Genomic DNA, 72,089 nt, shown 5'->3' with positions numbered 1-72,089 from the left:
AGGGAGTGAAGGTTGGAAGAGCACTCATCCCGAACTCACTAGGGATGACAGGGAAGGGGGTTTGAGGGGACTTCCAATTACCCCCTATGACAATGGGATTTTTCTTCCAATTTTTGTCTGAATCAGAAGTGTTGGTGCAGATCTTTCGAATGGTGATGGGATGGAGATGTTACCAGAAGCTGGTTCTACTAGCCCTAATCACTTTGTAGCAAGAAAAAAGGTCAAACGCATCTAATTGAAGACCCCGTTCCAGATTTAGAAGTATCATAGAGGATATGATCTTATAGAAGTTAGGATTGACCTGAAGTGTGGCCAACCCTAAAACATTGAGGACCGAATGGAATAAAGGATGAAGGGGGAATCTGACCACATAGAGTTGGGACAGAGTAAACAAAATTTCATCGTTCTCAAGGCCCCTCCCGGTGCTAGCACCTTCATCGTCTGAGTAAAAACGGGTGGTGACACCGTCGGGGATGTTATAACGAACACGAAGGACTTTGATGTTAATACCCATAGTGGTGGAAATAAGGGTGAAAAAAGATAGAAGAGATTGCAAAAACTAACCTTGAAGACGAAGGAAATAGAAAAGCAGAGAAGATCGCCAAAAAATATAAACTCTCGCTGGAGGGAAGCTTGAAGATTGAAGTACGGGAAATATAAAGGTAGTACTTGACAGTGACAAGAGAGAAAAATGACTAAAGTCATTTTCAATTTATAGAAGCAGAAGACATTCACGTGGGGAGGTCAGAAATCAAAGCAATCATGACGATTTGGGAACCGAAGGACTAAACACGACTCGCCCATACACATTCCCCCACACCGTCACGTCCAATCACAACCCTCATCGTCGTCATTATATATATTAATGTCGCCCTAATCATTATGGCAAAATTAAAGGGGCAGATGAAGAGTTGGGAAATGCGAATGGACGTGAGTTGAGCCAATTGCAGCCCAACAGACCCAACCGACTGGGCTGCTGTGATACCCCCTAATTTCGGAACACGGGTTGATCAAGTCCGCGCACAAAACCAGAGGATATCAAAACAATTAAAGTATTTTAAACAAGCACAGAATACAAAGATGAATAATAGAGAATAAATAAACCGCTGAAGAAAACTAATAAATAAATATTACTTAATGATTCTCTAACAATTACAATTCGGAAATCCCATAACTCAAGGACCCCTTAAAACATTATCCAATAATCCAATACTATTTAAAAGTACACAAGATGAATAGACGAATGACAGTCTCCCAGCTGCGGATCCTCAACCTCGAGACTGGAACCTCTAATAACCTGAAAAATAAATCGTGGGTTAAACCCTACGAGCAAGTTCACTCTACCAGGCCTCTGAAAACCAATAAGCAGATCATCTCTGATCAAAACCAAACCTAATAAAGTTTTAACTTTAATAAAGCACGATATACATGTCTATATATAATTATATATACTATACTAATCACATCCATTAATAGGTTTATTAAATTTCCATACCTATTAAATAATTATTAAAATAATATTCATACCTAGATCAATCTACCATTTCATTTTATAAAAACTCCTTTGACCTTAATCCCATCCTAGTCAGTTGTTTAATCATTTAAACAACAAATTATAATAAAAGAAATACTCTATTTAATCCCAACCCGATAATGATTTTAATTGTTTAAATCACATATCCAAAATCCAAGTTTTGACAAATCATCCACGTCTTCCCCAATATTATTTTATTAATGTAAAATAATACACTAACCAGTAAGTACTAAACTATTCTCATTTAAGAATATCTAACCCTAATCCAATCCATACATACAACAACCATAGATGATATTTTAATCATCTAACACATAACAACGTAATTATGCTTTGGCAAATCAACCATGCCATTGTAAATATTTTTATTTATATATTGGCAATTCAACCATGCCTCCATAAGTATATTTATTTATACATTGGCAATTCAACCATGCCTCTGTGTATGTATATTTATACATTGGCAATTCAACCATGCCTCCACAGGTATATTTATTCATACATTTAATTAGCAATTCATCCATGCTTTCCATATATGTATTCTATTCATACAAATATTTAGGTAATATATTTAATCATTTGACAATTCATCCATGCCCACACTTTAACCATGAATTAACTTTAAAATTAACAATACGCTAAATCATACATAGCCATCACATGCATATTATACGCATATCATTAATTTAACAACCAGCCTATTAAGATATGCCAAATAAGAATGATAATATTAATCATCTTAAATGATTTATATATATATATACCTACACATATGTTATTTAATGTATATATGTGTTTAACACCTTCTTTAATAATCCTTGATTATTTAAAATCAATATACATACATACATACATATATATATATATATATATATATATATATATATATTCATCCTTCCATACAACTCATAGACAAATAAAACTATATATACACATATATAAATAATTATATATATATATATATATATATATACACTTCCTTCCATAACAAATTATTAATTTATTATATTTACACAAATTAGTGCAACTAAATATGTCAGAAATAGTTTCCTTTAAATACTCCATATTGGTTTAAATAGTTTTCCGACACTTTCTCACTAAAACATAAATATCTCCTAGTAGGATGGGAATCTGATAATGAAATTGGTACCATTGGAAAGAAGACGAAAAATCCTTGAATTTGAGCTCAAGAATGACCCAATTTCGATTTAAAATGACTAAGTTATGACCGTTTTAATTTCTAGTGTCGAATTAGGCCAACATAGTTTCCCACGCGCGCCCACGTGCTTACTATGCACTTGCACGCGCTGAATTCAAGCCTCCTTGTGTGCTGGTATTGGCTAAGCTCTTTCAACTACCGTGAGCTCACCACACTGAATCCATCACTTCCTTTTTGCCGCATCCAATGGTCATAAATGAGTGCGCAAATGAACACGCTCACACTAGATTATTTTCTATTAACTATAATAGATCTAAGGTCCAGATCAGCGAGTGCACCATCTTCTCATGGTCTGCAATACACCAAATAATCCCATAGTTGACCAGACCACTTCTATGGTCCAGATACACTTGCGCACCAAACTTTTATGCGCCGCGATGCACCATATCAATTCACATAAGTTTAATTAATCAAATGGCCCTAATTGGCGTATACACCCTATTATCCTACACCGCGCTGCACTGGATCAATTCTTTATTGTGCCGCCGCTCCTCATGCGCCAGTTACCTAGTATATATATATATATATATATAATTATTTTCCTAACAAATAATAGGAAAATAAATCCTAATAAATTCCTAAAAATATCAGAAAAATTCCAGAAAATTACAGAACAATTCTAGAAAATAAAGAAACCATAATTAACTCTCTTGGGTCACAAATCCACCTATAGATTGATTTTAAAATATACATAACACCTATATATATCAATTAAAATCCAATAATCTAAAAATCAAATATAATAGTTTATACTTTTTAATTATTCCGATCTAACCATAATTTTTAAACAAATAAATTTAATTAAAGCCTTGATACTCAAGGTGAAATCCTTATGAGTTCTAAGAGGAATGTTAGAGAAAACTCGCCTGAAGGTTTCGAAACGAAACCGACGCTTTAAGCTTTAATTATCTCTTCCAATTCCGACGTCCTCCTTTTCAGATCCGACCTCCTCCTTGTCAGCCCTTCCTCTTCCTCTCTCCCTGTCTGTTTTATTTTTCTAACGTGTAAAACCTTTAACTCTAAAGCCTTATGTGTATTTTTATACACCTTAAATTCCAAATCCTATTCCAACTAGTATTATGAATTAAAATAATAATCTTTAAATAATTTATATCTATAAACATATATATATATAAATATATATTCCTTCCATAATTAACTCATTAGTTAATTAAATCATATATACTTATAAATATCAATAAATATATATCTATATATATATCTTTCCATAACAATTATTAATTAATTATATATATATATATATATATATAAATATAATTGATACAAAACTGATCATTTAAATAATTAAATAACCACGGACCTTCATTAATTAACCCAATAAGGTTTCATACAAGCCCAAGACCACATCTTTTGGTCCAACTTTCCTTAAGCCCAATCCAATTAATTTAAATAAATAAGATAATTAATTAAATACAGAAATTAAAATAACTAATTACATGAAGCACATAAACAAACAAGAATTTACAACTAAGTCATATAATACCAATAAAATCAACACACCAATAATTCAATCAATAATCAACCACACAAACAATCAATCATCATACATAATCACGAAATATAACTTAATTAAAATAAGATAATTAATCTAGCACTCAATAAAATAAAATAAATTATTGAAAAATAAAATAAAATAATTAATCCTAATTAATAAATCTTTTAAAATTATCGGGGTATTACAGCTGCTCATCATCTGAATCATCCATAATTCTGGTCCAATTCATACATAATCAAAAATAGCAAAAACATGCCCCTGTTTGGGCCAATTCGTATAGGTGGACCACCCCACAAAGGAAGAAGGCCCATCAACCTTTAACCTGGAGACGGAATGTAAGAAATTAAGGTAAAATGTTAACTTCTATAAATAGAAGTGAGAGAAGGAAAGAGAGACCGATTGTTTGGAGTGCAAAAATCTTTTCCTGACATTTTCTTGCATCTTCAAGGACAGTGTTGATGCCACAACAACCACTATATGAGATGAAGAGTTGGCATTACTCTCACTGGGAGATGAAAAATACAATTATACTTCAAATTAGGATGTTGAGTGGGTCATTGATCCTGCAGCCTCTTTCCACACTGCACTTGCAAGGGAGTTGTTCATGTCCTACAAAGTAGGGGACTTTGGGACAGTAAAATGGGAAATACTTACCGTTCTATTGTGAGTAAGGTTAGAATCAAGAGTAAGCTTAGAATCGATTAACGATATAAACATACAGGAGTGACATCCAAGTAGAAAGAACAACAACAAAGAATAGGAGCTACAATCCAATCTATTCTAATCTGTTTTAATCGGTCTAACCTTCAGACGAGAAACAACAAACTAACAGCAGTAAACAAATAACCATATATAAGAGAATATCATATACAAATGTAGCAGATACGTGCATCGGTTCTTATTATAGTTATTGGGATTCTAGTCATTTGAATAAGGGGTATAAGAATAATGATCCCTCCAATCCCGTTCATATAAAAGTAAGGCAAGAATGATGATGATGATGATGATGATGATGATGTGTGGGATTTAACTCCCGTGTTGGGATAGCAAATAAGTTAGCAGCCACTAACGCAAGACTTTTGACCAAGAACGAAAAAGAAAAACATAAAATTAGAACTCCTAATTCCTAAATAGTTGAAATAGTAGAATGAGGGTTCAATGTCATTCATCGAATGAAATGTGTCCTATTGCAACTCTTTATGGTTTGATACTTTGATAGAATGGATGAAGTATTCCTATCAAGTCGGATGAACCAATAAGTGCAGGAATCATGGTGGCTAGCTAGCATATTAATTCCGCATAAAGAAAATATTAGAGAGAGAGAGCTTACCAGGACAGCAGGCACAGGAGGCCCAACACAATGGTAAGCATGAGGCCTATCAGGACAGAAACACCTGAAATGGTTCAAATTATCGAACCCACAATGCCCACCACTTTCCCCACATACACTACAGTTGTTGGCTACCCACTTCAACTCAAACCCTTTTCTCAATATCCCTAAAAATTCCTCATTTTCATCATTTTCAGACAATTGATGAATTGGTGCCATCACCTTAGTTTTGCAATTGTCCGTCCAAGAACCTAAGCTGGCATCATTAGGAAACTTTACTAGACCGTCACCACCATCACAATCAACCATGTAACTCGAAAGCTCCTTAGGCAAAGGCGACTTCAATGAACAATTGGAGTACAAAACGAGCATAGGTACATCCTTATAATCCTCAAACCGGGAGTCTTCAAGTGTCATGTTCCGAATTCTCGGAAAACACACATTGTTGGAATCTAAAACAGCATAGTTGCTTACAAGGATAGATTGGTTGGTGTAGAAGATCTTCTTAACTATATAATCGTTGTATGGTATGCGAAGAATCGGAGTGTCATTCTTGCAAGTGAGCACAAAACCGGGGTGCCCACAATAGGGTTTTTGCTGGCCTTCAATCCAGAACGGATAACTTATTTGTTGGTCACCACACTTGTTAATCGCTCCGCATTCCTCAAAGTGTGGATCAACACAGAGAGCTTTCCTCAATAATAAGAGAAAGAAAGTGAATATACTGAGGCTCAAGGATGTGGCTCTCAAGGTTGACAAACATTTTTGATTCATTAGGAGGATGGTGATGGAGTTGTAAATTAAAGATATAGATATACAGATGTGAAGATGATGTATAGTTTATAGATTATGTGTAGATAGAGAGAGAGAGAGAGTAATTAAGTATGACTTGGTATATGGAGTTGTTTGTATGCCTCTGACAGAATGGGTTGGCTAGCTAATCCAAAATCTATAATATCTGCCTCCCATCTTGGACTGTTGAATTTTTTTGCCACTGCCTAAATGGAGGGGCGATGTTCATAAAGTCGTATTAATTGACCAATCTCGTCGGTCAGACCATCTTAAACAATTACCCCATGATCACATATGGATCCAACATTAGATTATTCTTTCTGAATTATTATTATTATTATTATTATTATTATTATTATTATTATTTCGATTTTCAAAAGATCTTCTCATTTGATTACTCTCACAGGTATCAAACCTATGACACCAGTAAAATTAAAGTAAATTAAATCAAATGGATGGTAGTGAAATGAATTTTAATATGACTGATGTCATATTTAAATTGGTGGTTTGTATGACTCATATTCATATAGAGTTGTATTAATTGACCAATCTCTTACGTCAGATCATCAAAGACAATTAACCCATGTTTAATTATGGAATCAGCATTACATTATTTGTTCGGTAATTTTTTTTTTTTTGAAAGATCTTTTCATTGGATGACTCTTACAGGGATTAGTCCTATGACACGGGTGGGATTAAAGTCGCAAATTTGTATAATGTAGGAGATTTCAATTCACATTCACTGTATATAATTCGTCCATATACCGAAAGTCGATCCTATCATCCAACTGCGTTTACGATTCTATATTATATGAATCATGTTCATAAAGTTGTATTAATTGACCAATCTCCTTCGTCTGACCATCTTAAACAATTAACCCATGATAAAATATGAAATCAACTTTAAATTATTTGTTCTGTTTGTTGTTTTTTTTTGGGATCATATTTTTTTGGATCTTCAAAAGATTTTCTCATTGGATGACTCCCATAGGTACAAGTCCCATGACATGGGTGAAATTAAAGTCGCGAACTTACATGGTGTAAGAGATTATAATCCATCGCACTCATATACTGATGGATATAATTCCTCCACATACCAAAAATCAAACTTACCATCCAAATACGCTATACTTATGAGTTTTGTATGACATATAATTTACGAGAAAGAAGTCACAGGATATGCGCGTTGATCCACGATAAATCTTCCAACTTGCAAACAACCCATTGTGTAGGAAAACCAGTAGTCCATGATGGTGCCAAAAGAATTATTTGCTCTTTGGACCACCAATTAGGTCTACTGTTAAGAATTATTATATATGAAATGTAACTCCTTCCTTTGAACTATTAATTTTTGGTTTAGTTATATATGAACTGTAACTCCTACCTTTGAACTATTAATTTTTAAAAAAATTATATACATGTATATATAAATATTCTTGGGATAATAAATTATTAGATATTATGTCTTCATTCTAACAATATCCACGTCGAAATGGCTAGAGTTTTACCCTATAAAATCTGTAGTTTTTTTTTTTTTTTTTTTCATGGAACAGTAAAATCAGTAGTTAATACTGCAGAGAAAAAAGAAAAAAACAAGTTTGAAAGCTAATTGGTCTCGATAGCAAATGTTGAGAGTTAACGTCAAACATATATATATATATATATATATATATATATATGTATTTGGAAAGGATATTTAGAGTAGTCAAACTGAATTCCTAGGCCTGGGAGTCAAACATTTAACCTTTTTTTTTTTTTTTTTAAGGTAAAGTCAAACATTTAACCTTGCTTCTTGAGAACTAAATACCTTGTACGTACTGTCGTCCACAGCGCGAATAATTTAGTTGATGAGAAACAAAAAATGGGCGCGTATTTGGTCAACTATAACATCTTTATCACTATGCTTTGAACATAGTCTGTAATTAGGAAACTGTATGACTCCTCTAAATTTTTAAACCCTCAAACTAAGGTGGCCAGTTGCACCACTTAAGTCACATAAAACGAAAATAAAATTGAGATTTCAATAGCGGTACAATTAAGTCATAAATAGTGGCAAAGGAAAAAAAAACACGCATGGAAAGTGAAAACGAAAACACGAACAGAATGTAAAAGCGACACTCATTAAGGAGGATTGATTGTGTGACTTAGGGCACCACATTATCAAAAGGAAATTTTTTATCTTTTCTCTTTTTCTACCAATTTTATTATTTTTTGCAATATATGATATTGTGGATTATTTTATTTTTATTTTTTATTTATTTTTTCTTCACAAAACTAGCTTGATTCTTCAAATTCTATTCCCCCACCACACACATCAGACTGACGTGTCATTCTACTAAATAAATTTATTTTTTGTAACTGACGTGGTTATTCTAAATATTTTTCTACACAGTGTAAAATAGCAGAGGAAGGAAAAAAAAGCAAAAAAACAAAATTTACATCAAGACATCCAAAGATTTAGAACTTTGAAATGTAAGCATCAATCAATTGTTGTTTTGATGGTTCTGTAGATAGAAATATGAAAATGGTAGACTTTCATTTACGACAGAGACTTGGTAGATCACTTCATTGGACAAATTTCTAACATGATTTGATAGCATAATTTCGCAAGGTCCTTTTCATTGCTTATTGGGAAAAAAGAGAAAGTCTTGGGATTTATTGTCAAATGATATTAATAGTTTAGCGTACACACTCTGTACTTAAATTTTTAGTAATAGATGGCGATTACCATAGCAATGGAGTTAAAAAGTTTTAAATTCAAACCTCCCTCTTCATCAGTAATTTAAGAGATGGAGATTAACATATTAAAATCGGTGAAATTAATTAAATCGGCCTATTACCAAGCTGGTACAAACTCACCTCTTAACAAAAACAAAAAACAAAAAAAAGTCTCGGAATTTGAGTTTCGATGGAGACAGAAGTGTGTGAGTTTGCTTAACTTTTATAAAAAAAAAAAATTATAGGTGAAATTATACATAATTTCATAGGCTCCTCTTGATCACTTCTAATTTAAGAGTAAAAAACAAAATAGTTTCATTATCTGGTGTGCCATTTGAAGGAAACACTAAAAATATACATAAATTTTGATATTATTTTAAACAAAATAATTATTTTAATTTTCAAAATGGTCCCTTATTCTGCTGAACAAGTAGTGTTGTTGTCGCCCCTCATTGATTAGAACATGGGTGGGAAGTGAGCAAGTGGCAATAATAGTCACGCGTGGGAAGTGGTGGCTGTGGAAGTAGTCAAAACTGTAAAGATGTTGATGTTTAACCTATGCATTGCCTTTATATATATATATATATATTTATTGTGAATTTAAGTATAAATATTAATCCATGGTCTTTCTTTCAAGAAAGTCTACAATATTCGAGTACGATGCATTCTACAATATTCGAGTACGATGCATTGATGTCTTTCAATTATTCGATCATCCGTGGTAAGGGTGAATCCCACAATCACATTCAAACTACTGAAAATCTTCAAAATAGGATACCCAAGAGTACAGTAGACTTTCAGCTTTCTCATCGACTTGGGACTGTTGAAAGAGACGGCAATTACAGTCTTTTCTTTCCTAACTTTTGGCTCATAATTTCCAACCAAACATAATTAATTGAGGTCGTCAAGGACGTTCATTTTTTTAATACCCTAAATACCTTCGTAATCTTTCTAGAATTTCAACTAAGTGCAAGCATAACAACGGGGTCACCAATTTGCAAAAGGTTCACTGAACAAATGGTGCAAAAGAAAGCCTTCACTAGATATAAATCAATGGAGCTTCTAGTACGGCACATTCAAAACCAAAAAAATTGTCAAAGTTCAACATAATCAAAGTGGGAAAAGAAGTATCAATTATTTCAAACCGACCAGTTTGATTTATCAACCACGTTAGGGTCTATTCTACTGTGTTTTTTTTTTTTTTTTCGTCTGCATTTTCTTAAGAATTCTACATGCTCTTTTTCAACTAAAGAGGAACTTTCTGACGTGGACCGTGTTAAATAATTTTACAAGTTTTGGTTATTGAATGATCTTCTTTAAGTATGGTTCCATCTGGTTAATTGACATGGTATCAAGAATCTGCAGTTGCGGGTAGATCCTAATGGACTGACTAAACTTCTTCAGCAGTAGTTTCTATATTTTGTTTCCCAAGCTGCAAAATCCATTGGCATTTGACAGAAAATGGTTTTGCCTTCTTTTAAGTTACAACCAACAATTCTGCATAGTCCACCAAGATGTCTCCATATTATGCCCATTTGATGCAACAAAATGATCCAAACCCAATATTATAGATGGTTTCATATGGGTTGTAACACATATTCCAGTCAAATATGTGTTGGGTCAAAATAGATTGGGTCAACTTGTAAGACCCAATGACCCATTTTTTTATTATTTATTTATTCTTTAAATAAAGAAAAAAATATATTTTAGTGTTAGTCTACCTTATTTTACTAAAAATTTGATAAAAAAAGATGTTTCATTTTAATTGCTATTACGTACGTGGTTGAAGGTAAATGAAAAGTTGACAAAACTTATTTTATACATATATATCCTTCGAACTTTTTTGAAAATTCTTTTATTTTATATTATTTTATGATTTATGAAATTTCAACTTTTAACTCATCTGAATTCAAGTTACAAGATCTGACTTTTTAAACTTGACCTATTTATAGGACCTGACTCGTCATAAAATCCGACCCATTTATAAAACTCGACCTGTTTGCATTACCTTAATCATCTTCTCGAATCAGCATAAATAGCAAAAATATACTAACTTTTAACTTGACATGGATTGTTTATAAGACCCGATCCATTATCATGACCCAATCCACCCGTTGAACTTTTCAAATAATTATATTAAAAAAGGATAAATTAAACGGACCTCCCCTGGTTTTTTATAATTACAGGGACATCCTTATGGTTTGGAAAATTACTTGAACCTTCCTAAATATGAAACTAACCTACACGGATCTCCCTTATGTGACAAATAAGTCAATGACGGATTTTGCTGATGTAATGTACTTAATACACTAAAATTCCTATATTACCCTTAGTTGAAATATACATATATATATATATATATATATATATATATAACCTAGAAATCTTCTCTCTCATTTGATACTCTCTCTCCTATTCTTCGTCTCTGTGTTTCTCTAATCTGGTTCTGTTCTTGTTAGTTTTTATCTCTATTTTCTTTTTCTCTGATTCATCAATTCTTCCTCTCTCTCTCTCTCTAAACTATCTTCTCCCTTTCTCATCTTTGTTTATGGGTCTATTTCATCCATATGAATAATCAAACAAATACATCGATCTGGTATCTTTCATTCATCAAAACAACCAAATAAAGACATCATCCAAGCAAAAATGATCTAAGCACAACCATGGCCATGGATTACATGGACCAAATGAATCTAAACACCACCATGGCCATGAATTACAGGAACTAACATATAATACATTTGAAGATATATTTAGACATAGGTTGTTCATCTCTGTAATTCTACCCCCTTCTCACTTTAATTTCACAAAATTGAAGGAAAAAATGGAGCATTAAAATTCCTTTTACTGTTTGTCGAGATATCTTTCGGTTCATGGATTTTCCCTCTCTTCAATTTTGACCCTCTTTCTTTGATTTCACATATAAGCCCTAATTTTGTATCTTCATACATTCAATTTTGTTAGATATGTTTATGTCTAAAGTCAGATTTATTTATTTATTTATTTTGTGGATTTCTGTTGTTTAGAGTTTGAGAGTTCCTATAGAGAATTTTGTGATGTTTTAGGACTTACACATGCAAAAAAGAGTTCACTTCTCTCTCTGAGCCAATAATCAAGTACCACTGACATTACAACAGTGTCTCCCCCAAAAATGAGTTTGCAAAGTTAAAGAGAGAAAAAGATGAGAGAGAGTAAAGAAGACATTGAATATATATGTACATATATATAGGGATAATTTCACTGACATACCCTAAGGTTTGGCCAAATATCAGTCTCAAACATTTTTCGAAAATAACTATCACTCACATTATAAACGTTTGCTCCGTTTTTCAATCACACCCCAAAAGTTAGTTGACAGGTGTGTAAGACCACTTTTTACATGTAAAAAGACATTCTTACCCTTTGATTTTGGTTTGACACACTAAATTTTTTCTTTAATGATTAAAATTACATGTTTACGCTTTTGTTTGCATCTCTCTCTCACAATTTACAATATCTCAATCTCTATTCTCACATCTGCTGAATCTTCACTTTCCATTCTTCTATTTTATTTGTCTTGGACCAAACTTGGAATATGCCAGAGGTATGTGTTTAATTTTCTTGTTTAGTTTCCTCAACAACTCTTTTTAACCTCTGTTTTTTTGGTGCTCCCATTTTGCTCTCTTACATGCATCTGATTTTCTCTCACTTCCTCTGTCTCTCTCTTAGTTTTTCTAAGTTACTTTCAAAGAATTTGTGAATTAGGCTTTCTTTAGACCTGAATTTGTGTCTCTCTCAGTCTCTTGAGTGTGTCCTAGAGAATGTTCACTTTTCTTCCCAAAAAAAAAAAAATTCTCCACTTTTGTTTGTCATTCAAAATCAAACTATGTATTTGTCTTGAAGTCTCTTCCTTTAATTTCTTAGCTTTCTCGTTATTGGGAGAAAAAAAAAAAGACACATCCACTCTTGTTTGTTTTGAAGTCTCTTCCATTAATTTCTTAGCTTTTTCCTTATCTAAGAAACAGTCGTAAGCTTTCTGTATTTCTATTGGCAATTCCTTTATATTCTGTATTGCATCGTCTCCTTAGAGAAAGAAGAAAAAGAAATAAATTGAAAGTTTCTTGTGAACTAAAAATAGGCGACAATATTGCTAGTTGGTGTGTGCCGTCCTGCACCAAATTAAAAGTGCGTAGTGTGGCCAAGTTTGAATTTATAGAACGCCACTACTACCTCTAACTACTAATATAGTTAGGGTGAGTAGGGATCGTCCCAAGGGAAAAAGGGCAGTATTTGTATGGAAACAATGTTGGATTAGTAGGTCGAGTGATCAAAAGATAATTTGTTTGGTTAATTAACTACAATGTCAATTAAATGGATGCAAGGTAAAGCAATTAAAGTAGAGTAAAATGTAGAGAATAATAGAGAAGGGTCTTGGGACTTAGAGGTCACCACTAAACATCACCTTCCTAGACACTCAATGTGTAATGAATGAGGGGGATTATGTATTGCAATACTAGTGTGTGTTATTAATTGAATCAACAAATATGGATGACTAAATAAGTATATATTGTCTAGACAAACTAGTGAATAGCACAACATATTAAATTGAGCCATTATTACTTCCTTTAAGTCCACAATCAATACACATCATTAAATTAGAGAAATATACTACTTGCATTCATAAGTATGGAACATCAAACAATCAGTTTAGATTGTCCTCCCATCTAAGAAAGTAAAGCAACTACACTACAACTAGGTTGGGGACATGAAAATTAAACTAAGAAAGAGGCACAATCCATCAAGAAATGAGTATGAACCATCAAATAAACCTCAAGAGTATTCCATTTATGTACCATGCTTTAACCATCACTAGATTCATAGCATCAACACACATAGACATGAATCAATATCACAAAACCTAGAGATAAACACATGAAAATCTATTCTAGCATACATAGACATATGAATAGAATAAAATGATCAATTGAAAGTATTAAACTACAAAAATCCTGGTAGAAACAAGATTTATATATATATCAAAGGTCAAGACAAGAATTACAACACTAATTCCCACTAATTACAAAACATCAAAGTCTAGGAGGCATGCTTAAAGTTAGCTCTAGCCCCAAAAAGATGTTTAGCCACTCATTGATGTTGTCATTGATGCGACCCGAGCGTGTGCACAAAATAATGCACAACACTTTGAGTTTGAAAATTAGTGTCAAGTGGGCATCATACTTTAAATTTATAAACCGCTTAGCACCTATACTATGTAGTATGAGTGAGAAGGGATCGTCCCAAGGGATTAAGGGTCGTACTAGGTTGAGGAATGAAGATTAGGGTTAGTAGGTCGAGTAATCAAAATAGTGGTTGGTGGTTGAATTACACTAAGATGCAATTTAAACTAAAGTAAACAATAATGCAATAAGTAGAATAAAAGAGAGAGAGATCTTGGGGTTTAGAGATCACCACTAAGCATACTTTTCTACACCTTTAATGAATGATTAATGAGGGAAAAAACATGTATTACAACAAAGAGTGTGTGTGTGGTTGTTTCAATAAGCACGGATGACAAATTAAGCATATATTGTCTAAGCAACATGGTGGATATCACAACATATCAAATTAAGTCATTAATCCCTTCTTTAAGCTCACAACCAAACACATCACAAGGTTAGAGATATATGTTACTTGCTTTCATAAGTATGGAACATCAACAACAAGCATGGATTGTCCTTCCATTTAACAACTACACTACAACTAAGCTAATGACATGAAATTAAACTAAGTGAGAGGTACAATCCATCAAGAAATGAGTATGAACCATCAAATAAACCACAAGAACATGCCATTAAGCACTGTGTCTTGACAATCTCTAGATCTATAGCATTAATACACATAGACATGCATCAATAACACAAGAAATAGAGACAAACACAAGAACATCTATTCTAGCATACATAGATATATGGATAGAATGAAATGATCAATTGGAAGCATTAAACCATACAAATCATTGAATAAACAAGATCTATGTATATGAAAGTGTCAAAACATATATCACAATACAAATTCCCTTAAAAATACATAAATCTCCTGAATCAGTCCCTCTTTAGCACGATGTTGGGTCAAAGGTCAATGATTGTCTTGATTTATCATAAACAGTGAGAGCACGGTATTGCGCGCTGTATTGGTGTGACAATATGGAGCTGGTCTAGGAAAGACCTTCACTTAAGATAATGGTGTTTTCTAGACTCAAATGATTTGTTTCGAGTGACGAGGTGTGTTAGGTAGGACCAAGTGTCCAATCCGTAGATTATTAAAGATCTCGTTTTGAGGATTTAGGTCCTGGTGAAAGACAATACGTTTTATTGTTCTGGTGACTCTATGATTATGTAGTCGTTGGGAGATTTGTTGCTTAGCCATCTTGTAGTTGTTTCATATGATGATTGTCATATAGTGCGGTTGGTAGTTGCTGGTGCGGTTATGCGATGGTGTAGTTATGCGGTAGATAGCGAGTGTTTGGTCTGACAGGGACATGTAGATTTGAGTTTGAGCTTGATTGTGTGACGAATGAAATTCCTTGTCTAGGGTTTTGTGTATTCTTTAAGGGATAAGTTGGGATTCAATGTTTTCGAGTATGCGGGAACTGTTGGATCTGAATTTCGAGACGAAGTTCTTTTTAAGTGATGGAGAATGTGACAACCCGAATTTTTAAGATTTTAATTTATCTCATTATATTTTATTTAGTTGTCATAATTAAATAATTTAATTATGATTAGACTTACCAAATTAGAGATTTTGGGTTATTGATAATTTATTTTTTTTTTTAATTTTTGATTTTAGTAAATTAGTTTTATTTATTTATTTAGTAAGTTGGTGGGTTTTGATGATAGATGTGTACAATACATGTATTGGATTATTGGTGATGATGGAAAGATGGAGATTTTTAAATTGGTTTGATTTGATTTTATTATATATATATATATATATATATATATATATATATATATATATATTGTATGCTGAAGAGAAGCTTTTAGACGAAGTGGACTGAAAAAAAAAAAAAAAATGAAATGGTAATGGCTTTAGGTGCGGGTCCCACTTGGGAAAATGTGGAGCTGCTGACGTAGAGAGAGAAATGAGAAGTGGTTGTTTTATTTATTTACTTTTTAAGTGGAGATATTTGTTAAGTAAGGTAATGATGGCATCTGATGTGGTAGGAAGCAAAAAAGGGAGTGGCTGCCAAAATTTTGTGGGAGAAAAAAAAAAAAAAAAAAAAAAAAAGTTTGTTGTGTGTCCCACTAGGAGTATTTTAAGCCAAGAAATTCACTTGGCTTTGCTTGGTTCAGTTGGGTTGGTCTGATTTATTGAAGTGAGAGATTGTGTAATGTTTAGTGATTTTTCTGATGACGCATTGGGATTTTAAGCCAAGAAATTCACTTGGCTTTGCTTGGTTCAGTTGGGTTGGTCTGATTTATTGAAGTGAGAGATTGTGTAATGTTTAGTGATTTTTCTGATGACGCATTGGGCTGGTTCAGATGGAGATATTTTGTATAGTTAGTGTCGGTGCATTTTCCTTTTATAAAGTGACTGTTTTGTGACTTTGGTGAGCATATTAATAGAGTGAAGTATTGAAGAAGCACATTCACAGAGAGAGTGAGCCGAGAAAGATATAGTGAGCAGAGAGAGAGAGAGTGAGAGCCGAGATGAACAGACAAGAAAGGTTCGAGAGTTGCAGAGAAGGCCTGAAGTTAGAGGCTTTGATGATCTAGTGAGGAAAAATTCTTTTTTTCAAGGTAGAGGTGCTCTAATTCACTATTTCTTAGATTTCTTGTTAATTGTCCCCTTTAATTTGACATTAAACATGCTTAATTTTAATTTCTTTTGATTGTGTTTGTTAGGGATTATTTGTATTTATGGTGATAAATGTGTGTTATGAGTTAATTGGACTTATTAGTATGATGGTTTTCAATTTGTAAAGAAGCATGCTTAGTGTTAGTTTGTTTCATGATTTTAATTGCTTTGAAAATTTATGTTATAATTATGGAAATAAATGTCTAGAGTTATAAATGTCTAGAGCTTCTTATTAAGATTGTCATGATGATGTAGATGGAATGTGTGTAAATTTTAGTATTGAATTGGCATTTAAAAGAATGATGCATTCATGCATCCATTGGGAAAGAAAAAGGGAAAAATGTTTTGAAAGCAAATGAAACTATTTTGAGGAAATAATTTTGAAAGGTGTTTGTGAAAACTGGACACCTAGAAGGCGCCTAGTGGTCCGTGTTGTGGTAAACTTGTGATTGGTTGATATTTGCTACATACTTGTTGTTGTGGTTGAGAATGTGCATTTTCCTATAGCATGATCCCGTTCACTTTTTATCTGTTCATCGTATCGATTCCCGAGATCATAAAATGTATGTCTTAGACACTTCCTACTGAGCTTATGCTTACCCCTTTATTATTAACATTTTTAGGACACGGAAGGGAAGTGGCGGAGACGCTCCTCCACAGGGTTGGTTGGGTCAGTGGAATAAATCTTGGAATGACACGCATATTATATATTGACATAGGAGAGGACGGTAGTGTCCTTAATTGATCTCGGGTTCGGATAAGGACTCGGTTAGCGATTCGAACTCTCAGGTTCGGGTCATTACAACTACGTCAAAGATGGATTGCAAACTCAGAATATTTATTAAAATTTGAGTAAAAATCCTCTGTAATTTTTCCTCTGATAGCAAAATTTTGTGAGTTTGCCCTGTGGTTTTTCCCCCTACACTGGAGGGTTTTCCACGTAAATTTTGGATGTCAGTGTGTTTTTGTTGCTACGTTTATTTTATACTAATTTTTCTTAAGCAAACTATTTGGGACCAACAAGTGGTATCAAAGCGAGTTTGGTCGGTGATATATTATGCTGTGATTAAATTGATGGCTTCAAACTATGGGGTTTGGAAGCCTAAAATGGAAGATATCTTTTATTTTAAGTATTTATGTGACCTTATTAAGGGTGACACTGCCAAACCTGCTCAGAAAAGTGCTAAAGATTGGGAGAAGACGAACGGGAATAACAGAAAATTTGTGGGGCTGGTCAGAAAGTGGATTGATCATAATGTGTTTCACCATGTTCCACATGAGACTAATGCTTATACTCTATGGAAGAAATTGGAGTCGTTAAGAGAGGACGACTACTCAGAATAAAGCATTTTTTTTTATAACAAGTGAATTTGAAGTTCAGGGATTTTTGTTGTGGAGCACTAGAGTGATTTTCAGAGTTTGGTGAACCAGTTATCCAAAATGAAGATGGTGTTAGATGATGAGTTACATGCATTGTTACTTCTTAGTTCATTGCCTAATAGTTGGGAGACTTTGGTGGTATTGCCCAGCAATTCTGTTCTAGATGGTAAAATGACTCTAAAAGGGGTAAAACAAAATACATTTGCATTGACCAATTGTATATCATTTCAGATTAACGCAAGGATTAATCCCAAACAAATCCAAGTAAGAATTCTCTATGCCAAGACAAACAAATCCCAACATGTGTTAGATGACGAGTTACATACATTGTTATTTCTTACATCGTTGCTTGATAGTTGGGAGACTTTGGTGGTATTGCTCAACAGTTCTGCTCTAGATGGTAAAATGACTCTAAAAGGGGTAAAAGATTGTATGTTTTCAATGAAGAATTACGACAAAAGAATGTTCATAGAGATCAAACTCAAGTTCAAGCTCTTGTCGCAGAGGATAAAGACAGAAGGAGGTCCTCGGAGTTTGTTGGAAAATAAACTTGATTTTAATATTTAGTATTTTCAAGTATTTTTGTATCCATGATGCATGTGTGAATTTAACTTATATGTTAGTGAATAGTAAATTGTGTTAGTGGGAGTTAGTGTGATGTTGAAGGTTATGTAAAATCAAGAGTAATGAGAATTAAGTTTAGTAAACACTATGTTAGTGGGTGGTGGACGAGTCTCACGAGCGCCAGAGTTTGAGCCATCCATCCACTCTTTCCCCCTCTATTCCCAACCACTAACCATTAAAAAATAATAATAAATAAATAAAAATAAAATATGCTACCATTGTTATGACAAACACCGGCAACCCATAATCACAGATTCACAATCAAGAATCAACGGAACAAAAGAAAATCACTCCATTGCTTATAACTTTATGTTCAGATTCAAAATGGGTTCCAAAAAAGATACCTATGGATGCATTTTAGACTCTATGTGTAAGATTGAGAAAATTTCACGACTACAATAATCGATTTTGTTACGTAAAGTCAATACAAGTCTGATTCCGCTACACCGCGATACGACACCAGCTTGATTATAGGCCTCTCAAACCCTTAAACCCACTATACCCTTTTTTTCTCTCTTCTCTCTATTTCAGCTTTCTGGGTTGTTTCTCTACAAAACAATAAAAGCCCTAGCATCTTTATAAACTGATTTACAACAGAGACTAGATTTGGAATCAACTAGCTGTTATGTTTGTGGTCTTCAAGTTTTGAGAAATATTTGGTTTTTAAATGCAAATGTTTGTGTTGGTGGGGAATATATTCTCCACAGAACTAGACCAAAAAGTACCACAATTGTTAATCAGAGGTAAGGATGCAAATCAACCAATTAAGAAAAACCCTAATCTGATTTATTTCCAGTAGACTATTTTCTTCTGCTAGCCCTTTGAAAAACCTTTCACCCTGCCAAGCGCAACAGCTTCCAAAAGTCTTCTAGTCATTTTTCTCCATCCCAATTCATATACATTCTTTATAGGCGGAAAGTTCAGCAACTTTAAGATTTTTTATTATCACCTTTAATATTTCAAGTCAGAATTTTCTTCAAGATTTTCTCATTGTCAGAATCTATCGACTTAAATATACAAATAACAGCTCCATTTACATGTACACTCCCTCAACCTTACGTTTAAATTTTCAAGATGAACAACAAAACAAAGACAAGTAGATGATGAGAAGAGAGAAATTCAACCTATTAATTTGAATATATATATATATATATGGGTGTTAAATTGTTTTAGGAAACACTTGTGTTGGATGCGGTAGATCTACTAACCCAACTCTCTGTCACAGAAACTGGTGAAGGTGGCAGCTCTTTACTCTTCAATAACACGACCTCATCGGATTCCGGTGAAGGAGGTGGTTGTCTACCCTTCAACACCCCAACACTGTCAATTACCTTCTCTGTCTCCTCACAATTGCAATCTTGGCCCTGAATTTCCATCAGTGTCTCCAAAACATCATCCATTGTAGGCCTCATTTCCGTCTCAAACTGCAAACACCGAAAAGCCAACTCTGCCACTGAAGTAGTCATTCTCCGCACTTCACTGTCTGACTCAAATCCGAGACTCGGGTCAATCAATTCGTTGAACGCGCACTTTTGGATCCTGTTTACTGCCAATTTAGCCAAATTAATCTCATGCCTATGCCTACCTATGTCAACTGCTGGCAATGATGATATGAGCTCAATTAGGACAACCCCAAAGCTATAAACATCGCTTTTAACAGTAAGTTGGTAACATTGGTGATACTCTGGATCAACGTAGCCCGGTGTCCCCTGTGGAGCAGTTGAGATATGAGTGACATCGGTTGGGAAGAGCCTTGAAAGCCCGAAATCAGCAACTTTGACACAAAAATTGTTGTCAAGGAGAATGTTGTTGGTTTTGACATCGCGGTGTATGATGTCAGAAGCATGGAGGTAAGCCAATGCAGTCGCGGTTTCTATGGCAATGTTCATCCGAATAGACCATGGGAGTGGACCGAACTTTGCTTGATCACCGTGGAGATGGTCAGCAACCGTGCCATTGGGAATGTATTCGTAAACAAGGAGCAGTTCGCGGCTATGTCGTGATGTGCAGCCATAGAGAGTGACAAGATTGCGATGGCGCAGGCGAGTCAGGATTTCTATTTCATTCTTGAACTGCTCCACTCGCTTGTAGTTGTGCTCGTATAAGCGCTTGACTGCCACTTCTCTCCCATCTCGAAGTTTGCCTAGTCCATAAAAAAATATCAAACACTTCCCCATTTTGCACACGCACACACACAAACACAAAAGCGGCAACTTAGAATTTTCTTACCTTGGTATACAGTTCCAAAACCTCCATCTCCAAGCTCTTGATTAGGGTCAAAATTATTGGTTGCTTCTTCGAGTTCAGTGTAGGAGAAGACAGGGACCCCAAAGAAAACGCTACCTCCTTCAAGGTCTGCTCTCGAGGAGGGATCAGAAGAAGTGTTCCTTGAAAGGAAGTATGAAGGAACATACTTCCACTTGTATCGACGCCATATAATAAATACGAGAAAGGCAAGGAGGATAGCAACAGATGCTGAAATAGCTGGAAAAAACCCAAAAAAAAAAAAAAAAAAAAAATATATATATTGAATTCAGCCATTGATTCTGTTGAAAGAAAACAAACTAAAAGCAGAGAAAAAGAAAGTAAAAATGTTAATTTGACCGAAAGCGGTTGAGTGAAATCTTCAAAATTGGAAGTCAATTACTCAATTATATGGTGAAGGTTACAAAGTAAACTTACAGACAAATCATGAAAAACTGAACACACACACATATTATATATTTAATACATTGCGAATATTATTATTTTAGGAGGTATGTACCTGCTCCTAGAATCAATCCATATTTTCTTTTTCCTGCAATCAATGTTGAGCAGAAATATGTTAGTTCCGGCATAAAGAAGTATGAAATCAAAGTAGTGTAGTTGGCTTACTCTTTCAACCTCAACTAAGGATCCAAAAAAAATAAAATAAATAAAATTCCAGCCCCTTATACAGAACCGATTAAGGGTGTAAAAGAGAGTCCTACTGATTGAAGATCTTGACCTGGTTTGTGCGGATTACTTAATGCAGAAACAGTAGCATATATATATATATATATATAGAAACATTCATACCTTTCTCATGACATTGAAATTCTTCACCGACATTTAGGCATTGGCCTCCTCTACTTCGACACTGATTACAATCAGGGGATATATGCAATTCAAGATGGAAAGTTTCAACCAATATTGAAGATAGGTTTGTGGGGTTTAGAGAATTTTGCCACGGCTTTATTGGCAGCTGAATAGCTGAACATTCATGGGGAACAATACCGGATGCTGGTTGATGATCATAAGACTTCAAGTAATTGTAATAAATTGAGTAGCCGCCTCTGCAATCGTACCTAGTATAATTATTACTAGTTTTAAAATAAAACGCTGTTTGAGGAGTATTGTAGCACTTGAAGAAGGTGAGATTGTGTAAGATTGTGAAGGAAATGAAAGGAACGTTGGAAAGAGTTAGATTCCTGAACTTGTCATTACAGCTTCCATTAGATATGTGATCTTCGAGCAGGGGATCATGAATTTGAAGGAATTTGTCACTTGTGATTTTAACATCATACCAGCGTTGGCTTCCTAGTTCGACCTTTGGAACTGGATGATCACAATCTATCACAATACCGCAATGGCCATACGTGGTATTTGTGAAAGGGAAGCGGATGGGACTCTGATTTCCACATTGGAAGAACTGGGGGCAAGTGGGTAGGCTTTTGATATCATCTTCAGTTGAGTAAATAAGCGCTAGATGGGAAAGAAAAACCAAAGCAAAAATGGAGGCAATAGCCATTTGAAGTTCCCCAAAAAAAAAAAAAAAAAAACAGAGGAAATCAGTAAAGAAAAGAAGAAGAAGAGGCAGAAACAAATTCAGTTGTTTAAAACTAGTTAATTATGCCCCCCTTCTTGTTTTTGCTTGTTCACAATACATTAACATATATGTTTCATCTGTCTATCAGCTCAAACACGCCGAGTTGACTTGGAAAATGATAGGGAAGACTTGCAGAAGCAGACTCAGAGAAGACCCAAGACATTACAAATAGCCGGACAAACACTCCAATGAAGAAGTTTCCTACTCATTTCTCTCATTGACCAGCCCTACAAAGACTCCTTGACTCTTCACACACACACACACACACACACACACACTCTCTCTCTCTCTCTCTCTCTCTCTCTCTCCTCATTTTCTAACTTAAACGAAAGGGCCGCGAAGGCCACTGTAGATTTTTAGGCTTGTTTGAAATGTCAAAACTAACAATACTACTAGTAACAACACAACAAAAAAGTCTTGTCTCATAGTGAGAAAGCAAGTGGTGGTGATAATTTTATTAGGGGTCTTGGTCTTAAAAGAACGCAAAAGTCTTTATTATGAAAACGGACATTGAAACTTTATATTGTGTGGTAGTCTTTATTCGTTGGTGTACGAGACGGGGCCAAAGAAAAAAACAGTAAAGCTAAAGATAATAAGTCATGATCATGGATGAATACTTTGGGGAGGTCCATGGTTCTTCCATAATTTCAAAGAGAGTAGTCAGGACTGTGTTTGATTATACTGCCCTCTCCACAATTTGACATTGCTCACAAGGCATTGCATTGTATTATAATACAGTGCAATGCCTAAAAAAAAAAAAAAAAGAAGTGGTCGGGAAGGTTGTAGCCCTCTCATTGGATATTTTATTTTATACATAGAAAATTTCGGTTTTGTTATTAATAGACACTTTAAATAACTGAAAGAAAGGAAATGAATTAGTTATTCCTCAACCTTTCAATTATTCAATGACAAGAATTAAAAGAGGTTGGAGTCAATTCAAAAGTCTAAAACAGCAAAAGGGTGATGGATTGTGCATGAAATACGTGTAATTGGATGTATATTGTGTGTAATTAAGAGGGAAAAAAGAAAATGGGGCCAAGTTTCAATCTTACGATCTCCGCAAACTACATTAAAGCCCGGGGTAGCTTCAGATTTCTATTTCAGTGTCACTAATCTTGAAAGAGAACTTCAAATCTCCAATCTACTAATGAAACTGACTCTAATAAGTGGATGAAGACGGTGATGAGTTAATTTGAAGACTCTTAGTACATCTATTTAGAGTTCTAGTTGTATTGTATGAACAGAGACACTATGCAGCAATTTTTCTAGAAGCCTGCCTTAGCAGTTTTTCAAATGGGGTCGATTAGGGCAGAAATAACTAATTCATGTAGTCAACCAATTCCAGTACTCTCTCCAGACAATACCAATGTAAATCCATTCATTAATTGTTCCTCTTTCATTTGTGAGGCTGGGTGGGAGAAAGCTTGTGAGAGACAAGGCTCTAATGCGAGCTATGTGTGCTCACAAGTTCGACATGAGTATGAAAAAATGAAATGCTATATGTAGGTTCGGGACAGATCCATTTCAGCCCACTGAAAGCGAGCCCAGTGTAACCTTAAAAAGAGTGACAGAAAGAGAAGTGATCTTGTTACACCCATCCCATAAAGCCTACGAAAAAAAGAGACGAGCCCAGTGTCATTGTCCAACCCAAAGATGAAATAAGGGCCGGTGAGAGGCCTTGCTCTGTTGTGCCGACTATATAAGAGGTAAAACCGAATGAAATCAGGCCCATGAGGCCCACAATGTAAAAGCCTAGCAAGGAAACTAGGGTAACTGGAAAGACAATAAATAAAAAGAGTGACAGAAGGGATCTTGTTACACCGATCCCGTAAAGCCTATGAAAAAAAGAGTCAAATGACCAATGCAAGCACAAGTACAACAAACTGAATTATTAATTTTTTACTTTTTAGGAGGCCATATTTTTATTTATTATTATTATATTGTTTTTGGGCATTGGTTATACTTGCCTTAACCTACAAAATATGTAACCACATAACAAGAAAAGATTGATTATAATTTTTGACGGGCCATGTGATATCAGGCCAACCCAAAAGCTAAAATTGCAGACAGTTCAATAAAGCATGGGCCCATGATATGTAGACCCATGATATGTAGGCCCATTAGAGAAGGCATTTGGAATTTGTGAATGGGTCAATTTCGTTCAGTTTTATGCACCAGGCCCGCTACTATAAAGGTTGAAAATTCACATACCATGCTGGTGACCAATTGTGAGCATGTGGCTGGAGTACAAGAAGATGATGATGTACAACATGTGGTTAGTGGTGCTACGGAAGGTGTTGATGGCATAATTTTTTTATTCTGTGACGAGCAGGCACGGATCTATGAAAGGTTCAGTGGGAATATGCGCTCCCATTGAAATATTTTATTTTTACATTTTAAATTCCTAAAATTATACTTTTTGGTATTTATATCCATACAAATTTGAAATTGCCTCCACTAAAATTATGAAAAAATCCTTCCTAAATCCGTCCCTGGCGACGAGCAATGAGAAGACTAACAGTGTTAAAAGTTTTTGCGGTATTAAACATTTGGCAGTAAAAGATGTTTTCAATATCATTCAATAGCCTTCCAGCAAAGAATTTTTTTTTGAAAAGGCATATGGGCTTAGAAAGCGTGACAAGAATTGACCTGCCCATTAATTACCTCACAGGTATTTCAAGTGGATTTCAATATCTATCCAAAGTCATTCAATTACAACTTTTTGACATGGGAGTTCATCTTTCTAATGGGTTTAGACTATGCACACGGAATTGGGTGAATGACACAATTCTAATTTGATTTTTCCAAACGTGGAGTACATTGAAGTGGGCCAGAAGAATTTCTTTGTTGTCATGCTGTTTGGCTCACAAAGTGGTCTGAGGTCGCTAGCCAATGAACGGCTGACCTAGAACGCGGGCGTGCCAGAGTCCTGATAGACTCGAATATTTCTTGCCAAACTATTCCTATCGGGTCGGGTCACCGACCTAAGGTGATTCAGGCGAAAGTTGGAGAGTAGGAATGACCCTCTCCTTAAGGTTGCTATTGCCTTTAAGAAAGGACTTTAAACACTCAAGATAAACATGAATTAGAAGCAACTTAACTGGACAATAAATATACCTGAATCTGCAAACCTTTCTTCATTGAACTTGACTGATTACAATGATGAATGAATTACAAACTCTTGATTGAAATGGAAACTAAAGTATTAAATGCTGGAAGATGAACTAAGTACTAAACTAATAGTGTTAAGTTAAACTTGCTGAAATAAAAGCTAAGTGCTAAACTGAGCTTGATGAAATAAAAGCTAAGTGCTAAATGATAGGAATGCTAAAGGTTGAACTTTAGAAATGGTCTTGGACCTCTTCCTTGTGATGCTTGAGTGGGTATTTATAGAGGCTTCCACCTGGTGTTGTCCCTTTCAACCGTTTCTCTAGAAATTGATTGGTTGTAAGCTGAAAGTGACTTTTCCTAACCACCAGCTGGAAAGGTTGACTAACTTGCACATCCCTCTATAGGCAGATACAAGTATGTTTGACATGGTATTTTTGACTAAATGGTGCCTATTCTTTTATGCTTGATGATTTTGGTCTTCAAGCCATTTTCAGCTCTCTGCACCTGTCATGTCTGGCTTGATTTGTACATTAGCCTGGAGTTATCTGATTATTGACAATCCTGACTTCCCTCATCAGATGTTGGTGAGAACCTTCCATCTGTAGTTCTGAACTTCTGACATTGTCAAGTTGTCCTTTTCTATTTCAAGCTTTCTTCAAACTTCTAGACCTGACTTGTTGGGTTCTTGAAACATTGGGATTCACAACCGGTCTTCATTTGAATTACCCCAAAGATTCCTCAAGTGATAATGACCCGAGACCCCTGATCATGACCATATTTGGTCATAAGTCTTGATCATGGCCATAGTGACTAGAAATCTTGGTTAAGATTCATGATCATGACCATTATGACCGAGAGTCTTATGATCATTGTGACCGAGAGAAATAACGATCGAGACTCTTGATCATGGCTGGTTATGAGTCTTTGGAGAGACTTTGGATTGTGACCATTATAACTGATGGTCTCCTGACCATGACCATTGTGATTGAGAAAGTTGTGACTGAGAGTATTTTGGCCTAAGACTCATGATTATGATGACTGAGACTCTCATAACCATAGCGACCGAGAAGGGTTTTGACCTAAAACTTATGACCATGAGACTGAGACTCTCATGACCAAGATGACTGTGAAGGCTTTGGCCTAAGACTCTCATGATCAAGATGACTGAGACTCTCATAACCATAGTGACTGAGAAGGTTTGGCCTAAGACTCATGATCATGAGACTGAGACTCTCATGGCCATAATGACTGAGAAGGTTTGGCCTAAGACTCATGATCATGACCATAGTAACTGAGAGTCATAACCATAGTGACTGAGACTCTCAATCATAGCCTGTTATGAGCTCAAAACCTCATATCAGTCTTAATGGCCTAAAAATTCCACTCTTCTTCATTCTCAGCCTTAAATCGGATCACCATGATTAGAAATTAATCTTTCGCCCTGATGATCGGACCTTGTAATTTCTGACCACGTGGCATGATTGCCTCGAATTATATTTTAGGTGTTAACAACTGCCCCCCAACTCTATGAAAATGGGTTCATACCGAATTTTTGTAGAGTTGTATTTATTTAGGCCAGTTTTTTGTGTTTGGCCCGGGACCAATCAAAGCTAATTTTGCCTTATAATGTATGGATAATTAAACCCAAATGTTAACAAGAAAAGAGAAGTGTACAATTTCATTTCTTATTTACAATGGCCATTTGTACCTAGGCCATATTGAAGCGTCCAACCCGCTCAAGCTTCAAAAATATACCAGATCAGAACACAACAACAGCTACGGACCACTTTTTGGAGAGAGAAATATAGAAACCCATTTAATCCAACAGAGAGAGAGAAATGAACTATGCAGCAGCTTCACGTCTGTCTCAAAATAAAAGCAAGTCCCATAGGAAAAATGACGAAGTGTGGATCATACTTGCCGCCCAAGAAACATGCAAGTTTTCATTGCAAGCATCAACATTGTCACCCCCACCGGCGACGACGTCACCGGAGACGATGCTCCCACCATTTTCCATTACCCGTACGTGTACCTAACAGTTTTGGGCTTTGCCATTTTGGGTAAGTTTCAAAACTGATCCTTTTGAGAATGTTGGTGAAGAAAGACCAAAAGTTGGCGAGCTTCTAGGAACTACGTGAGCCGATCTATGCATGATGCTGTAGCATCCACCCAACCATCAACATGCAAACCCATTTTTTAATGGGCACTGACCAACCAAGGAACGAACATGATTCATGGTTCATACTGCCAGGCATCGCAACGTGTTTGCCATGGACCGTCGCCGGCCAAGAAGAGATTGTCGCATCGGTTATCTTCTTCATGAAGTCACCGCTGCTGAACCTATCACCGTGGATAGACTCAGTGCTGGAAAACATGTGAGCTCCATTGCAAATACAACGCCGTCATTCTCTTTGGCGACGTCATCGCCGGAGATGGTACTTACGCCGTCGTCCATCATCATACCCAATAGTTTTGGGTTTTGGGTGAACTTTAATCGTCCCACACGTCGGTAAAGAACAGTAAGTTTTGACGCCATTAAATCTGGCGAGAAACGAAGTTCATTCCAGCCAAAGGTGGGCGAACCTCCTGGAACTGCATAAGGGACTCCTCCGGCGATGGGTCTGTATTGCAAACGGGCTGCCGGTGTCCTCACGCTCCAAAAGACTTCGACCGTTCATCCCCAGACCGGTGTTGGCCGTGAAGTGCATCACACTAGTGGGTTTCTTCATGATGTCGTTGCCGCTGAACCCACTGCTGCAGATAGATTCGCCGCCGGAGAAAAACATGCAGGTCTCCATGCAAGCACAACGTTGTCACCCTCACCGTCATCGCCCATCTTCTGTTACAATAACTACAGCAGCCACCTTTGTTGTCATCAAACCTGCAAATGGCGATAATCACGTTCAAACCATTTCCAACCTTCCTGTCTGGCTCCTCGCGGTTTTGGGTTTCAGTGAGCTTCAAACTGACCCACGTGGTGACTGCGAACTGGTGCCGCCGATCAAGATGACACCCACCCATGCACACCATTGTTCTTTGCTCATATCATGGTGACGACGGCGAGCTCTGCAAACTGCGTGGTTGACTGTGCTTTGCCGGTGATGGGTCTGTTTTGCAAAACTACAACTCTCAGGTGATGGTTGCAAGCTGCGTACTTGTTTGTCCCCAAATAGGCGTCGATCATGGAGAAAACGGTCGGCACTGGTGCATTTCCAGATGAAACTCTCGACTTGGGTGGGCAAAATGGAAGTGACTGAAACATGAACTCCTTGTCGCAACAACCATTCTCATTGGTGACATTGGCTAGCTCTATGACAGATAAACCCATGACGTAACCATGATCTAGCTTCCGGCCATGCAGCTCCTCCAGCGACGGCGACGGCGACCCATTTCATTAACTGAGCTGCACTTCGGAGCCTTGATCACAGAGTTTCACCGGCGTCAAAATGATTGCAAGGCGAGGACGGCGACCGGTGGTAGTTCGGCTTTCGCCGGATTCGAGGGAGACATGTTGAAACTGGGTACGTTTTCAATGCTATTATGCTTTTTGTAGATATATACATCTGCAATATGAGCATAAATATACACATGCATATATGTATAAATTTTTATTTTATACAACACATATGCATGATGCAATATCATGTGCCCAGCAAACCCATTTTTTAGTGGGTGTTGACCATATTTTAAATTAAGTTACTAGTCAGGGGTAGGTGCTATCATGTACTTGAGCACGTGAATGGTCCTTGGTGTCTCAACTCAATCGGCTGGCTGTTTGGGAGCTCGATGCATATCTTTTTGGATATAGTTGTGTACAACACGCAACTAATGCAGACATGGTGGTTTGCTCAAATCCACGTGTTTAACATTAATACCTTCATATGAGTATTGATTTTTTTTATTCTGAAACCAAAATTAAGTATATATATACCGTACAAAGCACAGCTGCTCTATCAGTTGAAGCTAATAAATTGCTGGAGTGGCTAGGAACCCTTTCCCTGCTGTCGTACTTCTTTATAGGCAAACATCAACGCCTACAACTTCAAGTCCCAATAATGCTTAGCTTGTATTTCCCACGTGACTGGTCATTTAACTGTCAATTACTGTCCCAACAGTTTTCATTTACCACCGGCTACCTGCTCCCATTATAAGTTTATGTTAATGAGTTCAAAAAAAACTCATTATTGCTACGCCATTTCATCCAAATACAGCTTCCACAGTATATAAGAAATTCTTTCACCACGGAACGATTGTTCCTCTTTCTTCTCAAATTCTTAGTGAGCACATTTGTTCGCGAGACACTGATAGTTCTGTAATCCTTGAGGTGATGAAGAAAAAACCCACCATTAGAGGAGTTGCTCATTTGACCTTGAATAAACTTTGATCTGTTATGCACTCAATCAGGTTCCTCATTTTTCTGCCACCCCTCTTGCCAGATTCTAAATAACTGGTATCAAAAGAAATTCAACAATTGCCGCCGCAAATACATCGGCTCCGGCCAGTGGACCAGTGAGATTTTGAAATGAAATTTCCTCTTCGTCAGTAAACCAAAATTTTGGCTTCCATTAACCTTTTCACTGGTTATTCTCTAATTTCATTCTTTCCTTGCCTTCAGCCAATGGGTGGTAATAAGAACACAACGATTGTCGCTGAGAACACGGCAATTCCGGCCAGTAATAAATCTTCCGGTCGGGCTGGGATTGTTCAAAATCTCGTCAACGAGATCATTGCTACCGATATTTTCAGCACTAGTGAAGTGTTAGCCAGTGTCCTAGGTGTTGACTCCTCACCTAGAATCGGCCTTGCTCCAGCCTTCAGAGATAGTCCACCAACCTCACTTCTTCCCTACTGTCCCTTAGCTGAGGAGCAACTCCCATTTCAGCGCGAGTTCTCTAATCTTGTGGATTCTTCCAACCTTTTCAAAAATTGCCCGATCCCTCAAAGTGACTGGATTGATTGGGTTGATCGGGTTGAACCTCACTACGGAGCATTATGGAAGGAGGTCGGCATTTATGATGCCATCATTCTTTCAAAAAATCGAATCTCTATCGATAAGGAGGCTCTCGTCTCATTACTCTTTTTCTGGTCGAGTTCCACCAATGCCTTCCATCTTCGGTGTGGTATGATTGGCCCAACGGTGCAAGATATCTGTTTTCTTACCGGGCTCAGGCCTCACGGTACAGAAATAAATTCACTTCTCACCGTTCCTGAAGTAGCTTATGAATATCCAAAGAAACCTGACGCTTCTGAGCGCATTACTACCCATGGCCCTTTTATTAAAGCCAGCAAAGGTAAAGGAACTTCGGTTTCCATCGCTGAGCATATTTCTTTCTTGGTGTACTGGCTGAATAGGTTCTTATTTTGCGTTTCTTTGCTCACAGTCACTAAGGAATTTACTCAATTGGCCCTTGCTCTTCACTCGGGCGAGAAACTTGCTCTCGCTCCTTTTTTGCTTTCTTATCTTTACCGTGGCATCGGGGAATATGTTGCTTCCAACTTCAAAACCTGTTTTGGGCCATTCTGGCTATTACAACTTTGGGAATACGCATATTTCCCTGAGCTTTACCCCGATCTCGACTTGTCGACCGCTGTTCCTGTTCCCGGCTATCATTATGCACATATTCAACCAGGAAAAAGATCGTTCAAAACCATGTTCTCCTTTTTTTACAAACTCCCTGCATACCGGGCCAGTCATCTTTTCTTGCCATTCTCTCCTAGACCGAGGCGACCTTTGTGGCTTTCCTATCCCCCTGCCCAGGCTCCACCGAGTTGCCAAGACGAACATACACAAACCTGGGCCAGTTTCTTGATTGCTAGGGACATCTCCTATGGATGTTCAAGAATGGGCTCTCCAAATAGTAAGTGTGGGGTGGAGTATTACAATCCCCCACAATTTGCTAGACAATTTGGTCTCACCCAACTCATTCCACTTCCGCCTTTTCGATCTTTCAATACTTCTTTCTTGGAACGAGTAGTCTTCACCTCAAAAGAAACGGTGGATAGAGTATCCTCCCGGTTTAACCGTCTCTGTAACAAGTTCTCTTTGCAGCCATTTTTGGAAAATCCTGATACTTCTCCATCCTTTGACTACTGGTGGGGAAACCATATTGCGGAGGTTATGGTGGAGGATTCTCGCACTATAACAAATAGGATTGCCTCCATTTTTATTAAACCCCAAGGAGCCTCGACCAAGCCATCAAAAGGGATCAGTGTAGCTAATCCTGGTTCTCCCAGCAGGACGAAAAAATCAAAGTCATCCAAAGAAGGTACACACTCACACTTACATATATATAAATACCAAGTTCTATGCCTTGGATCATAAGAATATCTTTTCCTTTATGCAGCTGTTGACTTCTATGACCCATTGGGAGTTTCTGATCATGAGGCGGAAATGCCTGAGGCTGACGAGGAAAACGTGGTGCTCCCCAAGAGGCCTAAGGTTTTCCTTATGAATTCTTCAAAGCATAATCTCTTAGAACTTTAGCTTACTTATATGTACCACCTAATACCTCTTTTTTAACCTCAATGGTATTCCAGGTGACCAGGGCAGGGAAAGGAAAAAAACAGGTTACCTCAGTTAGGACCACCAACCCTTTACCTCTGATCGATGAAGAGGAGGAAGAAAATCCTGATCCCTTGATGCCATCGACTTTCTCAGTTGAGACAAATATCTCTACCAGCCGTGAGGTAACTATGCTTTGTTTTTACTTTCAGTACCAATGTACGTTGCCGATTCTAATGGCATCTTTATGGACAGGTTTCCTCACACTCGGCTAGGTCGTTGTCAAGAGATAGGATCAACATTTGTGATGACATTGCGAATGCTGATCACCCTCGCACTAGTGGAGTCGAGTGTCAACAAGCCATTACTCAACCAAACACTGTCTTTCATCAGTTTGATGGGGCTGAGGTGATTTTCAAGATGATCTTTCAGTACATCTCCCATATATCTTTATCAAAGTTAGGCATTCAGAAACATTCTTCTCTTGTAGGTTACCCCGGGCACACTACTAAGAGTTCCAAGCCCTTACTCTGCACCAGCGTTTGCTACCAGACGCACCTTTGGCCACGTGACTCGGCCTTCACCAGTTGGTGTGAGTATTTATGACTTATTCTCTCATTCAAGCCTTGACTTGTTTTACCAAATTCCTTTCATTCGCAGGCTGGCTCAAATTCTCAGTCCCAACCGCCCCTTCAAACTTATAGCACGATCGATGACTTTGATGCCTACTTTTCTGAGATAGCGGCTGGGTTTGATCTAGATCCCTTGATGAGTGAGCCAGTTGTTGTGCCTACGTCTTCTAGTCGTCCGCCAGATATTGAGGGGGCAAAAAGATTACTAGTCGCCATCGTGTCCCGAGACCTCTCTGAGATGCCAAGTTTGGCTGCTGATGTGACTGATGCCATGTCCGTCTTGATAGATCATCATGACTTAAATCAAGAACAGATAAACCATCTTCAATCTGTCCAGAGTCGATTCCCGACTCTCGTCTCTGATTTTCAGCTCTCCTCTCAGAAGGCTAGTGAGCTGTCGTCTACGATCCATGAAAAGCTGCAGGAGCAAGAATCTTTGATTCAACAAGAGAAAGACAATGTTTCCCATTTTCGGACCTTAAAATTAACTCATGTTAGGGAAAGCCAAAGAGCAGCAGAGATCGAACGAGAGATAGAACGTCTCAAGATGGAGTTGACTGGAACTGCCCGGTCAAGAGAAGGACTCGCTATTCAGATGAAGGAGATTTATCAAAAGAATGTGGAAATTGATCAGCAGAGAGAATCGGTCTCAAAACAAATTCCTCAACTGAGGGCTAAGAAGGCCAAAGAGGATGAAAAAATGGCCATGTCTAAGAAAGAGTGGGATGAGCTCAGGAGTCATTTTGTTTATCTGCAAAGAAAATGATAGGTAATGACTCTTATAAACTTTTGTACTCAATGAAAACAACGAATGAAATGCATGTCTCTATGGCTTCTAGTTATTTAACCATCTTTGGTTTTATTCTCCATTGTCTCCCACATTGTAGGATAATAAGTTTTTAAGTATCGGCCATTAATCGGTCGAGGGTGTATTTCCCCGTCAAGATCTTGCAAATGATATGCGCCTCCTTTTATGACTTTGTAAACCACAAATGGACCTTCCCAATTTGGTGACCATTTTCCATATTTTCGATCATTCACACCCATTGGGAGGACAGTCTTCCAAACCAAGTCACCTTCACCGAATATTTTGGCCCTAACACGCTTGTTATATGCCCTTGCTACTCGCCTCTTCTGAACTTGTATGTGGTCAAGAGCCCTTAACCTTACTTCGTCTAGGTCCTCCAATTCGACCAACATAGACTCATTATATTCAGCAGGGGTCAAATTGTTTTGCAATGCGAATCTCATTGACCGTACAGTCACTTCCATAGGCAAAACTGCATCATGACCATAGGTGAGCATGAATGGAGTCACACCTATGCTTGACCGTTGAGAAGTCCTATATGCCCAAAGTGCTTCTGATAGAAGTTCATGCCACACCCTAGGGTTATCTTCCACCATTTTTTCAATGATGCCTTTTAGCGTCTTATTAGACGACTCGGCTTGACCATTTCCTTGTGCAAAGTGAGGGGTTGAGTTTAGGAGCTTGATCCCGTACTCTGCTGCAAATGCCTGCACTTCTTTGGCAACAAGGGCTGAACCTCGATCAGTTGTGATTGATTCTGGGATCCCAAATCTATGAATAACATGTTGTTTGATAAACCGAATCACATCTTCTTGGTGCACTGACTTCATGGGCACCGCTTCGACCCACTTGGTAAAGTCGTCAGTTGCTACAATGATAAAACAATGTTATTTAGAAGAAGGTGGATAAACTTTCCCTATCAAATCCATAGCCCATCCTCTAAAAGGCCATGGTTTTATGATTGGTTGCAATTCAATCGCAGGGGCTCTATGGATTGGCCCATGCCTTTGACACGCTTGACATCCTTTGGCGTATGTAATACAATCTTTAAGCATCCCGGGCCAGTAATAAGCGTACCTTCTAATCAGCCACTTCATTTTTATTCCAGCTTGGTGAGCACCACATATCCCTTCATGGGTCTCTCCCATTACTTTCATGGCTTCTTTTTTACTGACACACCTTAGGAGTAGGTCATCTTTGATGCTTTTCCTGAATAGGTCTCCATCAATCATCACAAACTTAAGAGCTTTGATCTTTAGCTTCTTGTCAGCCTTAGGGTCTGGATTTTTGAGAAAATCGACGATCGGTGTTCTCCAATCATTCTCTTCCATATCGTCTTCCACCTCGATTGCAAAGACCTCCGCCAACAATTCTTCCCTCGCCTTAAATGAGGGTAATGACCTTCTCTTTATTCTGATCAAATTCTCCATTATTCCTTCTGGCACCCTAACGCCAGATGCTATTTGAGCCAAATCATTGGCCTCTTTATTATGCAATCTATAAACATGCTTGACCTTTACCTCTGCAAGTTCTTGTAGTAATTGCATGGCTATAGACTGGAATGGTTTGAGGTGCCAACTTTGGCACCTGAAATTGCTGGACAACTGACCGATCACCAAACTTGAATCACCTATGATCTCAACGGTCTGTGCCCCCATCTCTAAGAGTATTTCAAGACCAATAATCAGAGCTTCATATTCTGCTTGATTGTTAGAACATTTGAAATCTAGAAAGAAAGAATATGTTGTTTTCCTGCCATTTGGTGCAATTATTACAACTCCAGCTCCCCCGACATCATTTGCGCTGGATCCGTCAAAAATTAGAGTCCAAGGAGTTAGTTGAATAGCACATAACTCCATTGCATCATAGACTCCCGGATCAACATCCAAGCATGGATGGTCAGCTAGGAAATCAGCAAGTGCTTGGCCCTTTACGGCCCTTTGAGGCACATATTGGAAAATGAATTCCATAAGGGCCAAGGACCACTTGCCTATTCGTCTAGAAATTATTGGACGAGAAAGCATATACTTAATCAAGTCAGTGGCACAAATCACATAAACTAAAACAGGTAGCATATATATTCTCAGTTTGTGAGCAGCAAAATACAAAGCAAGACACATTTTTTCGATTGGCGTATATCGACGCTCAACCGGTGTCAAAATACGACTAAGGTAATACACCGCCTGTTCTTTCCCTACTTCGTTATCCTGGGCTAACAAACTTCCGATTGACTCATCCGCAGCTGAAATATATAACTTCAGCGGCTGTTTCTTCCTAGGTGGCATAAGGACAGGAGGGTTAGCAAGATATTCCTTGATTGATTCAAACACATGTTGGTGATGCTTTTCCCATTGAAAGTCTTCCTCTGATTTGAGCTTTAAGAGCGGAGAAAAGGTATGGATCTTTCCAGCACGATTTGAAATAAATCTTCCCAAGTATGTGATTTGACCAATTAGTCTTTGTAACTCCTCCTTGTTGCGAGGTGGTTGAGCTTCGATGATCGCCCTAGCTTTATTCTTGTCGACCTCGATACCCCTCCGATGCACCAAGAACCCTAGAAAATTCCCAGCTGTCACTCCAAAGGCGCATTTAAGTGGGTTCATCTTCAAACCATGGGTTCTCATTCTCTCAAATGATCTCCTCAAGTCGGCCAGATGTTTCGCCTTTGTCGCTGATTTCACCACCACGTCGTCAATATATACTTCCATAAATTTCCCAATCATGTCATGGAAGATTGCATTCATAGCTCGTTAATAAGTGGCTCCGGCATTCTTCAAACCAAAGGGCATCACCACCCATTCGAAAGTGCCTATGGCTCCCGGACATCTAAATGCCGTCTTGTTAACATCATCCTCTGCTATGAATATCTGGTTGTATCCTGAGTGACCGTCCATGAATGACAGAATCTCATTCTTGGCGGCCGCATCAATCAATTGATCGGCCATGGGCATTGGATACTCATCTTTTGGAGTAGCTAAATTTAAATTCCTGAAGTCTACGCACACCCTAATCTTTCCATTCTTCTTAACCACGGGAACGATATTGGATAGCCAATCACAATACCTTGTGGTCCGGATGAATCCTGCTTTGAGTAACCTCTCAATTTCCTCCTTCACTTTCATAGTCACTTCTATTGACATACGTCTAGGCGCTTGCTTGAACGGTCTGAAACCTTCTTTTATAGGTAGTCGATGCTCAACTAGCTGCCTTGGTAATCCCGGCATCTCAGTGTAATTCCAAGCAAAAGAATCCTTATATTCTCTAAGCAACGAGATCAGTTCAGCTTTAAAGTCAGGTTCTAGAAGATCACTTATGTAGGTTAGCCGAGGCTCTTCTTCTGCTCCCAAATTGATCTCCAACAAAGGATCCTGAACATCGGCTTTCAGATCCTCTAACTTAACTGGAACTGCATCTAGCTCTTCTAGCTGAATAACATCTCGACAATCCCCTGACTCACCTTCTTCTATGATTTCGGCCATATTGGCCGACATGTCACTCCACAACATTGCCCGTCTTTCGGCGAGATATGCTCTCAGCCGTGCCATGCTAGCATTTTCTCCTTCTCCTTTTGGGCTTGGTCCATTAACAACCTGTTGTTTATTAACTTCAACTATCGGCCTTGGCTCGCAGATAACACTTGGCCTCGATAGTTCCTTGAATAAATCAGATAAGTCCCCGTCTGTCAGATTTTTCCTCATCGTCGCCTTCTCAGGCTTGCCATACTTGTCACAACCAATAAGCCTCACAGGACCCATTTCCTCCTCATATAAAACTGCATCAGCCACATGGACCCGAGCTTCGAAAGGCTTATTATCTCCCCATATGACTTGGATTTCATCCCCATCCCAGAAAATCATAAACTGGTGGAGGGTAGAAGGAATGCAAAAATGTGGGTGTAACCAATCACGCCCAATCAAAGCGTTGTAAGCCGCCCCTGCGTCGACCACGAAGAATGCAGTCATGGTTTTACATCTTCCAACTGTCATTTCCAAGGTGACTACCCCTCTGGTCCTGGCTCTGCCCCCCGTGAAATTACTGACTGTCAAGTCAGTGGGAATCAAGTCATCTTCCGTTTTTTGCAGCAACCTCATGGTGTTCATCGGAAGGATATTAACCGCAGATCCATTATCTATCAGTGCCCGAGACACTGGCATCCCTTCTAGGAACACTCTGATATAGAGTGGTTTCAAGTGTTGAGACATTGCCGCAGAAGGCTTCTCAAAAATCACCCTAGCCGCCTGATCTCTCCCAATAGTCACTGACTCATCATCTCGTAGTTTAGCTCTTATCACAGCGACTTTCTGTTTCTTATCTTCAGAGATCGACTCAGATGGGTTCTCAATAATCTCCGGAACTTCCTGACCTTCATCATCGATCACCTCGACGTCTCCTTCCATAGCAGAGGGTTGATCAGGTTTAGCCTCAAAAATATGAGGTAAGGTAAGAACCATATTGCAATTCATAATTCCTTCAAATGAACCAAATTTGATACCCTTTGAACTATCATCCTGGTCATCCAGGTCAAGTTCGTCATCACCAAATCCTGCTTCATCTTCAGCTTCTTTCATGGAGGAAGACGCACATTTCTCTTTAGTGCATCCATTTCCGTCTGCACTATCTTCCTTGGATTTTCCTTTCGGATCACTTTTTGAATCTTGCTTGATAGGTTCTCTCCTAAGCAAAGTCACCTTCCCTGGTTGTGGAGCTGAATATTTTTCTTCCATTCTCTTTAACTCAGTTTTCATCCGCTGCCACCGTCTTACTTGAGTGCGAGTCATGAATGCTGGCGGGATATCCTTGACCCTAGAGAACTTTGGATGACTCACCCTTGACCATCGACCGTCGTCAGTGACTGGTGGCTTGACCATCCTTTGCCTATGGTTTGGGTGGTTAACTGATGTCTCAGCCTGGCGAGCCACATTTGAGTTATGCTCCCTCGGCTTCCAGACAGCATGAGTAAGATTCCTTGACCGACTGTTGGAGTTCACTTCTCGCCTTCGCTTGTGATGCTCATTGGTATTAGACCTTCTATCAGGCCATGTTAATCGACTTGTCACAGGCACCCTAGACGAGGGTGACCTAGGTCTGTCTTCATGACGTGAACTTCCAGGACGTCCCCGAGTGTCGCTGTGGAACCTCTCTCGGTCCCTTCCAATGTCTGTCTTGCATTTAGGGCATAATCCTTGCTTGATCAGCGCCAGTTGAGCCTCCCGCAACTCCTTTTCTAAGTCATCTTTAGACCTTGGAGTTTCCTTAACCATCGGCTTCTTTCCTTCAGCCTTGCTTTCTCTGTTAGCTGAAGTATCCTCAAAATCAATTCTTCTCCGTGGCCTGCTGGCCATTGAGATTTCGACCATGTTATTACTGACCAAGGCTGGGAATGGATCACTGTCAACGCTCATCACCTCTTTCTTCTTCTCCGGGAACTTCCATGCCCCCTTCTCGATCTGTGCCTGAATCACATTACGAAAGACAACACAATTATTAGTTGCATGATTCCAGGAGTTATGATATTTGCAATACTCTCGACCTTTGATTTCATCAGCTGAAGGTATTTTATGTACCCCAGTGACTTTGATAATTTTATCAGACAACAGGTGGTCAAAGATTTGCTCTGCTTTACTTATATCGAAAGCATATTGTTTACCAGCCTCAAAGATATTCCTTTTGGCTGAAGATGATGAGGGTTGAACACCGCTAACAGTCTCTAAGGGCTTAGCTAAAGCTTTACATACATATGGTTTTTTTGAAACAATTTCAACAGCATCGACCTCTAGGTCATCATATACTGTATCAACCATGTGTATTTCATAATTAGGGTCCTTATAATAGGTCCCCCGAGAGGAGTTTTTCCTCTCGTTTTCCTCTCGTAAGATTTTTTCATACTTGGTAACCCTATCGGCTAATTGGAACAAATCTCCAAAATGAGTACCCTCGAACTTCTTTCGTAATTCAAAGTCTAAACCGCTAAGGGCCAAGTTGACAAATTCTTCTTCAGGCAAAGTAAGTTGGCACCTATTTCGTGCCTTCTTAAACCTAGCCAAAAATGTCTCAACATCCTCATTTGGCAACTGATGGATCCTAGATAGGTCGGACATAGAGACTTCTGGTTCTGTCCTATAGAACTGATCATGGAACACATCCTGCATCTGTTGCCAAGTGTGGATGGAATTTGGTGGCAAGTTTAGATACCACTTGAAGGCAGTCTCAGTGAGGGTGTTAGAGAATAGCTTCATTTTATACCAATCGTTGTTGCTGAGTGGCCCACATTTTAATGTGAAACGGCCAATGTGCTCAAGAATCGATTGGTTGCCTTCTCCTGAGAAAGTTGCAAAGTTTGGCACCCGAAAATTTTGGGGAAGATCCATCCGATCTATCCAGTCAGGAAATGGGTGCCTAAAAGTAAGTCGAGTAGCCCTTTTTAAAGCTGGTCCATACTGTTCTTGTATGACCTCAGCCAATTGCTCCCTAGTCATGACCATAGGTGGGACTTGGTTCTGAAAAGGGACATTGGGCCAAGGGTTATGTCCCTCTTGCCCCCCTGGGTTCGCAGCCTGAGGTGGCAAGACTTGAGGTTGAAAATGAGGAGGTCGACCATTAGGTTGGTCATGATTCCTCCATCTTGGTTGTTGGTGACCATTCACTCCTTGCTCTACTGGATGGACTTGTGGTGGAATTGGAGCTACTGGTCGAGGACCATTAACCATAGGATGTGGCTGGGCACCTCTTTCTGGTTGACCAACTTGTTGAGGAAGAAACTGGTCCACGGGTCTATCATTCTGGTTTTCTAACCTAGGCGGCTGAGCAATAACCTGCCTATCAATACGAGTCACTAAGGCATTAATCACCTCATTCAACTGTTGGAGCTGAGTATTAGTCATGTGGGATGAAGCCACCAATGGCTCCATATTTTTGTTGATTTCCCAATCGACTTGGCGTTGGGAAGCCTCCACTCTACTTTCAAATCGTGTCACCATATTGCTGACACTTTCGGCCGCCATTTGGTGGCTGGCCTGATGTCCCTCTTCATGCTCAGACCCGGAATCTTGCATGATGGGAGCAGGCTGATTTTCTTCCTGATCTTCCCTTTGAGGGTTAGCTTGTCCAGCTGAAGTCTGAGTCTGTGACCTAGTCTCGACGACCATTCACAAATAAAACACAGGTCCCACCGGGCGTGCCAAAGTTGTTTGGCTCACAAAGTGGTCTGAGGTCGCTAGCCAATGAACGGCTGACCTAGAACGCGGGCGTGCCAGAGTCCTGATAGACTCGAATATTTCTTGCCAAACTATTCCTATCGGGTCGGGTCACCGACCTAAGGTGATTCAGGCGAAAGTTGGAGAGTAGGAATGACCCTCTCCTTAAGGTTGCTATTGCCTTTAAGAAAGGACTTTAAACACTCAAGATAAACATGAATTATAAGCAACTTAACTGGACAATAAATATACCTGAATCTGCAAACCTTTCTTCATTGAACTTGACTGATTACAATGATGAATGAATTACAAACTCTTGATTGAAATGGAAACTAAAGTATTAAATGCTGGAAGATGAACTAAGTACTAAACTGATAGTGTTAAGTTAAACTTGCTGAAATAAAAGCTAAGTGCTAAACTGAGCTTGATGAAATAAAAGCTAAGTGCTAAATGATAGGAATGCTAAAGGTTGAACTTTAGAAATGGTCTTGGACCTCTTCCTTGTGATGCTTGAGTGGGTATTTATAGAGGCTTCCACCTGGTGTTGTCCCTTTCAACCGTTTCTCTAGAAATTGATTGGTTGTAAGCTGAAAGTGACTTTTCCTAACCACCAGCTGGAAAGGTTGACTAACTTGCACATCCCTCTATAGGCAGATACAAGTATGTCTGACATGGTATTTTTGACTAAATGGTGCCTATTCTTTTATGCTTGATGATTTTGGTCTTCAAGCCATTTTCAGCTCTCTGCACCTGTCATGTCTGGCTTGATTTGTACATTAGCCTGGAGTCATCTGATTATTGACAATCCTGACTTCCCTCATCAGATGTTGGTGAGAACCTTCCATCTGTAGTTCTGAACTTCTGACATTGTCAAGTTGTCCTTTTCTATTTCAAGCTTTCTTCAAACTTCTAGACCTGACTTGTTGGGTTCTTGAAACATTGGGATTCACAACCGGTCTTCATTTGAATTACCCCAAAGATTCCTCAAGTGATAATGACCCAAGACCCCTGATCATGACCATATTTGGTCATAAGTCTTGATCATGGCCATAGTGACTAGAAATCTTGGTTAAGATTCATGATCATGACCATTATGACCGAGAGTCTTATGATCATTGTGACCGAGAGAAATAACGATCGAGACTCTTGATCATGGCTGGTTATGAGTCTTTGGAGAGACTTTGGATTGTGACCATTATAACTGAGGGTCTCCTGACCATGACCATTGTGATTGAGAAAGTTATGACTGAGAGTATTTTGGCCTAAGCCTCGTGATTATGATGACTGAGACTCTCATAACCATAGCGACCGAGAAGGGTTTTGACCTAAAGCTTATGACCATGAGACTGAGACTCTCATGACCAAGATGACTGAGAAGGCTTTGGCCTAAGACTCTCATGATCAAGATGACTGAGACTTTCATAACCATAGTGACTGAGAAGGTTTGGCCTAAGACTCATGATCATGAGACTGAGACTCTCATGGCCATAATGACTGAGAAGGTTTGGCCTAAGACTCATGATCATGACCATAGTAACTGAGAGTCATAACCATAGTGACTGAGACTCTCAATCATAGCCTGTTATGAGCTCAAAACCTCATATCAGTCTTAGTGGCCTAAAAATTCCACTCTTCTTCATTCTCAGCCTTAAATCGGATCACCATGATTAGAAATTAATCTTTCGCCCTGATGATCGGAACTTGTAATTTCTGACCACGTGGCATGATTGCCTCGAATTATATTTTAGGTGTTAACACATGCCTTGTGAAATTGGGTATTGTGCAAAGTTGCAAAGACTTGATGTCTCAAATAATTTTTTTTATTCTAAACTACCCAGTGAGATAAGAGATATCTCGTAGAAATGGATAATTAAAACGTAAGTTTACAAAGAACCAAAGTCAAACATTAAATGGTATGAAATTTTATTCATATTTTTTTTTTTTTGGAATTTTAAGCAAATATTATAAATATAAGAAATGTTTACATATGAAGGCCAATTGGCCAAACAGCCCCTTTGGGGAGAACAAGCCCAATTTGGACCAATACACAGTGTAGCCTAGGCCCATCCTACTGCCTACCCATACATTGAAGCCAAAAACCTATACTGTTTAAGCCCAGAAACGAATAGCCATAATTAACGGTTGTTAATGCCTGTTAATGGTGGTTATTTGCCAAAGCACTCCAGTGACTCTAGGGCAATGATTCCGGTGACTGGGCCAGAGCTTTCTTCAATCTGGTGGACGCGGCGGAGGACGACAACATGAGGGGGATAGGTTCCATTCTGAAAGAATTCTTCTCGCTGTGGAACAATCTTGCAGAAAGCCAAGCTTTAGAATTGCAGTGATGGTGGAACAAATCCGAGCGAGGACGACCCTCTGAGAAGCTCTCTTCTTCGTGAAGATTCTTTCATTCCTTTCTTCCCAAATGTGGTACATAGTGGAAGAGAAGCATACCTTCCTAAGCAGGTTTGGGACCGATTTTGCTTTCCATCTTTCACTGATGTAAAAAATTAATTCCTCCCAATTTGTTATAGTTGTATAGAATTGACTTTTCTCCTTGATAAATCGCCAAATTGGAGAAGTGAAACAACATTTAAAGAATAGATGTCCATGTGATTCAAGCTGATTTTGACAAAGAGCATAAGCGTTGGTGTGTTTTCTCATTAATCTCCTATCCAATGTAGGCAACCTTGATTGCACAGCCAGCCATAGGTTTAGCTTCATTCTAGGTATGATTGGTGAGGACCATACCAGATTGTGCCAATGGACTTGAGGATATTGCCCTTGAAGGAAGGCAGTTGTGTGACTTAGGCTGAACATACCTGTTGAGGAAGCTGTCCATCTCTTCTTGTCTTTCCTAGCTGGGAGTGGAGGTTGGAGTTGCAGCAATTCAGGGATGGAGGTTATGATGTCTGGTGGATAAGACCAAGTTGAACCAACAATAAAGTTGTCCATTGTGGTTTCATGACTTAAGCCTGCTTGTGTGAGAATTGTTGTGGGAAATCTGGAACAAAGTGGTCCTCCTGGAGCCCAGTTGTCCAACCAAAAGGAAGTGTCTGTCCCATTGCCAATAGAGTGCTTTAAGAGAAGTCTAGCCGGATGTCTTAGTTGCAGCATCTTCCTCCAGCTCCAAGAGCAAGAGTGAGGAATATTGAGCTCCCATAGATTCCTACTCTTTATGAGATGAGTGTGACACCATTGAATCCAAAGTCTGCCATTAGTATCTGTTTGTAAATCCCAAATAAACCTCATAATTCCAGCCTTGTTTACCAATTCCAAGTTTGGAATCCCCAACCCTCCAGCTTCTTTTGGTCTACAAACCTTCCCCCATGACACTTTAGCTCTAGTTGATCTCATTTCAGGGCCAGACCAAAGAATTGATCTTAAAATCTTGTTAAGTTCATTGATCACTGCTTTAGGGAGGATGAAAATGCTTGACCAATATATTTGTGTTGAGACTAGGACAGCCTTGATGAGCTGTAATCTGCCTGCATAAGAAAGTGACCTAGAGGACCAATGTGATACCCTTTTGGTGATTTTCTCAATTAAGAGGCTGCAGTGGGATGACTTTAGGCAAGTGGAAATCAAAGGTACTCCTAAGTACTTGACTGGGAGAGAGCTTGCTTCAATTCCTAGCAATGAAATAATGTTGTTCTGAGTGAGTAGGTCCACCCCAGAAAAGAAAATTTTGCTTTTGGATGTATTAATGTCAAGACCAGACATTGTACTGAAGTAGTCCATTGCTGACTTGATCACTGACACTGATGTAATGTCATCATGGCAAAAGAGAAGCAGGTCATCAGCATATGATAGGTGAGTAATCTTTAGTTCTCCACATCTCCAGTGGTATCTGAAAGCCTCAACCCTGCTCACAAAGATGTTGATGATAGAGGACAGTGCATTCATCACAATAACAAAAAGAAAGGGGGAAATAGGGTCTCCCTGTCTTAACCCTCTCCTGCCCTTGAAGTAGCCCTTGAATTCACCATTAATTGCAATAGTGAAAGAGGGTGAGGAAATGCAGGCATGTATGAGAGAGATGAATTTACTTGGGAAGTGGTGCAGTGTTAGGCAACTCAAAATGAAATCCCATTTGATAGAGTCAAATGCTTTCATAAGGTCCACCTTAATGGCACATTTGGCTGGTCCATTATGCCTGTGGTAGCCCCTAAGTAGTTCATGAGCCAAGAGGATAGGATCAGTGATCTTTCTTCCTTGGATAAAAGCTGATTGAGAGCTGTCAATGATGTGTGGTAAGGTGGATTGGAGCTTGGTTGCAAGCAGCTTTGCAATGCATTTATACATTGTATTACAGCAGGAGATTGGCCTGTAATCATGTATAAATGATGGATTTTGATATTTTGGGACAAGTGAGATGTATGTATTGTTTGCTTCTGAGAGTAGCTTTCCATTGGTGAAGAATTCAGTGATAGCTCTAGTTACTGATCTCCCCACAATTCCCCAACTCTTCTGGAAGAAAGCGGCATTGTATCCATCTGGGCTAGGGGTTTTGTCCCTATTGAGCTTGAACATGCATGTTTGTATTTCCAAAGGGGAAGGGATTTCATCAAGTATTTGCTGCAGATGTGATGGAACTTAGACATTAAAAAATACCTGTAGTTCAGAGGTGAGATGAGTTGATGGAGGGGAAGAGCCTAGTAGCCTCTGGAAATGACCCACAATTTCTGTAATGATCTCTTCTTTGTTGGTAATGACTTGGCCTGAATCTGTTGTGATGGAAATGATCTTCTTCTTGTTGTTTCTAGAGGATAGGGACTTGTGAAAATATGCTGAGTTGCTGTCACCAAGCTTCAGCCAAGTGATTCTAGACTTTTGTCTGAGCATGTCCTCTTGGAGCTTTGATATCTTTAAAAATTCAAAAATGAGAGACCCTTCCATTTCTCTAAAGAGGACATCACTGGGGGAGCAATCAAGATCCATTTGACATGCCTCTAGTTCCAGTTTGATTGCTTGGAGCTTTGAATCAATCCCACAGAAATCCTTCCTGCAGGTTTCTCTAAGGACTGATTTTAGTAGCTTTAGTTTTTGTACCACTTGAAACATTGTTGTCCCTTTAATATATGTGCTCCATATAGTGTGGACTGATGTTGAAAAGTTGGGGTGTGAGGCCCAGGCATTAAAGAATCTGAATGGGATGCATCTCCTTGGAATCTGGAAGTCAATTTTTACCAATATTGGACTGTGGTCTGAGATACCAGGTGTGAGGAATGAGCATTCAGAGAGAGGGAAAGAGGTGGTCCACATTTGGTTGATGAGTGCTCTGTCCAACTTCTTGGCAATACATGCAGTTCCCTTGCTTCTGTTACACCAAGAGTAGAGAATGCCCTTGTATTTGAGGTCTTCAAGTTCAGCATGCTGCAAGCATTCTTTGAAATCAATCATTGCAAGGCTCCACTTCACTGAACCTCCATGTGTCTCACCCACATTAGGGATGACATTGAAATCTCCCATTAAAAGCCAAGGGGAAGAACTGAAGATGCCTGCATGGTGAATTAAATTCTTCGAGAGAAACTGTCTTTCAATTACACAGTTAAAGGCATAAATGAAGGTAGTGAAAAAGGAGATATTCTCACCAATGACAGTGATTTTACAATGGATTGCCTGTCTATTGGAATCAATAACAGATAATTCAATTTGGTTGGGATTCCACAACACCCAAATTCTCCCAAGGTCTGAGAAGTTGTAGCTGTGAGTAAGGTCCCAATTTGGTGCCAAGTATCTATGACCGGTATTCACATTCAATGGGGAAACTTTTGTTTCAATGATGGAGACTAGATCAAGCTTTTGTCAGAGATGAGTCTCTTTATCTCTGACTGCTTTGAGGGTTGGTTCAACCCTCTTATGTTCCATGTTAGGATGGATAGCATTAGAATAGAGGAGTAAAGTACCCTCCAAGATGTCCATTCCCTTTTGCAGGAGGCTGTGACATCAAACCAGTGCTCAATCCAGTGCTGCAGTATAGCTTCTTCCTAGCCTCTTTCTTGTAGCTTCTTGCTGCCTTCTTATTGTGCAGGTGGGGGATTGGGCTTTCTGTTTCACTAAGGGATGAAAGGTTGGAAGGGACATCTTTGTTTTGTTTATTCTGAGATTTGCAGTGGTTTTTTTGCTGTGGGAGTGAGGTTGATGTGTTGGATTTCAGATTAGTTACAAGAAGGTTATGAGGGTGAAGGTGAGTGTAAGATGGGGGTGAGGGTAATTTGGGAGGATGGTTGGGTGGTGAGAAGTTGAGTTTTCTACTGCATAAGGGAGAGTGGTTAGACTTAGTTTTAGTGAGTGGTGTTGTAGGTAGTGAGGATGTAATATGAGTAACTGAGTGTGAAGAGGTTGGGGAAGTTGGAGAAGGTTGGTGTGTGGAGGTGGGAGAGGTGGGGGAGACTTCATGCTGAGGGGAAATGGCATCTTCATTTAGCTGGTGTAATGTGTGGAAGTGATTGTTTATGGATGTGGAGGGTTGTGAAGTTTGATTCACTATGGCCGCTGATGTGCTTTTCTTCTTCTTTCTGACTGTGACCCACTCAGTTGTTGGTGGAGGATTTGTTGCAGGGCTATGATCTTTCTGAATTGGGCTGGTGGAAAGTGTTGATGTTGCAATCCCCTTATCCTTGTGAGGTGCAGGAAGAATAATGTTTAGAGGGCAGTTTGTATTTGAGTGATTCAGCTGGTTACATCTGCTGCAGAATTTGGGTAGCCACTGGTACTCCATTGAGATGTGCACCAAGCTATTGTCATCCATTAGCAGCTGTACATCATTCTTCAATGGCTTGGTGAGGTCAAGGTTAACACATAATCTTGCGTATTTGAGTTTGGTTCTTCTTTCAGTTGCTTCATCAGCGTAAAGAGGTTCCCCAATTGAGCTTGCAACATAACTGAAACCTCTTGCTGTCCAGTATCTCATTGGTATGTTGTAGAATTTCACCCATGCAGGGATGCAGCCCGAGTTAGGTGGATGATGGTAGCTTTGGTGGTTCCATTTCATTAGCGAGAATGGACGCCTAGCAATAGACCAAGGACCCATGGAAAGAACTTTTTCAACCTCTGAGTTGGAGTTAAATCTGAAAATAAATGAGTTTTTCTCACTGAGGATGGTATCTGTGAGTCCATGAATACTCCAGAGTTTAGCTGCAGTTGATTGTATCACTTTAAAAGGGATCCTTTTGTGTAGTGATACCCCAATAAGGTGTGCATTGCCCCAGAAATGGAGACCTTCTTGAGCAACTTCTACAGGTGGGATAATGATGTCTGGTGAGTCAGCAGGTGGTGGGAGATATTCGAAGGTCATCTTTGTGAAATTGTTGCTTTCTTTGGCTACTTCACACCATGTTTTTGTCTGATGGTTAATGCGTGGTGGCACAGTTGTTGATGGAGCTTTTTCAGTAATGTGGTGGGTTAGGTTTGTTAGAGTAATAGGGTTTGCATTTTTTGGGGAATTCTGTTGATAGCACAGGTTGTGAGTGGGAAAGTAGTCTGCATTATTTCCATTTTGGTTTATATTGTTGTCTGCTTCTCCCTGCACATCATTGACCACTAGACTTGCATTCAAATTTGAATTCAAATTCAAACCTGGTTGTGCTCCATGCTTTGCAGGTTGTGTCAGTGCTGGGAGGGTGGTTATGGTGGAGGTGTTGACTGCATTTGGTGGTGGTGGTGTGGCGGTTGTCGGTGGAGAAATTTGTTGTAGTGCCACTGGAGAAGTTAGCTCTGACCAGAATTCTGAACCTTTTATAGTCTGCTGGCCTCTCATACCTTGAACTTCCTTGGCAATGGCTTCGATATCTGGTGGAGGATGATGACATTGTTGCATTTGCTTTTTCACCTCAGCTAGCTCTGCTCTCAATTCAGAAACGATTTTCTTCTAGTCCTTGTACATATCCAGTGCCTTTCCCAAGTTCTCATCTTTCCATTCAAGTTGTTCTTGTAACCTTTCAATTTGGTGGCCAGGTGAGCTATATAAGAGTGGGTTGAAATTCTTGGGGAGGTAAGGTTTCTTTGATGGTGTAGCTGCTGGTATGTATTGTGGAAGTTTGTTAGTTAGTTTGTTTGGTAGCCTTGGACTAATGGGGATGGATGAAGTAGACTTGTTTTGTACTCGGATCAGGCTTGTGGTTGGTGACGGAAAGTGTACAAGGGGTTTGCCCGAGTGAGAGGATGGAATTGGGGGGTGGTATATTTTCGTTTGTAAGGTATTTAGTGGTAGGTTGGAGACAAGTTTTCCCTGGTATGCTTGTATTGTGTTTAAGTGAGGAATGAAAGGTGGTTTTAGGTGGTTTGAGATGGGGTTTCTTAGTGAAGGATGTTTGGACTGGTTTAGGTTAAGAGGAGATGACTGATAATGGTGTTTTGACTGATTTGGGTGCTGTGGAGATGGTTGAAAATGGTGTTTCTGCTGTGGATACTGGTGTGGTTTCTTCATGGTTGTCCAGGCTTGGATCTCTCATGTGTGGAAGGAAAGGTAACATGACTGACAAATTTTATTCATATTGATATATGATGAGTTGCAGCATAACACGAGTTTTTTTCAAAAAAGAGGGGATTGATGTAGGACAATTTTCTCTACTTAGTAATTTTTATCATTTATTTTATTTTTATATTTTTTTTTATAGGAAGTGTAGTTTTATTTAATTTGTTTGAGGAATTGTTTTCCTTTTGCTATTATGTTTGTTTATGTTTTTAGATTTCTTCTAGTGTTAGGTTTTCTTTTATTATATATATATATATATATATAAGTGTAGAATTAAAATTTCTATTCATTCAATTATCAATACAAGTATCAGATTTTTCTGAAATTATCATTCGTTTTGTAAATTCAAAACACCCTATTTTGTGGATTCAAAGTAAATTGTTCCTTGTGAACAAATTTATCGCTTCCACTACGCCATAGATGTATTGCAAACTCCGAATATTTGTAATCACTTCCAAACCACACATATCACTTTTTAGCTTAGGTATTTTTTTGCTCCTGTGAGAATTGAACCTAGAACTTCCAGAGTTTCTAATTTAACCCTAGGAGACCCTTATCCTTTGGGTCATTCGTGCAGATTAGCTTTTCTTGGGGGAAAACATACATAGTCTTTTGCTCACGTCCGAACTCAAACTCCTCATCTCCTCTTTAAGAATAGGAAGATTATACCGCTAGGCCAGCAAAAGGCCCTTTGGTCCCCCATCATATATTTCTCTCTCACATTCCCTATATGTGAACTCCATTAATGACCATAGCCATTTCAACAATGGATCCAATCAAGAGTGCAAGAAAAATTCAACCCATGAAATGTTATAAGAAGGGTGAGTACTTTTTTTAACAATCTCATTCTTCACTCTCTCATAGCTCTAATTTGTACCTTGTTGTGTTCACATCCTTTGTGGTTCCACCCTATATTGTCTTCAATGAACCACTTTGTCTTTGTTAGTATCCAAAACTTCATTTCTTTCTTGTTCAACCCCAAATGCTTGTTCATAGTAGGTAATGTCATTGTTACCGTCCTCGTCAGAGACTCAAAGCTTATTGGTTCGCGTCCATCTCCTGTCACTGAGATTTATGATGAGTATGTTAAGAGGAGCCAAACTCTTTGCAAAGCCTATACCTACGAGGAGAAGAAAGAAGAAGGGAAATTGACAAAGAAGAAAAACATGTATTTAGTAGAGCGAGATCGAAAAGATTTGCAAAGAGGAGGAGCCTGGTTTACCTGTTGAGGAGTTGAACCAAATAGTTGAAGATTTTACTGCTAGGGTTAACAAGCAAAGGTGGCTTGAAGAATGAAGTAACTGATTGATCAAAATGTGGAAGGCACTCTGACACATGCACTTATAAGAATGTGTCTTATAAGGAGTGAAGGTTGGAAGAGCACTCATCCTGAACTCCCTAGGGATGACAGGTACGGGAGTTTGAGAGGACTTCCAACTACCCCTATGACAATGGGATTTTTCTTCCAATTTTTGTTCGAATCAGAAGTGTCGGTGTAGATCTTCCGATTGGTGATGGGATAGAGATGGTACCAGATGCTGGTTCTACTAGTCATAATCACTTTGTAGCAGAAAAAAAAGGTCAAATGCATCTAATTGAAGACTTCATTCTAGATTTAGAAGTATCATAAAGGATATGATCTTATAGAAGTTAGGATTGACCTGAAGTGTGGCCAACCCTAAAACATTAAGGACCGAATGGAATAAAAGATGAAGGATCTGACCATATAGAGTTGGGATGGAGTAAACAAAATTTCATCGTTCTCAAGGCCCCTCCCGGTGTTAGCACCTTCATCGTTTAAGTAAAAGATGGGTGGTGACACCGTCGGGGATGTTACAAAGAATGCAAAGGGCTTCAACGTTAATACCCATAGTGGTGGAAATAAGGATGAAAAAAGATAGAAGAGATTGCAAAAACTAACCTTGAAGACGAAGGAAGTAGAAAAACAGAGAAGATTGTCGGAAAATACAAACTCTCGCCGGAGGGAAGCTTGAAGATTGAAGTACGGGAAATATAAAGGTAGTACTTGACAGTGACAAGAGAGGAAAATGACCAAAGTCATTTTTTAATTTGTAGAAGCAGAAGGCATTCACGTGGAGAGGTCAGGAGTCAAAGCAATCAGAACGATTTGGGAACTAAAGGACTAAACACAGCTCACCCATACACATTCCCCACACCGTCACGTCCAGTCACAACCCTCGTCGCCGTCATTATATATTAATATCTCCCTAATCATTATGGCGAAATTAAAGGGGTAGATGAAGAGTTGCGAAATGCGAATGGGCCTGAGTCGAGCTAGGTGCAGCCCAACAGACCTGACCGACTAGGCTGCTCATCATCCGAAAGGTCCATAGTTTAGGTTCAATTCATACATAATCAAAAATAGCAAAAAATGCCTCCGTTTGGGTTAATCCGTATAGGCGGACCACCCCACAAAGGAAGAAGGCCCATCAACCTTTAACCTAGAGACACAATGTAGGAAATTAAGGTAAAATGTAAATTTCTATAAATAAAAGTGAGAGAAGGAAATAGAGGCAGATTGTTTGGAGTGTGAAAATCTTTTCCTAATATAGAACGACATTTTCTTGCATCTCCAAGGACAGCGTTGATGCCACAACAATCACTATATGAGATGAAGAGTTGGCATTACTCTCACTGGGAGATGAAAAATACAATTATACTTCAAATTAGGATGTTGAGTGGGTCGTTGATACTGCAACCTCTTTCCACACTGCACTTGCAAGGGAGTTGTTCATGCCCTACAAAGTAGGGGACGTCGGGGCAGTATAATGGGAAATACTTATTGTTCACTTGTGAGTAAGGTTAGAATCAAGAGTAAGCTTAGAATCGATTAATGATATAAACATACAGGAGTGACATCCAAGTACAAAGAATAACAACAACAAATAATAGGAGCTACAATCCAATCTTTTCTAATATGTTTTAATCAGTCTAACCTTCAGACGAGAAACAACAAACTAACAACAGTAAACAAATAACCATATATAAAAGAATATCATATACAAATGTAGCAGATATGTGCATTGGTTCTTATTATAGTTATTGGGATTCTAGTTATTTGAATAAGGGTCTAAGAATAATGATCCCTCCAATTCCGTTCATATGAAATTAAGGCAAAAATGATGACCATAATGATGATGTGTAGGATTTAACTCCCGTGTTGGGATAGCAAATAGGTTAGCAGCCACTAACGCAAGTGTTTTGACCAAGAATGAAAAAGAAAAACATAAAATTAGAACTCCTATTTCCTAAATAGTTGAAATAGTAGAATGAGGGTTGAATGTCATTTATCGAATGAAATGAGTCCTATTGCAACTCTTTGGTTTGATGCTTTGATTGAATGGATGAAGTATTCGTATCAAGTCGGATGAACCACTAAGTGCAGGAATCGTGTGGCCAGCTATCATATTAATTCCGCATAAAGAAAATATTAGAGAGAGAGAGAGAGCATACCAGGGCGAGCACAACCGACATAATGGGGCCTATCAGGACAGAAACACCTGAAACGGCTCGAATTGTCGAACCCACAATGCCCACCACTTTCCCCACATACAGTACAGTTGTTGGCTATCCACTTCAACTCAAACCCCCTTCTCAATACCCCTAAAAATTCCTCATTTTCTTCATTTTCAGATAATTGATGAATTGGTGCCATCACCTTAGTTTTGCAATTGTCCGTCCAAGAACCTAAGCTGGCATCATTAGGAAACTTTACTAGACCGTCACCACCATCACAATCAACCTTGTAACTCGAAAGCTCCTTAGGCAAAGGCGACTTCAATGAACAATTGGAGTACAAAACGAGCATAGGTACATCCTTATAATCCTCAAACCGGGAGTCTTCAAGTGTCATGTTCCGAATTCTCGGAAAACACACATTGTTGGAATCTAAAACAGCATAGTTGCTTACAAGGATAGATTGGTTGGTGTAGAAGATCTTCTTAACTATATAATCGTTGTATGGTATGCGAAGAATCGGAGTGTCATTCTTGCAAGTGAGCACAAAACCGGGGTGCCCGCAATAGGGTTTTTGCTGGCCTTCAATCCAGAACGGATAACTTATTTCTTGGTCACCACACTTGTTAATCGCTGCGCATTCCTCAAAGTGTGGATCAACACAGAGAGCTTTCCTTAATAATAAGAGAAAGAAAGTGAATATACTGAGGCTCAAGGATGTGGCTCTCAAGGTTGACAAACATTTTTGATTCATTAGGAGGATGGTGATGGAGTTGTAAATTAAAGATATAGATATACAGATGTGAAGATGATGTATAGTTTATAGATTATGTGTAGATAGAGAGAGAGAGAGAGTAATTAAGTATGACTTGGTATATGGAGTTGTTTGTATGCCTCTGACAGAATGGGTTGGCTAGCTAATCCAAAATCTATAATATCTGCCTCCCATCTTGGACTGTTGAATTTTTTTGCCACTGCCTAAATGGAGGGGCGATGTTCATAAAGTCGTATTAATTGACCAATCTCGTCGGTCAGACCATCTTAAACAATTACCCCATGATCACATATGGATCCAACATTAGATTATTCTTTCTGAATTATTATTATTATTATTATTATTATTATTATTATTATTATTTCGATTTTCAAAAGATCTTCTCATTTGATTACTCTCACAGGTATCAGTCCTATGACACCAGTGAAATTAAAGTAAATTAAATCAAATGGATGGTAGTGAAATGAATTTTAATATGACAGATGTCATATTTAAATTGGTGGTTTGTATGACTCATATACGTATAGAGTTGTATTAATTGACCAATCTCTTACGTCAGACCATCAAAAACACTTAACCCATGTTTAATTATGGAATCAGCATTACATTATTTGTTCGGTAAATTTTTTTTTTTTTTTTTGAAAGATCTTTTCATTGGATGACTCTTACAGGGATTAGTCCCATGACACGGGTGGGATTAAAGTCGCAAATTTGTATAATGTAGGAGATTTCAATTCACATTCACTGTATATAATTCGTCCATATACCAAAAGTCGATCCTATCATCCAACTGCGTCTACAATTCTATATTGTATGAATCATGTTCATAAAATTGTATTAATTGACCAATCTCCTTCGTCTGACCATCTTAAACAATTAAACCATGATAAAATATGAAATCAACTTTAAATTATTTGTTCTGTTTGTTGTTTTTTTTTTGGATCATTTTTTTTTGGATCTTCAAAAGATTTTCTCATTGGATGACTCCCATAGGTACCAGTCCCATGGGTGAAATTAAAGTCGCAAACTTACATAGTGTAAGAGATTATAATCCATCGCACTCGTATACTGATGGATATAATTCCTCCACATACCAAAAATCAAACTTACCATCCAAATACGCTCTACTTATGAGTTTTGTATGACATATAATTTACGAGAAAGAAGTCACAGGATACGCGCGTTGATCCACGATAAATCTTCCAACTTGCAAAGAACCCATTGTGTAGGAAAACCAGTAGTCCATGATGATGCCAAAAGAATTATTTGCTCTTTGGACCACCAATTAGGTCTACTGTTAAGAATTATTATATATGAACTGTAACTCCTTCCTTTGAACTATTAATTTTTGGTTTAGTTATATATGAACTGTAACTCCTACCTTTGAACTATTAATTTTTAAAAAAATTATATATATGTATATATAAATATTCTTGGGATGATAAATTATTAGATATTATGTCTTCATTCTAACAATATCCACGTGGAAATGGCTAGAGTTTTACCCTATAAAATCTGTAGTTTTTTTTTTCATGGAACAGTAAAATCAGTAGTTAATACTGCAGAGAAAAAAGAAAAAAACAAGTTTGAAAGCTAATTGGTCTCGATAGCAAATGTTGAGAGTTAACTTCAAACATATATATATATATATATATATATATATATATATATATATATATGTATTTGGAAAGGATATTTAGAGTAGTCAAAATGAATTCCTAGGCCTGGGAGTAAAACATTTAACCTTTTTTTTTTTTTTTTTTTTTAAGGTAAAGTCAAACATTTAACCTTGCTTCTTGAGAACTAAATACCTTGTACGTACTGTCGTCCACAGCGCGAATAATTTAGCTGATGAGAAACAAAAAATGGGCGCGTATTTGGTCAACTATAACATCTTTATCACTATGCTTTGAACATAGTCTGTAATTAGGAAACTGTATGACGTCTCTAAATTTTTAAACCCTCAAACTAAGGTGGCCAGTTGCACCACTTAAGTCACATAAAACGAAAATAAAATTGAGATTTCAATAACGGTACAATTAAATCATAAATAGTGGCAAAGGAAGAAAAAATGCGCATGGAAAGTAAAAACGAAAACACGAACAGAATGTAAAAGCGACACTCGTTAAGGAGGATTGATTGTGTGACTTAGGGCACCACATTATCAAAAGGAAATTTTTTATCTTCTCTCTTTTTCTACCAATTTTATTATTTTTTGCAATATATGATATTGTGGATTATTTTATTTTTATTTTTTATTTATTTTTTCTTCACAAAACTAGCTTGATTCTTCAAATTCTATTCCCCCACCACACACATTAGACTGACGTGTTATTCTACTAAATAAATTTATTTTTTCTAACTGACGTGGTTATTCTAAATATTTTTCCACACAAAGTGTAAAATAGCAGAGGAAGGAAAAAAAAAGCAAAAAAAACAAAATTTACATCAAGACATCCAAAGATTTAGAACTTTGAAATGTAAGCAGCAATCAATTGTTGTTTTGATGGTTCTGTAGATAGAAATATGAAAATGGTAGACTTTCATTTACGACAGAGACTTGGTAGATCACTTCATTGGACAAATTTCTAACATGATTTGATAGCATAATTTCGCAAGGTCCTTTTCATTGCTTATTGGGAAAAAAGAGAGAGTCTTGGGATTTATTGTCAAATGATATTAATAGTTTAGCGTACACACTCTGTACTTAAATTTTTAGTTATAGATGGCGATTACCATAGCAACGGAGTTAAAAAGTTTTAAATTCAAACCTCCCTCTTCATCAATAATTTAAGAGATGGAGATTAACATATTAAAATCGGTGAAATTAATTAAATCGACCTATTACCAAGCTGGTACAAACTCACCTCTTAACAAAAAAAAAAAACAAAAAAAAAAAGTCTCGGAATTTGAGTTTCAAATGGAGACAGAAGTGTGTGAGTTTGATTAACTTCAAAAAAAAAAAAAAAATTATAGGTGAAATTATACATAATTTCATAGGCTCCTCTTGATCACTTCTAATTTAAGAGTAAAAAACAAAATAGTTTCATTATCTGGTGTGCCATTTGAAGGAAACACTAAAAATATGCATAAATTTTGATATTATTTTACACAAAATAATTATTTTAATTTTCAAAATGGTCCCTTATTCTGCTGAACAAGTAGTGTTGTTGTCGCCCCTCATTGATTAGAACATGGGTGGGAAGTGAGCAAGTGGCAATAATAGTCACGCGTGGGAAGTGGTGGCTGTGGAAGTAGTCAAAACTGTAAAGATGTTGATGTTTAACCTATGCATTGCCTTTATATATATATATATATATATATATATATATATATTTATTGTGAATTTTATTAATCCATGGTCTTTCTTTCAAGAAAGTCTACAATATTCGAGTACGATGCATTGATGTCTTTCAATTATTCGATCATCCGTGGTAAGGGTGAATCCCACAATCACATTCAAACTACTGAAAATCTTCAAAATAGGATACCCAAGAGTACAGTAGACTTTCAGCTTTCTCATCGACTTGGGACTGTTGAAAGAGACGGCAATTACAGTCTTTTCTTTCCTAACTTTTGGCTCATAATTTCCAACCAAACATAATTAATTGAGGTCGTCAAGGACGTTCATTTTTTTAATACCCTAAGTACCTTCGTAATCTTTCTAGAATTTCAACTAAGTGCAAGCATAACAACAGGGTCACCAATTTGCAAAAGGTTCACTGAACAAATGGTGCAAAAGAAAGCCTTCACTAGATATAAATCAATGGAGCTTCTAGTACGGCACATTCAAAACCAAAAAAATTGTCAAAGTTCAACATAATCAAAGTGGGAAAAGAAATATCAATTATTTCAAACCGACCAGTTTGATTTATCAACCACGTTAGGGTCTATTCTACTGTTTTTTTTTTTTTTTTCTTTCGTCTGCATTTTCTTAAGAATTCTACATGCTCTTTTTCAACTAAAGAGGAACTTTCTGACGTGGACCGTGTTAAATAATTTTACAAGTTTTGGTTATTGAATGATCTTCTTTAAGTATGGTTCCATCTGGTTAATTGACATGGTATCAAGAATCTGCAGTTGCGGGTAGATCCTAATGGACTGACTAAACTTCTTCAGCAGTAGTTTCTATATTTTGTTTTCCAAGCTGCAAAATCCATTGGCATTTGACAGAAAATGGTTTTGCCTTCTTTTAAGTTACAACCAACAATTCTGCATAGTCCACCAAGATGTCTCCATATTATGCCCATTTGATGCAACAAAATGATCCAAACCCAATATTATAGATGGTTTCATATGGGTTGTTACACATATTCCAGTCAAATATGTGTTGGGTCAAAATAGATTGGGTCAACTCGTAAGACCCAATGATCCATTTTTTTATTATTTATTTATTCTTTAAATAAAAAAAAAATACATTTTAGTGTTAGTCTATCTTATTTTACTAAAAATTTGATAAAAAAAGATGTTTCCTTTTAATTGCTATTACGTACGTGGTTGAAGGTAAATGAAAAGTTGACAAAACTTATTTTATACATATATATCCTTTGAACTTTTTTGAAAATTCTTTTATTTTATATTATTTTATGATTTATGAAATTTCAACTTTTAACTCATCTGAATTCAAGTTACAAGATCTGACTTTTTAAACTTGACCTGTTTATAGGACCCGACTCGTCATAAAATCCAACCCATTTATAAAACTCGACCTGTTTGCATTATCTTAATCATCTTCTCGAATCAGTATAAATAGCAAAAATATACTAACTTTTAACTTGACATGGATTGTTTATAAGACCCGATCCATTATCATGACCCAATCCACCCGTTGAACTTTTCAAATAATTATATTAAAAAAAGGATAAATTAAATGGACCTCCCCTGGTTTTTTATAATTACAGGGACATCCTTATGGTTTGGAAAATTACTTGAACCTTCCTAAACATGAAACTAACCTACACGGACCTCCCTTATGTGACAAATAAGTCAATGACGGATTTTGCTGATGTAATGTACTTAATACACTAAAATTCCTATATTACCCTTAGTTGAAATATACATATACATATATATATATATATATATATATATATATAATCTAGAAATCTTCTCTCTCATTTGATACTCTCTCTCCTATTCTTCGTCTCTGTGTTTCTCTAATATGGTTATGTTCTTGTTAGTTTTTATCTCTATTTTCTTTTTCCCTGATTCATCAATTCTTCCTCCTTCTCTCTCTCTCTCTCTCTCTCTCTAAACTATCTTCTCCCTTTCTCATCTTTGTTTATGGGTCTATTTCATCCATATGAATAATCAAACAAATACATCGATCTGGTATCTATCATTCATCAAAACAACCAAATAAAGACATCATCCAAGCAAAAATGATCTAAGCACAACCATGGCCATGGATTACATGGACCAAATGAATCTAAACACCACCATGGCCATGAATTACAGGAACTAACATATAATACATTTGAAGATATATTTAGACATAGGTTGTTCATCTCTGTAATTCTACCCCCTTCTCACTTTAATTTCACAAAATTGAAGGAAAAAATGGAGCATTAAAATTCCTTTTACTGTTCGTCGAGATATCTTTCGGTTAATGGATTTTCCCTCTCTTCAATTTTGACCCTCTTTCTTTGATTTCACATATAAGCCCTAATTTTGTATCTTCATGCATTCAATTTTGTTAGATATGTTTATGTCTAAAGTCAGATTTATTTATTTATTTATTTTGTGGATTTCTGTTGTTTAGAGTTTGAGAGTTCCTATAGAGAATTTTGTGATGTTTTAGGACTTACACTTGCAAAAAAGAGTTCACTTCTCTCTCTGAGCCAATAATCAAGAACGACTGACATTACAACAGTGTCTCCCCCAAAAATGAGTTTGCAAAGTTAAAGAGAGAAAAAGATGAGAGAGAGTAAAGATGACATTGAATATATATGTACATATATATAGAGATAATTTCACTGACATACCCTGAGGTTTGGCCAAATATCAGTCTCAAACATTTTTCGAAAATAACTATCACTCACATTATAAACGTTTGCTCCGTTTTTCAATCTCACCCAAAAAGTTAGTTGACAGGTGTGTAAGACCACTTTTTACATGTAAAAAGACATTATTACCCTTTGATTTTGGTTTGACCCACTAAATTTTTTCTTTAATGATTAAAATTACATGTTTACGCTTCTGTTTGCATCTCTCTCTCACAATCTACAATCCCTCAATCTTTATTCTCACATCTGCTGAATCTTCACTTTCCATTCTTCTATTTTATTTATCTTGGACCAGACTTGGAATATGCCAGAGGTATGTGTTTAATTTTCTTCTTTAGTTTCCTCAACAACTCTTTTTAACCTCTGTTTTTTTGGTGCTCCCATTTTGCTCTCTTACATGCATTTGATTTTCCCTCACTTCCTCTGTCTCTCTCTTAGTTTTTCTAAGTTACTTTCAAAGAATTTGTGAATTAGGCTTTCTTTAGACCTGAATTTGTGTCTCTCTCAATCTCTTGAGTGTGTCCTAGAGAATGTTCACTTTTCTTCCCAAAAAAAAAAAAAAAAAAAATTCTCCACTTTTGTTTGTCATTCAAAATCAAACTGTGTATTTGTCTTGTAGTCTCTTCCTTTAATTTCTTAGCTTTCTCGTTATTGGGGAAAAAAAAAAAAGACACATCCACTCTTGTTTGTTTTGAAGTCTCTTCCATTAATTTCTTAGCTTTTTCCTTATCTAAGAAACAGTCATAAGCTTTCTGTATTTCTATTGGCAATTCCTTTATATTCTGTATTGCATCGTCTCCTTAGAGAAAGAAGAAAAAGAAACAAATTGAAAGTTTCTTGTGAACTAAAAATAGGCGACAATATTGCTAGTTGGTGTGTGCCGTCCTGCACCAAATTATAAGTGCGTAGTGTGGCCAAGTTTGAATTTATAGAGCGCCACTACTACCTCTAACTACTAATATAGTTAGGGTGAGTAGGGATTGTCCCAAGAGAAAAAGGGCAGTATTTGTATGGAAACAATGTTGGATTAGTAGGTCGAGTGATCAAAAGATGGTTTGTTTGGTTAATTAACTACAATGTCAATTAAATGGATGCAAGGTAAAGCAATTAAAGTAGAGTAAAATGTAGAGAATAATAGAGAAGGGTCTTGGGACTTAGAGGTCACCACTAAACATCACCTTCCTAAACACTCAATGTGTAATGAATGAGGGAGATTATGTATTGCAATACTAGTGTGTTTTATTAATTGAATCAACAAACATGGATGACTAAATAAGTATATATTGTCTAGACAAACTAGTGAATAGCACAACATATTAAATTGAGCCATTATTCCTTCCTTTAAGTCCACAATCAATACACATCATTAAATTAGAGAAATATACTACTTGCATTCATAAGTATGGAACATCAAACAATAAGTATGGATTGTCCTCCCATCTAAGAAAGTAAAGCAACTACACTACAACTAGGTTGGGGACATGAAAATTAAACTAATTAAACTAAGGAAGAGGCACAATCCATCAAGAAATGAGTATGAACCATCAAATAAACCTCAAGAGTATTCTATTTAAGTACCATGCCTTAACCATCACTAGATTCATAGTATCAACACACATAGACATGCATCAATATCACAAAACCTAGAGATAAACACATGAAAATCTATTCTAGCATACATAAACATATGAATAGAATAAAATGATCAATTGAAAGTATTAAACTACAAAAATCCTAGTAGAAACAAGATTTATATATATATCAAAGATTAAGACAAGAATTACAACACTAATCCCCACTAATTACAAAACATCAAAGTCTAGGAGGCATGCTTAAAGCTAGCTCTAGCCCCAAAAAGATGTTTAGCCACTCATTGATGTTGTCATTGATGCGACCCGAGCGTGTGCACAAAATAATGCACAACACTTTGAGTTTGAAAATTAGTGTCAAGTGGGCATCATACTTTAAATTTATAAACCGCTTAGCACCTATACTATGTAGTATGAGTGAGAAGGGATCGTCCCAAGGGATTAAGGGTCGTACTAGGTTGAGGAATCAAGATTAGGGTTAGTAGGTCGAGTGATCAAAATAGTGGTTGGTGGTTGAATTACACTAAGATGCAATTTAAACTAAAGTAAACAATAATGCAATAAGTAGAATAAAAGAAAGATAGATCTTGGGGTTTAGAGATCACCACTAAGCATACTTTTCTACACCTTTAATGAATGATTAATGAGGGAAAAAACATGTATTACAACAAAGAGTGTGTGTGTGGTTGTTTCAATAAGCACGGATGACAAATTAAACATATATTGTCTAAGCAATATGGTGGATAGCACAACATATCAAATTAAGCCATTAATCCCTTCTTTAAGCTCACAACCAAACACATCACAAGGTTAGAGATATATGTTACTTGCTTTCATAAGTATAGAACATCAACAACAAGCATGGATTGTCCTTCCATTTAACAACTACACTACAACTAAGCTAATGACATGAAATTAAACTAAGTGAGAGGTACAATCCATCAAGAAATGAGTATGAACCATCAAATAAACCACAAGAACATGCCATTAAGCACTATGTCTTGACAATCTCTAGATCTATAGCATTAATACACATAGACATGCATCAATAACACAAGAAATAGAGACAGACACAAGAACATCTATTCTAGCATGCATAGACATATGGATAGAATGAAATGATCAATTGGAAGCATTAAACCATACAAATAATTGAATAAACAAGATCTATGTATATGAAAGTGTCAAAACATATATCACAATACAAATTTCCTCAAAAATACATAAATCAAGAAGTAGAAAGCATGCTTAGGGCTAACTCTAGCCCTAAGAGGATGTCTAGCCACTCATGGATGATGTCCTCCAACCCTCAAGGGCAAGCTCCATGGAAGAAATCTGCTCCTTGGTTGATGAAGAGTCTCCAATGGTGTCTCTAGCCTCCTCATCTCCTTTGCTTCCTCACTAAGTATTATCTTCTCTAAGTATGTCTATATTTGTAAAAGTGGCTTCTATTCCTTATATAGGTAGGTTAAAAATCACCCCAAATGAGCCGGGCTTGTACACCAATAATAATCTAATGATTGGATATGAGACAACTTTTAATGAGCTGGAATTTTAATTTTTCTCGGGATTTGGGAAGTTTGATCGATCGAACTTGAGATGAGATCGATCGAACATGGCTGAGATCTATCGAATTGAAGCTGGATCGATCCTCAATGGCAGCGCCTTTTTGGATTAAAAAAAAATCTGAGATATTTTGAAGATATTTTTAGGAAACGGACAAAAGTGGTTGGTAGGGTGGTATAGCTGGATAAGATCTGGCATGTGGATAAGGACAAAAAAGTTCGATCAATCAGAGAATGATGTTGGATCAATCGAACTTTTGGGATCTCTAAAGATGACATCATAGCCTGGATCTATTTTGAAGTGCTGAGATCGATGAAAGTTGGATCGATCGAACTTTTCTTGAGATATATCGAAGTTACTAAAATTCCACCCTTTGCTTCATTTTGCTCTACTTTGCTCCTTTCTTTGATTCATCCTAGAATTGCTTCATTTTTGCTCTTATTTGGCTGAGTTAGCTTATTTTGGGGATAAGTACCTGAAAGTGGAAGTAACACGAAATCAATACAAAACGGGAAAGTAAGATAGATAAAGGTCCTAGAACACCTAAGCTTAAGGGGTTTAAATACGCACTTTTTAGCGCTCATCACATCCCCAAACTTAAATATTGCTAGTCCCTGGCAATGAACTAGAAAGTAAAGGAATGAAATGAACAACTATACAACTATGGACTAGAAAGCAATAAATGGATAACGCCACTTTTGTAGGGAACACGATTGCATTTAGCATATATAACAAGCCTTTTAAACCCCTAGGTTACCCTTAGTGGGCGAGTGAAGTCTCATGAGGGTTTCAAGAAATGATACCCACAAACATTAAGCTCATTCTTTCAAAAGAGGCACCAATATTGCAAACAAGCATTGGGAGAAAACTACCTCAAGTATGCAATTTTTCAACCCTTTCCAAGCAATCTCTCAAAATTTCAACATCAAGCAAGCAAGTATGATCCTCCACACATCAAGAAAATGATCATGAAATTCAAAACAACTCTAGAATCCTTTTTGAGTGGACTAGTATCAAATATGTTGCTATCTAAGCCAACTAAAGAAATGATCACATCCTTAAATCAACTAGGCTACAAATCAAGACAACCTCCATCTAATCATTTCCCACTTCTCACCTTTTGGGAAAAGTCCTCACTTTTTTATTACTTTTTGCAACTTTCTTCTCTTTATTTTTATTTTTTATTTTTTTATTTTTATTTTTTAATAATTTAATTATTAACCTAGAGTTTGGGCCCTCCACCTTTTGGCGTGAGAAGTTCAATGCTTGATGAAGCTAGAATCCTGTCTACTTAGTGAAAAGGGGTTGTTATCCACCTTTATCAAGAATAAAAGCTTTCAATACACTACTAGCTCAATTGGGATATAACTAATTCAATAGTCAACAAAGCATGTACCCCACAAATGAATGCTAGTGTGCGCCTGTGCTAGTGTAGAATTCTAGAGTGAATCTCAAAACAACCACAAAATCATGATGATGTAGACCACAAGTGCAAGCAAGATATCAATCTTTTAAAAAATTTACTCCTAAATGGTATACACAAGGCATACAAAGAGTATTGGACTCTCAAGTCAAGCAATTTTTAAATTTTAAGCAATATAGTCCTCAAAAAATCAAAATCATAGCTAATTATGGACCAATCATAGAAAATTCACAAATACACAAGTCTTGCTCAAAATTTTGAATTTAAAAACAAACACTGTAAAGCACCATTACCCCCAAGCTTAAATGGCACAATGTCCTTAATGTGCAAAGAGAATAAAAGGAAAGAGTATATCAGTGCAATTAAGGCAAAGAATGGCTGGGACAGAAGTATCCAAAGTGGGTGGCATAGCCCCCCCCAAACTTGGGATTAACTGTGGTCCTGAAATTTGGCACTTAGATAAACTCATCAGATAACAAAAGGGGTAATAACAGTGCATAGTGAACATGCAAGTGTAAATGGGATAGCAACTGAAAATAGAGAAAGGTAAAAGGGTGGTCCTGAAAATTTTGGGCAGTACTCTCTCTCACTGAAGTCACTGGGATGCACATGATGGTGTCAATCACAAATAGATATATCAATTCAAGGTATGACATCCAACATATAGCATGTATAAACAGAAATAATATACATTATAGCACAGTATCAAGGCCAACAGACTGGCCGCAAAAATAGAGTAACAGTAATAATGTATCACAAATATATAAAATGACAGGAGGAAAGGGATAGAGAGATCAGGAAGAGGAGGTAGGACGTGCAGGGCGTGCTCCGCGGATATCTCCAGATAAGTCTCGCAACGCAGCTATGACATCAGTACAGAGAGATGTAATGTTAGCTCGGATAGAGACAGCATCTTCTCGGATAGAGACCGTGTCGGCGCGGATAGATACTATAGCATCCTCCAAAGCCTGGAGTCGCTCTCCAAAGCCGGGTGTCTGTGCTAGAGTCTCAGGTACTGCTGTAGCGGGAGAATGATGATCCTGAGTCTGCTCCGTATCGTGAATAGGTGACCTAACTGGAGAGTGCTACTTTGGGACCTCTGCAGGCTGCTCCAAATCGATGTCCATATGTATGGCAGCCGGATCGACTAGTATATCGTCCGCTGTCTGGTTTGCTGCTCCTCTGCCTCTAGATCCTCAGCTGCCTCGACAACATCATCCCTCAGACTTTTGATAAGAGCATTGTAGCTCTTATCCCAGTCCTTCTTCTTGAAGGAACAGGCCTCAGACTCAGTCTGCTCCCATGGCTGGAAGGGATAGCGCTGGTCTCGTAGAATCTGGGTGATGAGATGGCCAAATGGAAGATACTTAGCCCTTTTAGGCTTGGCCTTGCTGATGTGGTCGACAAACAGCTTTATCATGAAACTCCAGATGAGCGCTGGGATAGATAGCCAATGCCCTGTATAGAATGCATACAAAGCTATGAGATAGTCGCCACACCTCTGTATCTTATGGCTGGCCATAAAGATGTTACGGAACAGAACAGAGTCGAAAAACCACAGATCATCTGGAAGATAAGTCCGGGTGGCATAGGTCTCGCCACCGGCATAGTGACTTGTGAGTAAAACGGCCATCTCTGCATATGATGGCCTGTAGAGAGTGGGATATGTGTCCTGTAGCTCTGGAGGGTAGGCGTGTGGACAGTGGCATGATCTGGACAATGTGTCCACAGTGATGCGGATCGAGTATCCGTCAATGGTGGTCTGCAGCTCCGCCAGGTTACTCGGGGCAGGCCGGAGGTTCTGAAAGAACATCCAGACCAACCTCGGGTACACTGGGTATGAGACAGGGGCTAGTATAGCTGAGATGCCCCTCCGGAATATATCATCATATGTTGATCGGGTAAGCACCGATCTGGAAAAGAAGTCTGTGTCGAAGATCGACTCGTGCGCCACTCGAAGGCATGAGTATCTATGTAATGGCCGGTCTAACTCTTGGGCTGGCGGTGGTGGTGGAAATGGTATGTGCTCAGCATTAGCATCACCCTATGAAGAAGATGCCTCGTCTGAAGACTATAGGCGGTTGTCAGCTGGAGACTGAGGTGGAGTGGGCTCCTGGGCATGAGATGGACCAGCCTCATCATCCAAACTCGGCCTGCCCCTGCGGTGATAGTGTCCGCGAGCTAGAGTCTTGACCCTAGCCATAGCCTACAAAATAAAAGCAAAACTTGCAAAAGAAGTCAGTGCTGATATAAAGAATTAAAGCACAGTTCATAGAATCATGTATGTCAAATAGGATAGATAAAATAGATAGAGAACATGAATCTATGCAAGTGACAAGGAATAAGTGATATGATGTGAAACATACTAGGCAGTATAAGTATGGAATGCATCCAATGTGGAAAACACAGGCATTGGGCATGTATGAGATGGCATGAAACACAAGAGATGGTGTGTGAAATGTGTGGAACAAATCTGTGAAGTTCGATCGATCACAAAAATGTGAGATCGATTCAAGTTCGATCGATCAAGAATAAGTGAGAACGATCTGTTATAGATCGATCGAATAAAAAGTTCGTTCGATCGAACTGTGAAGTGAAACACGAAAAGTCACAGATCTGTGACGTGGATGGCACGGGGCCTTCACAAACATGGTCGTGGGCCCATCAACACAACAAATCAACCTATTGGGTCACTTGGTTCGGCCCATATTCCAAAAATCAAATCAAAATCACGATAAATACAAAATCATATATACATATATATACAAAGAGCTCAAAGTTTCATCAATGGAGTTATTCATCATGAAAACAACTTAGATCTATCATTTAGAGCATGTATGCATCAAATCTAAGCTTGAATCAAAGAGATGAGGTTCGGATCTCACCGGAATCAAAAGAGAAGTGGAGCTGCAAAGGGAGTGAGATTCGAATCAAGATCAGAGAGGAGAGAGAGTGATTCGACACCTGGGAGTCTCGCCGGAGATGGAGAAGATTTGTGATGCAGCGGCGAAGGGGAAACGAGGGTTTGAGGTCGATTCTTGTTGAATCGATCGAATAACCTTGAATCGATTTTTTAAAATATTCCCTTGCCAGTTCGATCGATCAAACTGAATCCTCAGATCGATCGAACTGACATCGATCTCTCCTCTTAAGTGACAAAGTATTTTTGTGATTTTTGAAAAAGTAAAATAAAAATAAAATAAAAAGTAAAATATTTTAAGGATTTTTTCAAGATTTTTTTTTGAAAAATATTTATTTATTTAAATTATTTATTATTTATTTATTATATATATATATATATATATATAGAAAATAAAAATAAGAATGACAATAAAAATTAAATAATAAAATATATATTTTTGGAATTTTTGAAATTTAAAACAAAGTCAAAACAAAGTCAAAATTGAAAAACAAAGAACAAAGATCGATCTCCCCAAGATCGATCACAGAATACCTTCGATCGATCAAAAATGCATAGAATTGAAGAAGTGTTCGATCGATGAGACAGAGAGGCTTTTGGATGCAGGTGGATGCAAGTTCAAAATTTTTCTAAGTGTTGGAACTGCAGATCGATTCAAGATAAAGTTGGATCGATCGAATAAGTTTAAATCGATCTAGGAACAAGTTCGAACGATGGGACAGAGAGCTGAAATATGCAGGTTTTGTTTGAACCATTGGACAGAGAGTGATTTGGATGTAGGTTTGATGCAGGTGGGAAGTTCGATCGATCGAACTCATTTTGAGATCGATCGAACTTATGCAAAATGCTCAATTTCAACATAAAAGTGCATGCAATCCTAATCATAGTTCCTAGCAATGCATATGAACCCAAAGCCAATATCTAGACTTTGCAAGAAATGAAATTAAAGATAGAAATGAGGGAGGAATAGGGTTTTGACACCCTACGAAATGTCTTGCTAGTCTTTAACATCTCTAGCAAGACGTTGGGCTCTTTTAGCCTGGATCAAACATCTTATAGTGCTTCCCCTCCTCAATGGGGTGATAAGTGCTTTGAACTCCACCCAACAAATGGTTCTTTAAGGAACTTGTTGGATTAAGCTTAAAAGACGTTTCGATCCTTGGTCAAAACAATCTTTGGGCTTCCACGCCCTTTTAAAACAAGATTTTGAAACAACTTTCTTTGGTTTCAAGTTTGAAGATGGACTTTTTGGAACTTTGGTCTTACACAAAAACTCAATTCCTTCACTTTTAAGGTTATGACATTTCTCTACAACATTAATCTCTTCATGCTTGTCAAATGAGTTGGGGGTTGGATTGAAAATATTCAACTTTACCTTCATATGGCCAAATGAAATCTTCATTATCCCCATCCTACAATTAATGTTGGCATTCACCGTTGCCAAGAAAGGACGGCGAAGGATAACGGGAATTTGGCTCTTTGGATTTGGGACAGGTGCCGTGTCAATGACAACGAAATCAACTGGAAAGAAGAATTTATCAATCTTAATCAAGATGTCCTCAATGATACCCCTAGGCTTTTTGATTGATTGGTCGGCAAGTTGTAAAACCACCGACGTCGGTTTCAAGTCTCCTAAGCCTAATTTGACATATACCGAGTATGGAAGAAGATTAACACTTGCTCCTAGGTCAAGAAGAGCCCGATTAATGATATGATCACCAATGATACATGAAGTGGTAGGTGAACTGGGGTCCTTAAACTTTGGAAGAGTGTTATGCTGCAAAATTGAGCTTACTTGCTCAGTTAAGACCACTTTTCTAGGTGCTTAGCTTTTGTTCTTCCTCTTTTGGGTACACAAGTCTTTTAAGAACTTGGCATAAGCTGAAATTTGCTTGATTGCATCCATAAGTGGAAGATTGACTTTCACTTGCCTAAACACTTCCATAATTTTATTTACTTTGCCCTTTTGCTTGTTATTTGAAATGGATCCTTTTAAGGCATCCGGGAATGGAGCTTTTGGCTCAAAAACCTTTTTAGAAATTTTCTTTGAAGTCTCTTCAACACAAGAAGTTTTCAAATCATTTTGCAAATCTTTCTTTTCAAAATCACTTTTTAACACATTCTCATTTATATGGTTATGCACATGCAATTAAGGAGGAATAGGATATGAAACAGGACGGGTGTTAACTTGTGGTTGCACCGGTTCACTCTCTTCATTGGACATACCCACTTGGTTGTCCACAATCTTTCCACTTCTCAAGGTAGTCACAGCATTGACATGCTCTATTGTGTGACCTTCCGATGAGGAATGACTCTCCACAACACATTGTTGCTTTTGTGGGGCATTCAAAGGCATTTTTCCTTTCTCTCTAGCATTCAAAGTACTAGCTATTTACCCTACTTGGGTTTCTAGCTTAGGCATGGATTGAGAGTCAGAATGAAGTAATTGTGTGTTTGCCTCTAAAGTGCCCAAAGCGGTCAAAACTTTCTCTTCAAAAGCGGGACTTCTAACATTTCCTTGGGAATATGATGGTTGATTAGGAAAATGAGAATTAGAGAATTGGTTTCCTTGTGATTGGTATGATGATCTAAAACCTTGGGAACCTTGGCCTTGCATTGGAGGTGGAATGTATTTCCTTTGAAAACCACCTTGGGAAGGGTTTAAGCCCTCCCCTTGGTTTTTCCAAGAGAAATTCAGGTGATTCCTCCAACTAGGATTGTAGTGATTGCCATAAGGATTATTCCCTTGATTAGCAAAAACAGCATTTGCTTGTTCATAATGCTCACTTTTCACATGTCCATGGGGACAATTGGAAATAGAATGTAAAATACTTGAACAAGTCATACATGTCTCATTAGATGCATGATGAGAATGGTTAGGGAAGGAAGATACTTGATTTGCCGAGTTTTGGTTGATCAAAAATTGATCAAACCTTTGAGACAATGACTTCATCTCGGCGGCAATTTCATTAGAGTGGTCGACTTGATATAAGCCAACACTCTTCCTACCACTAGAATTTTTACCATTTTTCGAAGATAAGGTACGATGCAAATAATTTTCACTCATGTTCTCATAAAGACGCCACACGTTATCCTCATGCCTATCAATGTAAGAACCACCCATGGAAGCATCAACCATGCCCTTGTAATTATCCGATAAGCTCTCAAAGAAATATTGAACTAATTACCATTTGGGCATGTCATGATGTGGACACTTCCTAAGTAATTCATTAAAGTGTTCCCATGTCTCATGAAATGTTTCCCCATCCCCGTGTGAAAATTACCTAATTGAAGTTGTGACGGCCCTAGTTTTTAGGCCAGTGCGTCAGTGATGAACCGAAAGGATGATCCAATAACGGATCTGAAATGCGAAAGTGAAAACGGATAACAAGACTCTAAGAAGTCAAAGTGACCTTCCATGAGGTCATGGAACTTAATGAGAACTGATGCGGAAGCAAAAGGTCAAAAATATGACAAATAAGCCCCCAGGGGAAAAATAGTCATTTTTTAAAAATGTGGATTCGGGTGCCACCGAGCACACTGCTGGAAAGACAATAAAAAAATAATCAGGATGCACTCAAGAATCGCATGATTCGGAGTCCGGACGAAGGAGAAACGGCCTGACGAAGAAAAATGAGTACTTAAGGCTAAAAGGGTAAACTGGTAATTATTTAAGAAGATCCGGGTGCAACCGAGCACACCATTGGAAAGACAGCAAAAAATTAGTCAAGTTCAAAAAAAAGTTCACTCGATTTGGAATCCGGATGAGGGAGAAACGAGGGTTTGACGTTGAGACGTTGCGGCGGCCCAACGAAGGCCATGGCCCACACAGCGCCCATGCATGAGCCCACCGGTGCCCATGCCGGTGCCCAATGGCATGCACAAGTTGACAGCAAGAAAAAAAAAATGAGATTCCAGAACTGAGGCTTGAAACGGAGGCCAAGAAGAGTTTTTCTGGAAAAACACGAAGAAGAAACCCCACCTAACATCAACTATACATCAACCTTCGCAATAGCACGAATCATTGTAAAATAGGGCTATTGGTCGGGTAAGTCGAACCACTGGGACTGCGCTAGTCAATGGCAACCTAAGAGTCTAGATTACTTTTAGAATGATGAGGGGGTATATAGAGTTTTGTTGGTTTGTCACTTAGTCACTAGAATTGAAATGTGCTTAAAGAAATAAATGCAAGGAATTTAAGAGGAAGAAGTCTAGAAAAGGAGGTCTAGGGAAGTGAATTCACCACCAATCCTATAAACATACTAAATTTCTATTAACTTGGGAAACAATTTCACTACATGGCAATGATATGTAGCAATACTAGATTGCTACATTATCCTCAAGAAAATCATAGGATCAAGATTTAAGTATAATCCCTCAAAGAGCCACATGCTAGAACTACCTAGATTAGGGTGTAGCCATAACATGCTCACTAAGTTAGGGACCATCAAACCCCTCAATCACTATGGTAATAGCACATGAAGTCAAGATACAAGATTAATCCATCAAAAGGAAGTCTTAAGCTATGGATTAACAAATTTCTCATACAACATGCCTTTAAACCCATTTCACAATTTCATTTCCACTCTCACTATGAAGATGCAAGTTATATAATCATGAGAGGATAAAATCTAAGACAAGATAATGAACTCAACATGATCATTTATAGGCATTGAAATCCATTACAACAAGTGTAAGTGCTCTAAATCATGAAACTACCATGTACATGAATCATTCCCTAAATTAGATGAAATTAAAGCATGCTTAGAAGAGAGAGCTTCATCACCTCCCTAGATGGAGGTTTAGTTATCTA

At 37.8% G+C, this 72,089-nt stretch overlaps 4 protein-coding genes, 1 long non-coding RNA gene and 2 pseudogenes across 5 annotated transcripts; 2 read left to right on the top strand and 5 right to left on the bottom strand.

The window, feature by feature from the left end:
* Positions 1-1,110: 1,110 nt before the first annotated feature.
* On the bottom strand, positions 1,111-6,582 carry LOC132295424 (LEAF RUST 10 DISEASE-RESISTANCE LOCUS RECEPTOR-LIKE PROTEIN KINASE-like 1.2). The gene is made up of 2 exons (XM_059793694.1): positions 5,600-6,582; positions 1,111-1,297 (listed from the first exon to the last, which is right to left on the bottom strand). The coding sequence occupies exons 1-2, from the start codon at positions 6,371-6,373 to the stop codon at positions 1,217-1,219; spliced, it is 855 nt and encodes a 284-aa protein (XP_059649677.1). The 5' UTR covers positions 6,374-6,582; the 3' UTR covers positions 1,111-1,216.
* Positions 6,583-15,582: 9,000 nt separating this feature from the next.
* On the top strand, positions 15,583-18,902 carry LOC132295421 (uncharacterized). Its single transcript, XR_009478467.1, has 2 exons — positions 15,583-16,887; positions 17,569-18,902. It is a non-coding gene; the product is annotated as an uncharacterized LOC132295421 (long non-coding RNA).
* Positions 18,903-19,868: 966 nt separating this feature from the next.
* On the bottom strand, positions 19,869-23,183 carry LOC132295420 (LEAF RUST 10 DISEASE-RESISTANCE LOCUS RECEPTOR-LIKE PROTEIN KINASE-like 1.1; annotated as a pseudogene).
* A 10,701-nt stretch (positions 23,184-33,884) lies between these two features.
* On the bottom strand, positions 33,885-36,593 carry LOC132296498 (uncharacterized). The gene is made up of 2 exons (XM_059794696.1): positions 34,892-36,593; positions 33,885-34,717 (listed from the first exon to the last, which is right to left on the bottom strand). The coding sequence occupies exons 1-2, from the start codon at positions 36,591-36,593 to the stop codon at positions 33,885-33,887; spliced, it is 2,535 nt and encodes an 844-aa protein (XP_059650679.1).
* A 6,614-nt stretch (positions 36,594-43,207) lies between these two features.
* Positions 43,208-48,864, bottom strand: LOC132296497 (uncharacterized). Its single transcript, XM_059794695.1, has 4 exons — positions 46,952-48,864; positions 45,723-46,782; positions 43,497-45,620; positions 43,208-43,342 (listed from the first exon to the last, which is right to left on the bottom strand). The coding sequence occupies exons 1-4, from the start codon at positions 48,862-48,864 to the stop codon at positions 43,208-43,210; spliced, it is 5,232 nt and encodes a 1,743-aa protein (XP_059650678.1).
* A 4,108-nt stretch (positions 48,865-52,972) lies between these two features.
* On the bottom strand, positions 52,973-53,961 carry LOC132296496 (LEAF RUST 10 DISEASE-RESISTANCE LOCUS RECEPTOR-LIKE PROTEIN KINASE-like 1.2). The gene has a single exon (XM_059794694.1). It carries the CDS (start codon positions 53,750-53,752, stop codon positions 52,973-52,975), a length of 780 nt encoding a protein of 259 aa, XP_059650677.1. The 5' UTR covers positions 53,753-53,961.
* Positions 53,962-70,473: 16,512 nt separating this feature from the next.
* Positions 70,474-70,572, top strand: LOC132298084 (small nucleolar RNA R71; annotated as a pseudogene).
* Positions 70,573-72,089: the final 1,517 nt, after the last annotated feature.

This window comes from Cornus florida, unplaced genomic scaffold (assembly GCF_030987335.1).
Source record: "Cornus florida cultivar Cherokee Brave unplaced genomic scaffold, ASM3098733v1 CherokeeBrave_3.0.0_Hap2_Chr02, whole genome shotgun sequence".
Taxonomy (NCBI): domain Eukaryota; kingdom Viridiplantae; phylum Streptophyta; class Magnoliopsida; order Cornales; family Cornaceae; genus Cornus; species Cornus florida.
This window is presented reverse-complemented; position numbering and strand designations above follow the sequence as displayed.

Bases quoted from the DNA above. Each gene is read 5' to 3' on its own strand.
- LOC132295424 (XM_059793694.1), bottom strand. From the start codon at position 6,373: ATGAATCAAAAATGTTTGTCAACCTTGAGAGCCACATCCTTGAGCCTC. The intron at 1,298-5,599 runs GTAAGCTCTCTC...TTTATTTTTCAG, and splicing joins CTCCTGTGCCTGCTGTCCTG to GTTATTAGAGGTTCCAGTCT.
- LOC132296498 (XM_059794696.1), bottom strand. From the start codon at position 36,593: ATGAATGCAATCTTCCATGACATGATTGGGAAATTTATGGAAGTATAT. The intron at 34,718-34,891 runs GTATTACATACG...TTATCATTGTAG, and splicing joins GCCCGGGATGCTTAAAGATT to CAACTGACGACTTTACCAAG.
- LOC132296497 (XM_059794695.1), bottom strand. From the start codon at position 48,864: ATGCAACAATGTCATCATCCTCCACCAGATATCGAAGCCATTGCCAAG. The intron at 46,783-46,951 runs GTACTTTACTCC...TACCGGTCATAG, and splicing joins GGGAATGGACATCTTGGAGG to ATACTTGGCACCAAATTGGG. The intron at 45,621-45,722 runs GTGGGTCATTTC...TCACATCTGCAG, and splicing joins AAGAGATCATTACAGAAATT to CAAATACTTGATGAAATCCC.
- LOC132296496 (XM_059794694.1), bottom strand. From the start codon at position 53,752: ATGAATCAAAAATGTTTGTCAACCTTGAGAGCCACATCCTTGAGCCTC.